Consider the following 72,089-nt stretch of genomic DNA (forward strand, 5'->3'; position numbering starts at 1 on the left):
GTATGGGTCCTACACATACATGAGTGAGTCTCATACATACATTAATAGGTCTTCAAAAAATGAGGGTCTTAAGCATTTAAAAAAAAAAAAAAAACATAACGTGTGGTCACAAATCAATTAAGTGTTGTGAAGGTAAAAAATTGTGAGGGTTTTAAGTATTTTTCAAAAAATTAAGTTTTTTTTTTCATATTTTTTTGTTTCTAAAGAATATTTTTTAAAATTTTAAGTAATTTTTTTACTTTTTTAGATGCAATTTACTTAGATGTATCCAAATAGTAAAATATTTATAAAAATATATTTTTAAAAATTAATAAATACATAAAAATATGAAAAATGTATTAAATTTTCATATTTTTATATATTTTTTGATTTTTAGTGTATTTGTTAAAGATTTCTTTCACAAATATTATATTTTTTTAAATATATTTATGTTAGGTGTGTTTAAAATTTAAACAAAATTACTTAAAATATTAAAAAAATTCATTAAAAACATTAAAATATAAAAATATTTTTTAAAAAAAAATTATTTTCCAAAATCAGAATTGAATTATTTTATTGTTTATCGTCGCTATCCAAACTGGCTGTTACCTGTCCCATCAATGTGGTCTTTAATAATCGAAACAACCAAAAACAAATCACGACCCATCTGTGCCGCGCGGTTCACTAAAAACTATGAGCTATGCCACAGAATCCCAGCACCCCCACCAGCACATTTATGAAAAGAATAATGTTTTAGAGTACTAAATTGGGAGTTCTAGAGTATCACTAATGATGTGGCACAGTAACCCCCACTAAGGTGATGTGATGTGATGTTTTGGCTTGAGTTTTTTTTTTTTTTTTTTTTTTTTTTTTTTTTTTTTTTTTTTTTAAGCTCATTAGAGCTATTAGTGGTCCAAAAATTAGTGGGATGAATCACCACTCTTATGAAAAAAATAAAAAAAAACGATTGAGATGTTTATTTATTTATTTATTATTTTTTTTTTGAGACCCTCACAAATTTTTTTTTGGATCTCCATTATTAATGGTGTGGACTCCACATATATATGAGTGAGTTCCATACATACATCAATGGTGGAGATCCAAATAGAATTGTGGAAATCTTTAAAAAATAAGGATCTTAAGCATTTTTTTTAAATAAAAAAATATAATGTGTAGTCACAGATCAATTAAGTATTGTGAAAGTCAAAAATTGTGAAGGTTTCAAGTATTTTTCAAAAAATTTTGTTACTCCTATGTGGGTGTTTGGGTAGTAGATTTTTATGTTGTTTTTTTAGTTGTAAGATATTACTGGAGAATTTTTTTTTTGTGTTTAGGAAGATAGTTTGATTTTTTTGTGGTTGGATGTAATGTTTGTGAAAGAAAAAGTGAAATGATTATGAGATTAGATGTGATATTTTATTTGGATTTGTTTTTTTTAGTTTTGCAAAAACTTTGTCTTTTAGTGAAAAAAATCAAAGAAAATCGCAAAAAAATTCTTGCCAAACACTGCGTTTTAACTATGATTATGTAATGCTATATAAATAAATAAAAATAAAAATAATATTTATACATAATAATGTGATTTAAAAATAAAATATATTTAAAAATAGATTAATCCTTGGGAGCACTAAAAATGGAGTACTAGGAGAGCACTAATGAGGTGGCTCCTCCTTAATGTGATTATTATCTCTTGTGTTTTTTTTTTTTTACATTTTCGAACTCATTAGAGATATTAGTAATGGATTTTTTTATTAGTCTCTATCATTACTGTTAAAAATATATTGATTTATATATAATAATAATATTGTCACATAATTTTTATTAAATTTTTTATATAAAAACTTTGTGCATAAATACAATTTTTCTTGTGGTTTTGTTTGATTAATTAATTGATTTTTATCACCCATTTGTCGTAAGATTAGGGCATCCTATTTTTTTTTTAAACTTCTTATTTTAACAATTTTTTTAATATTTATAATTTTATCGTAAACAAAAATTATTGAAAAGGATAACACTATTTGTTGAAACATCACCAGCCACTTTCACTTTCACTTTCACTTCCGTCTCCGTCTCCGACTTTGGCCCTGTTTGGTACAACTTAATTTCAGCTTATTTCAGCTTTCAGCTTAATTTAAGCTATTTTGATGTATTTGGTTTAACTTATAACTTATAACTTATAGCTTTGTGGAAGTCAGAAAACAGCTTATTCTTTGAGTGGGGCAGGAGATGCTTTAAGAATAAGCTGGAAATCAGTTTAAGCTGAAAGTTATAAGCTATAAGCTGTTTAGGCATAAGCTATAAGCACTTTCCCACAGTTCTACCAAACAGGGCCTTTCTCTAAGTTGATGTCTGCCATTCACATCCTATCCTCTCTTTCCTATTACCCTCTTTTCACTCCTCCTGTCATTCTGAACGCCAATAAGACCAATGCTACATTCCAGCATGATTTCAAAATTATGACAGGACTAAGGTGTTATTTGGCAAGTTAGTTTGTGGTTAAAATAGTCACAAAAGATAAAATAAATTATTTTAGTCACAATAAACAAAACATCACATTTAACCCATAATCATTACACTCTTCTCTCACAAAAAAAGTTAAAAAAATCAAAAAGTCAAAACATCCTTTCCAAAACTTTTTAACTCAAGTTAAAATAATTAAAAAAATCAAAAAAAATTAAAAAGTCAATCCACTTTTCAAACGGAGGCTAACTAAACTGATTGCTTTAAAACATAAATTAATATTATTTTAAAAACATTACTTTGAGTTACAAGCAAGATATGCTTCACTAGGGGTGACCATGGTCCGGATTGGACCGGATTGGAATAAAATCAGAACCAATTCATTATTTACGGTTCCTGAAAAATTAGAACCAATCCAATCTGTTTAAATCTTGGAACCAATCCGAACCAATCCATTTAAATACGGATTGGATCGGTTTAGGACCACGGATTCACATAATTAAATAACAATATATATTTATATATATATATAATACTTTAATTTCATAAAAACATAAACATAGCGCTATATTAGTTTCACAATAGTAACATGTCTTTATATAATAACGACATACTGTTCTAGAATTTAAACAACCATAAGAAAATTGGTTTCACCATAAGTATTTAGACCATTACAAATTAAAATTAAAAACTAACAAACAAAAATAATAAAAGAAGATATTATGCGGGTTTAGGTTTGAGTTTATATTTTATATGGAATAAGAGAAGATACTATGAGGGAGGATGTATAATAAAAATATAGACTATTTGTATACGGTCTGGATCGGTTCCAATCCGGAACCGTGAAGTTCAATCCGGAACCAATCCGTGGACTACGGATTTTTAATTCTTCAATCCGAAACCGAACCACGGATTCAAAAAATCAATCCAAACCTATCGAATTGGACTGGACTGGATCGGATTACGAATTTTACAAATTCGTTGCTCAGCCCCACTTTGATGTGATCGTAGGTGGATGTTCCCAAAAAAAAATTAACTTATATATTTATTTAGGTTATATTATTCTTTTATTTTTTTTTTACATGTATATATATTTTTTTCGAAAGAAGTTTCCTTGCTATTTTCCAAAAGAAAAATACTTGGGAGCATTAAAAAGAGAGCACTAGGGGGAGCACTAATGATGTGGCAATGAGCTCCGCCCACTTTCTATGCCTTGTTTTTGTTTTTTTTTTTGTTTTTGTTTTTGTCATTTCCAATGCATTAGTGCTATTAGTGCTATTAGTGGTGCATTTTTTAGTGGTCTAAATCATTGTTGTTTCCAAAATAACCCTAAATCAATCCATGCACTACTTTCTAACATTATTTAACAATGGGCTCTTTTGGAAGATATTTAAGCCAAATTTTAACTTTTAATCTATTTTGGATTACATTATCTTTCTAATTTTTTATATGTTTTTAAAAAAAAAAGTTTAAATATTAATTTTTAACTAACTTTCCAAAACAACCAACATAACTTGCATATTATGCATCACTTTTTTAATGAGTTTGTACTATACAATGAATTTCCATCTTCATACATATTAGATATGCTTAAGATGGGCATTCGTTGGCCGAGCCAACACGATATAATAAAAGATTTTGTGTTTGTTTAAGCTTGGTAAGACTCCAAGACCTGGCCTCTACATCTGTCCAAGTTTGACCCAAAAAATAATTATAAATCTCAAGCTCACTCATTGGGCTATTTTTTTTTTTGTGTAAAACATTCTATACTTAAATTCAATTATATTATATTTTTTAAATAAATATACCAACATCATTATAAATTGAAAATTTTTATGTATAAATTAAAAGATTTTTTTAAATAAATTCAATCACACGTTACCACAATGATGTGAGTTTCAATAAGATTGGACTAATACAAATAAAATCTAAATCCTAACCAAAAAAATATATATATATATATATATTATAATCAATTAATTAATTTAATAGTAGGCTAGATTGATTAGTCCGGATCACCAAGGATTCTCTAGAGTATTTTTTTCTTAAAGTTTCCTAAAGTGGTGTATTGTGTGATTGAGATTTAATGCCGAAAAATTAATGTGACTTGTCATTAAATCTCAACTACACAATGCACCACTCTAAGAAACTTTAAGAAAAAAAAACTCTAAAAGATCCTTACTCAGTCTGGATAGCCTGATGCCCACCCCTAGCTCCTCCTCCATTGTCAGTCTATCCACTTTGACATTGCCATTACTCACTTGCAATCCTATTTTATAACCATTAGGTATGTAATAAAAATCTTCCATTATATACATAAAATGAAGAATCAAAGTCCCTGCAATAGTGCCAATTTAGGTCAGCCCTATTTAAAGCGACTTCACTACTTTTATTGTGTGAATTAAAAAAATTTGTCCACACACGTGTCAGGTGAGTAAAGCAAAATAAAATTCGAAAAGGGGTGGGGAGAGAAGCACCACCCTGTGTTTGCCGAGTGATTCAGGTTGTTCCCACTATTTTCATTTGATTTTATTTTTTAACAATTCCAGTATACTAAAAGAATCATTTAAAAACCATCAGAAACAATTCTCATCCCCAATTCAAACTTTGATTCTCTCCCCTATAACATTTTTGCTATTGTCGTTGCATGATCACAAACTGAAATCCAACTATGCCAGTAGATTTTTTAACATAAGGATCATTACAAGCCTTCTAATCTTAAGTTCCAAAACGCCATCGGCACAAACTCCTTAATTCATAAAAAAACTACACTTACAATACCCAAAAAAGTACAGTTACAGTTGATGGTAGTGTAATGATTTTACAGATAATTATCATGTTAAACTGTGTTCACAACCTAGCCCAATACTATATATCATACGAACTTACATGAACAGACTTGAAACAACTTTTTTAAGTACAACGAACACCAACATTTTAGGGAAGAAAAACACCAAACTAATGCCGAGAGAACAATTGCAAGTTCCTGCGTCTGATCACCCGTTTTTCATGAGCAGTTTGTATCGTAACTTGCAAGTCCCTGTAACTCTGGACCTTCCAGTCGAGGATTGTTCTCGAAGCTACAAAATTCCAGTAACAAAAACAAAACAAAAAAAAAAAACCAAGGTCGGATTACAGCAGGCAAATAGGCTCTAAGAAAGAAAAGCCAAAAGAGTATGAAATTAAGCACCATCTCCAAGCAAGCTTCAGTCCATGCAAAATCATTGAATCTCAAAAAAAAAAAATGGAGAGAGAAAAAAAGAAAAGAATCTTCTGTTTCTACCAAAAGCATGCGGCAATCTTCTCTATGTTCTCATCTTGCTTGGACATAGATCTCTCTGATTTATAAACATCATTTGCTTGTATGAGTCATGAATCCGTTTGACATCAAAAGTAATCCCAAATCAAATGCCCCATTTTCATATATGAAAATAGTTACCAAAATCTCATTTCTTTAGCACACCTCACTGAGACTAATCATAGTTAGAAGCCTATGCAGATATTGTTTATGACTATAAAAAAAGAAGAAGCTCCACACAGTCCTTTTGTTTTTTGTCCTTTTGTTTTCTTCTTTCTTCTTCTTCCATTTTTTTTTTTGGATAGGTAATGAGGCTTGAATAACATAGAAAATGTTCCCATGAGGTTTATCTCCTTGATTTTCTGGACAGAGCCAATATAGTAGGCTTACATGGTAAACATTGCAATCACCTATTTTTGTTTGAGTTTGAGTTAAAGTTCTTCCTTCTTTTTTTCCCTCCCTGTAGGAGCGAGTTCAACGAACTTCAAGAAAAAATAAATTGCAGAACTATATGAATCAAGGAAACCTTACTTGTTTAATGGGATGTGCTCAAATGGACCTGTAGTAGGAATTGTTCCACACAAGTTGTTGTTTGAGACATCTCTGCAAAATCATTCAGATGTCTTGACACTAAGTCACAATGAATATAGTACTAATAATTCAAACACTAGGGTTTTTCACTTACACAACTTTCAAGCTGGAAATACCAGTGAGCTCCCTTGGGATTTTCCCAGTTAACTGATTATCATTAAGACGTCTGCCAAGTAAAAATGAGGAATTAGGATGTGGATTCACGGGTGCATATGGCAGTTGTATGCAAGCATGATGACAGCCTCACTGTTTGTGTACTAGAGCGAGAGAGTCTTTAATTTTCAATGACAATATATCAAACAAAAGGGAAACACAAGTGATTAACAAATTGCTCCATACTTTTCTACATAACTGAACACACATGTTCTTCGATCACAAAATAAATCATCTAGACAACAAAGGATTCAAGGAGGATCATGAGGAAATGAGATAAAATCATCCCAACGCTACGTGGTTCGGCCCAATGCCTACATCCACGGACAGAAATGAGAATTTTCACTAAAATGGAGCAAAATACAAATACAGAGGAGGAGATGAAACTCACAGCTCTCACTCTCCAATTTCTGATATAAAACATCCTCTCCCTCCCGTCTCTATTTATACACAAAAGGAGTAGGTGGGAGAGCCTTCATTCTTGACTTGGGTAACCTCCATTCTTGACCCTTACTATGCTTGGTGGCTGCCAAGCTTGACTTGGTTGGTTGCCTTCCCACGTTTTTCATGCATGTGGGTTGGTGGCTGCCAAGCTTGACTTGGTTGGTTGCCTTCCCACGTTTTTCATGCATGTGGGTTGGAACAACAATTCTCCCCCTCCATACCCATATGCATGACTGACTTCTCACTTGAAGTCCATCCCGGCAATGTTTCTGCAAATTTCGAGTTTGTCTCTCGAGACCACCTTTGTAAGCATGTCAGCTGGATTCTTATCTGTGTGGATCTTGATCAGTTCCAATAACTGCTTGTCCATCACTTCGCGTATCCAATGATACCGAACATCAATGTGCTTTGTGCAAGAATGGTACATCGAATTCTTGCTCAGGTCTATGGCACTCTGACTATCACAATGTACCGTGAACTTTTCTTGCTTTAATCCCAACTCTTGGAGAAACCGTTTCAACCACAACATTTCTTTCCCGGCTTCCGCTGCGGCAATATACTCTGCCTCAGTTGTGGATAAAGCAACACACTTCTGCAGCTTGGACTGCCAAGACACAGCTCCCCCTGCGAAGGTGAACAGAAATCCTGATGTAGATTTCCTACCATCAAGATCGCCTGCCATATCTGAATCAGTATTGCCTTCCAAAACTGGTTTAGCATCTCTAAAGCACAAACACATTTTTGCTGTACCCTTGAGGTACCTCAGAATCCACTTGACTGCTTCCCAATGCTCTTTTCCTGGATTGGAAAGGAATCTGCTTACAACTCCAACCGCATGAGCAATATCTGGTCGGGTGGACACCATTGCATACATCAAACTCCCTACAGCGGATGAGTAGGGAATCGCCTCCATCTCTTGTCTTTCCTTCATAGAGGAGGGACAAGAATTCTTGCTCAGCTTGAAATGATTAGCCAGCGGAGTACTGACTGGCTTGGCATCTTTCATGTTGAACTTCTCAATCACTCGTTCAACGTACTTCTCCTGTGACAGCCACAACTTCTTGGCTTTCCTGTCACGCACAATATTCATGCCCAAAATTTGCTGTGCAGGGCCTAGGTCCTTCATGTCAAAGGATTGTAATAACTCCTTCTTCAGTGATCTGATTGTTGTGGCATTTTGTCCAACGATCAACATGTCATCAACATAGAGCAGAAGTATGATAAAGTTTCCACCGGGAAATGTTCTGACATAAACACACTGGTCTGCAGCAGTTCTCTTGTACTCATAACCTACCATGAATGAGTCAAACTTCTTGTACCACTGTCTCGGCGCTTGTTTGAGGCCGTAGAGACTCTTCTTCAATCTGCAGACTAAGTTTTCTTTCCCTTTTACTTCAAAACCTTCTGGCTGCTCCATGTAAATTTCTTCCTTCAGAGCACCATGGAGAAATGCTGTCTTCACATCCATTTGTTCAAGCTCCAAATTCAAACTAGCTGCTAGTCCCAAAACTACTCGAATGGATGTCATTTTCACAACTGGCGAGAAGATTTCATCAAAATCAATACCTTTCTTCTGCCCAAAACCTTTGACAACCAATCGAGCCTTATACTTGACTAGCTTTCCGCTGCCATCTTTCTTCAACTTGAACACCCATTTGTTCTGCAATGCTTTTCGACCCTGGGGAAGTTTCACCAAATCATAAGTCTGATTCTTCTGCAAGGATTGCATCTCTTCTTGCATAGCTTGCTGCCAGCTACCCTTCTCCTTATGATTTTGAGCTTCTTGAAAACTTTCTGGCTCCCCCTCATCGGTAAGCAAAATATACTCAGAAGTAGGGTATTTGGTTGACGGCTTAAATTCTCTTGTTGATCTTCGTAACTGTGGACCAACAGTCTCTAGTAGAGGGGGTTGTGGCTCCCCCTGCTCAACACCCTCTGCTTCTGGATCTTCTTCTTCTAGAAATCCATCCTGCAACTCTACATCATTGACTGCATGCTGCGGTAACTCTTCTTCATCAATGGCATGCTGTGATGGTGCAGGGTTTGGAATAATTTCTGAAACATCATCAACTTTGGGTTTGGTTGGTTGCCCAAAGTCTTCAAAGGTCTGGCCTTCTTGAAACACCACATCTCGGCTTCGAATGACCTATTTGTGTTTCGGATCCCACAATCTGTATCCAAATTCTTCATCTCCATAGCCAATAAAGATGCATGGAGTGGCTTTGTCATCCAGCTTCTGTCTGTGCTTCTTGGATACATGTGCAAATGCTTTGCACCCAAACACTCTCAAGTGAGAGTAAGAGATCTCCCTTCCAGACCATACTTCTTCTGGAATTTGAAAATTCAGTGGAACTGATGGCGATTTGTTGATCAAATAGCAAGCAACACGAACAGCTTCTCCCCAAAATGGCTTTGGTAGCTTTGTCATTTTGAGCATACATCTGACCTTCTCCACAATGGTTCGGTTCATTCTCTCGGCTACACCATTGTGTTGTGGGGTTCCAGGAACAGTCTTCTCATGCCGGATGCCGTGAGTAACACAGTAGGCTTTAAATTCCTTTGACGTGTACTCGCCTCCATTGTCTGTTCGGAGACATTTCAGCTTCTTTCCAGTCTCCCTTTCCACCATAGCATGGAATGTCTGAAAATGCTGGAACACCTCAGCTTTGGTCTTTAAGACATAAACCCATACCTTCCGTGATGCATCATCAATGAACGTCAGAAAGTATTTTCTACCACCCAAAGATTCCACTTCAATGGGACCGCAAACATCAGAGTATACTCTGCTCAACAACTCTGATTGTCTTCTGGATGATGAATGGAAAGCGACTCTATGATGCTTCCCAAACAAGCAGTTGTCACAAGGATTTAATTTTGCATCTTTGGCAAAGGGAATAAGTGACTTCTTTGCCAAAATCTGTAACCCTTTCTCACTCATGCGACCCAGCCTTTTGTGCCACAAATTTGGTGACGTCTCATCTTCTGCTGCGTTGAGGCTATTTGAATTCACCTCCACATGAGTCTTATATAGTGTGCCTGTCCTTTGGCTACCACGAGAGATCCCTTTTTCAACTTCCGTATGCCTTTGCCAAAGTAGTTCTCATAGCCTTGTCGATCTAAGGCTATCCCTGAAATAAGATTCAGGCGTAAATCGGGAACATGCCTGACATCTTTCAACACCATCGTGCACCCAACTTTGGTTTGGATATGAACATCACCAATTCCCACAATTTTTGAAAAACTGGAGTTACCCATTTTCACTGTACCAAAATCTCCAGCTTGGTACGTACTGAAGAACTCCTTCTGGGATGTAGCGTGGTAGGAAGCTGCTGTATCTACCACCCACTCGGTGTCGTTGTCTGACATATGGAGGCATTCTTCTTCTTCAACAGAGAATAATGCAATATCCTCTGAGACAGTAACTGCAGTGGTCCCATCTTCGGTCTTTGGCTGTCTATTGCCTTGTTGTTGTCCTCCCTTCAAGGCATAGCAATACTTCTTTATGTGACCCTCCTGGCCACAATGGTAACATTTGAACTTTGGCCGGCTCGTACCTTCTCTGGATTTCCCTCTGTCTTGAGATCTTCCTCTGCTGTGTCCTCTACTTTTGCTTCTTCTCCTGCCCCTGCCTCTACCTCTGCTTTTATTTTCTGTGACGAGGGCATGAGATTGATCTCCACCCATTTCTTTCTTTCTTGCCTCTTCACTAAATAAAGCATCTGTAACCATGCTCATGGTCAGTTTCCCTTCTGGGGCAGAGTTGCTGAGGGACACCACCAATGTCTCCTAACTGTCTGGCAAAGAACTAAGCAGCAATAGGGCCTGCATCTCATCATCTAACTCCATTTTGACAGTTGTTAGTTGGTTCACCAAATTTTGAAACTCACTGGTGTGTTCAGCAACAGAGATACCGCCTTTCAACTTCAAATTCACAAGTCTTCTCATCAGGAGGGCTTTGTTCCGAGCAGTCTTCGACTGGTACATGCCTTCTAACTTTGTCCAGAGAGCATAGGCATCAGTCTCCTGGGCGACATGGTGGAAGACACTGTGATCAATCCATTGTCTGATCTGGCCAATGGTCTTTCGGTTCTTCCGTTTCCAGTCTTCGTTTTTTTCCGTTGGTGGTTTAACTCCATTAAGCTCAATGGGGTTAAACAAATCTCAGCAATACAAAACATCTTCCATTCTGGGCTTTCAAATGGCATAATTGGAAGCATTTAACTTTATCATGGAACCTGAAGTCGACGTTGATTCCTCCATCATACAAAAATGATCTTTGGCTGAAAAACAAGTTTTGCTGTGGAGTCCGGACTGGTCAAATTAGCCGGAAAAACACTTCGGATTGTCAAAAGAAAGACGGCAAATTTTTGAAAGCTTATTTGCAAAATCTGACCATACGGATGTGTCCGAAATATTCCAAATAGTTTGAAAACACTATTGGCTCACCCAAATCGAACCTCAGATGGGTTAGATAAAGCCAAAACAATTTTAACGGTTCAGATCGGCAGAGTCTGGTGCGCCTGAGAAGCACCAGATTATTCCTCCGATTCTGCTGACGTCAGCCTGACGTCAGCGGCTCGGTCAACGCTCTGACTCGGCTTGGTCAACTCGGCTCCGGCTCGGGTGGCTTGGTGCGCGCGCGTGTCTGCGCGTGAACTCACGCGTCTTCTTCCTCTGAAAGCGCGTGCGGCGCGTGGGAACGGCGTCACAGGCGCGTGTGGCGCGTGAGAGGCCTTCCGATCTCTGTTTTTAACGCGGTTTTCACCTTTGTGCTCGTCTCGTCGAGTACTTCAATGTGGTGTGATCAAAAGTAGATTTCTACCACTTTGATTTCTGGGTAAGTTTTTGGAACACTCTGTTTTTTCGAAAAACATACAACACTGGCTCTGATACCACTTGTTAGGATCAAACACACCCAAAAAAAAATTATCTCACACACACAGAGAACACAATATTTACGTGGTTCGGCCCAATGCCTACATCCACGGACAGAAATGAGAATTTTCACTAAAATGGAGCAAAATACAAATACAGAGGAGGAGATGAAACTCACTCAACTCACAGCTCTCACTCTCCAATTTCTGATATAAAACATCCTCTCCCTCCCGTCTCTATTTATACACAAAAGGAGTAGGTGGGAGAGCCTTCATTCTTGACTTGGGTAGCCTCCATTCTTGACCCTTGCTATGGTTGGTGGCTGTCAAGGTTGACTTGGTTGGTTGCCTTCCCACGTTTTTCATGCATGTGGGTTGGTGGCTGCCAAGCTTGACTTGGTTAGTTGCCTTCCCACGTTTTTTATGCATGTGGGTTGGTGGCTGCCAAGCTTGACTTGGTTGGTTGCCTACCCACGTTTTTCATGCATGTGGGTTGGAACAACACGTCCTTCAGATCACCATGGAGAAATGCTGTCTTCACATCCATTTGTTCAAGTTCCAAATTCAAACTAGCTGCTAGTCCTAAAACTACTCGAATGGATGTCATTTTCACAACTGGCGAGAAGATTTCATCAAAATCAATACCTTTCTTTTGCCCAAAACCTTTGACAACCAATCGAGCCTTATACTTGACTAGCTTTCTGCTGCCATCTTTCTTCAACTTGAACACCCATTTGTTCTGCAATGCTTTTCGACCCTGGGGAAGTTTCACCAAATCATAAGTCAGATTCTTCTGCAAGGATTGCATCTCTTCTTGCATAGCTTGCTGCCAGCTACTCTTCTCCTTATCTCCATTTTAGTGAAAATTCTCATTTCTGTCCGTGGATGTAGGCATTGGGCCGAACTGTTAGGATCAAAATACAAATACAGAGGAGGAGATGAAACTCACTCAACTCACAGCTCTCGCTCTCCAATTTCTGATATAAAACATCCTCTCCCTCCCGTCTCTATTTATACACAAAAGGAGTAGGTGGGAGAGCCTTCAATCTTGACTTGGGTAGCCTCCATTCTTGACCCTTGCTATGGTTGGTGGCTGCCAAGCTTGACTCGGTTGGTTGCCTTCCCACGTTTTTCATGCATGTGGGTTGGTGGCTGCCAAGCTTGACATGGTTGGTTGCCTTCCCACGTTTTTCATGCATGTGGGAAGGCAACCAACCAAGTCAAGCTTGACAGCCACCAACCATAGCAAGGGTCAAGAATGGAGGCTACCCAAGTCAAGAATGAAGGCTCTCCCACCTACTCCTTTTGTGTATAAATAGAGACGGGAGGGAGAGGATGTTTTATATCAGAAATTGGAGAGTGAGAGCTGTGAGTTGAGTGAGTTTCATCTCCTCCTCTGTATTTGTATTTTGCTCCATTTTAGTGAAAATTCTCATTTCTGTCCGTGGATGTAGGCATTGGGCCGAACCACGTAAATATTGTGTTCTCTGTGTGTGTGAGATAATTTTTTCTGGGTGTGTTTGATCCTTACAAGTGGTATCAGAGCCGGTGTTGTACGTTTTTTGGAAAAACAGAGTGTTGTTCCAAAAACTTACCCAGAAATCAAAGTGGTAGAAATCTACTTTTGATTACACCACATTGAAGTACTCGACGAGACGAGCACAAAGGTGAAAACCGCGTTAAAAACAGAGATCGGAAGGCCTCTCACGCGCCACATGCGCCTGTGACGCCGTTCCCATGCGCGACCACGCGCGGCACGCGCCGCACGCGCTTTCAGAGGAAGAAGACGCGTGAGTTCACGCGCAGACACGCGCCGCACGCGCGCGCACCAAGCCGCCCGAGCCGGAGCCGAGTTGACCAAGCCGAGTCAGAGCGTTGATCGAGCCGCTGACGTCAGGCTGACGTCAGCAGAACCGGAGGAATAATCTGGTGCTTCTCAGGCGCACCAGACTCTGCCGATCTAAACCGTTAAAATTGTTTTGGCTTTATCTAACCCATTTGAGGTCCGATTTGGGTGAGCCAATAGTGTTTTCAAACTATTTGGAATATTTCGGACACATCCGTACGGTCAGATTTTGCAAATAAGCTTTCAAAAATTTGCCGTCTTTCTTTTGACAATCCGAAGTGTTTTTCCGGCTAATTTGACCAGTCCGGACTCCACAGCAAAACTTGTTTTTCAGCCAAAGATCATTTTTGTATGATGGAGGAATCAACGTCGACTTCAGGTTCTATGATAAAGTTAAATGCTTCCAATTATGCCATTTGGAAGCCCAGAATGGAAGATGTCTTGTATTGCTGAGATTTGTTTGACCCCATTGAGCTTAATGGAGTTAAACCACCAACGAAAAAAAACGAAGACTGGAAACGGAAGAACCGAAAGACCATTGGCCAGATCAGACAATGGATTGATCACAGTGTCTTCCACCATGTCGCCCAGGAGACTGATGCCTATGCTCTTTGGACAAAGTTAGAAGGCATGTACCAGTCGAAGACTGCTCGGAACAAAGCCCTCCTGATGAGAAGACTTGTGAATTTGAAGTTGAAAGGCGGTATCTCTGTTGCTGAACACACCAGTGAGTTTCAAAATTTGGTGAACCAACTAACAACTGTCAAAATGGAGTTAGATGATGAGATGCAGGCCCTATTGCTGCTTAGTTCTTTGCCAGACAGTTGGGAGACATTAGTGGTGTCCCTCAGCAACTCTGCCCCAAAAGGGAAACTGACCATGAGCATGGTTACAGATGCTTTATTTAGTGAAGAGGCAAGAAAGAAAGAAATGGGTGGAGATCAATCCCATGCCCTCGTCACAGAAAATAAAAGCAGAGGTAGAGGCAGGGGCAGGAGAAGAAGCAAAAGTAGAGGACACAGCAGAGGAAGATCTCAAGACAGAGGGAAATCCAGAGAAGGTACGAGCCGGCCAAAGTTCAAATGTTACCATTGTGGCCAGGAGGGTCACATAAAGAAGTATTGCTATGCCTTGAAGGGAGGACAACAACAAGGCAATAGACAGCCAAAGACCGAAGATGGGACCACTGCAGTTACTGTCTCAGAGGATATTGCATTATTCTCTGTTGAAGAAGAAGAATGCCTCCATATGTCAGACAACGACACCGAGTGGGTGGTAGATACATCAGCTTCCTACCACGCTACATCCCAGAAGGAGTTCTTCAGTACGTACCAAGCTGGAGATTTTGGTACAGTGAAAATGGATAACTCCAGTTTTTCAAAAATTGTGGGAATTGGTGATGTTCATATCCAAACCAAAGTTGGGTGCACGATGGTGTTGAAAGATGTCAGGCATGTTCCCGATTTACGCCTGAATCTTATTTCAGGGATAGCCTTAGATCGACAAGGCTATGAGAACTACTTTGGCAAAGGCATATGGAAGTTGAAAAAGGGATCTCTCGTGGTAGCCAAAGGACAGGCAATTGGCACACTATACAAGACTCATGTGGAGGTGAATTCAAATAGCCTCAACGCAGCAGAAGATGAGACGTCACCAAATTTGTGGCACAAAAGGCTGGGTCACATGAGTGAGAAAGGGTTACAGATTTTGGCAAAGAAGTCACTTATTCCCTTTGCCAAAGATGCAAAATTAAATCCTTGTGACAACTGTTTATTTGGGAAGCATCATAGAGTCGCTTTCCATTCATCATCCAAAAGACAATCAGAGTTGTTGAGCAGAGTATACTCTGATGTTTGCGGTCCCATTGAAGTGGAATCTTTGGGTGGTAGAAAATACTTTCTGACGTTCATTGATGATGCATCACGGAAGGTATGGGTTTATGTCTTAAAGACCAAAGCTGAGGTGTTCCAGCATTTTCAGACATTTCATGCTATGGTGGAAAGGGAGACTGGAAAGAAGCTGAAATGTCTCCGAACAGACAATGGAGGCGAGTACACGTCAAAAGAATTTAAAGCCTACTGTGTTACTCACGGCATCCGGCATGAGAAGCCTGTTCCTGGAACCCCACAACACAATGGTGTAGCCGAGAGAATGAACCGAACCATTGTGGAGAAGGTCAGATGTATGCTCAAAATGGCAAAGCTACCAAAGCCATTTTGGGGAGAAGCTGTTCGTGTTGCTTGCTATTTGATCAACAGATCGCCATCAGTCCCACTGAATTTTCAGATTCCAGAAGAAGTATGGTCTGGAAGGGAGATCTCTTACTCTCACTTGAGAGTGTTTGGGTGCAAAGCATTTGCACATGTATCCAAGGAGCACAGACAGAAGCTGGATGACAAAGCCACTCCATGCATCTTTATTGGCTATGGAGATGAAGAATTTGGATACAGATTGTGGGATCCGAAACACAAAAAGGTCATTCGAAGCCGAGATGTAGTGTTTCAAGAAGGCCAGACCTTTGAAGACTTTGGGCAACCAGCCAAACCCAAAGTTGATGATGTTTCAGAAATTATTCCAAACCCTGCACCATCACAGCTTGCCACTGATGAAGAAGAGTTACCGCAGCATGCAGTCAATGATGTAGAGTTGCAGGATGGATTTCTAGAAGAAGAAGATCCAGAAGCAGAGGGTGTTGAGCAGGGGGAGCCACAACCCCCTCTACCAGAGACTGTTGGTCCACAGTTACGAAGATCAACAAGAGAATTTAAGCCGTCAACCAAATACCCTACTTCTGAGTATATTTTGCTTACCGATGAGGGGGAGCCAGAAAGTTTTCAAGAAGCTCAAAATCATAAGGAGAAGAGTAGCTGGCAGCAAGTTATGCAAGAAGAGATGCAATCCTTGCAGAAGAATCAGACTTATGATTTGGTGAAACTTCCCCAGGGTCGAAAAGCATTGCAGAACAAATGGGTGTTCAAGTTGAAGAAAGATGGCAGCGGAAAGCTAGTCAAGTATAAGGCTCGATTGGTTGTCAAAGGTTTTGGGCAGAAGAAAGGTATTGATTTTGATGAAATCTTCTCGCCAGTTGTGAAAATGACATCCATTCGAGTAATTTTGGGACTAGCAGCTAGTTTGAATTTGGAACTTGAACAAATGGATGTGAAGACAGCATTTCTCCATGGTGATCTGAAGGAAGAAATTTACATGGAGCAGCCAGAAGGTTTTGAAGTCAAAGGGAAAGAAAACTTAGTCTGCAGATTGAAGAAGAGTCTCTACGGCCTCAAACAAGCGCCGAGACAGTGGTACAAGAAGTTTGACTCATTCATGGTAGGTCATGAGTACAAGAGAACTGCTGCAGACCAGTGTGTTTATGTCAGAACATTTCCTGGTGGAAACTTTATCATACTTCTGCTCTATGTTGATGACATGTTGATCGTTGGACAAGATGCCACAACAATCAGATCACTGAAGAAGGAGTTATTACAGTCCTTTGACATGAAGGACCTAGGAACTGCACAGCAAATTTTGGGCATGAATATTATGCGTGACAGGAAAGCCAAGAAGTTGTGGCTGTCACAGGAGAAGTACGTTGAACGAGTGATTGAGAAGTTCAACATGAAAGACGCCAAGCCAGTCAGTACTCCGCTGGCTAATCATTTCAAGCTGAGCAAGAATTCTTGTCCCTCCTCTACGAAGGAAAGACAAGAGATGGAGGCGATTCCCTACTCATCCGCTGTAGGGAGTTTGATGTATGCAATGGTGTCCACCCGACCAGATATTGCTCATGCGGTTGGAGTTGTAAGCAGATTCCTTTCCAATCCAGGAAAAGAGCATTAAGCAGTCAAGTGGATTCTGAGGTACCTCAAGGGTACAGCAAAAATATGTTTGTGCTTTAGAGATGCTAAACCAGTCTTGGAAGGCTATACTGATTCAGATATGGCAGGCGATCTTGATGGTAGGAAATCTACATCAGGATTTCTGTTCACCTTCACAGGGGGAGCTGTGTCTTGGCAGTCCAAGCTGCAGAAGTGTGTTGCTTTATCCACAACTGAGGCAGAGTATATTGCCGCAGCGGAAGCCGGGAAAGAAATGTTGTGGTTGAAACGGTTTCTCCAAGAGTTGGGATTAAAGCAAGAAAAGTTCACGGTACATTGTGATAGTCAGAGTGCCATAGACCTGAGCAAGAATTCGATGTACCATTCTCGCACAAAGCACATTAATGTTCAGTATCATTGGATACGCAAAGTGATGGACAAGCAGTTATTGGAACTGATCAAGATCCACACAGATAAGAATCCAGCTGACATGCTTACAAAGGTGGTCTTGAGAGACAAACTCGAAATTTGCAGAGACATTGCCGGGATGGACTTCAAGTGAGAAGTCAGTCATGCATATGGGTATGGAGGGGGAGAATTGTTGTTCCAACCCACATGCATGAAAAACGTGGGAAGGCAACCAACCAAGTCAAGCTTGGCAGCCACCAACCCACATGCATGAAAAACGTGGGAAGGCAACCAACCAAGTCAAGCTTGACAGCCACCAACCATAGCAAGGGTCAAGAATGGAGGCTACCCAAGTCAAGAATGAAGGCTTTCCCACCTACTCCTTTTGTGTATAAATAGAGACGGGAGGGAGAGGATGTTTTATATCAGAAATTGGAGAGTGAGAGCTGTGAGTTGAGTGAGTTTCATCTCCTCCTCTGTATTTGTATTTTGCTCCATTTTAGTGAAAATTCTCATTTCTGTCCGTGGATGTAGGCATTGGGCCGAACCACGTAAATATTGTATTCTCTATATGTGTGAGATAATTTTTTTTTGGGTGTGTTTGATCCTAACAAGGAGATGGCCTGAAGAACACACCGCTTGGGCCAGTCTAGTCAGGCATACAGAGTAAACAAAATGATAAGGTCATACTCACAAGAACACTAGAGATTCCAACTTCCCAAGTGCAGGAGGAATGATCCCTGAGATGTTGTTGTTGTACAAATCCAAGCTAATTAGGCTCTTCAAGTTACCTAGCTCAACAGGGATTGTACCTTGAATGTTATTTTTGTAAAGCTCCCTGCATCCACAGAAAGTTTTCCAGTAACTCACAAAGACCTCTCAAGTGCATCCATTGTTGGCAAGTAAACAAATCAAGAAACAGAATATACTTACAGATATTGCAGATGCTCAAGCTTTCCAATTTCAGGAACGAGATGACCGGACAAGTTTGAATTGCCCAAATCCCTGCAAAGAAGTTAGCATAACATGATGGGTAAGAGATGCATCAGCAATAACTATTTCAGGCTTGTGCATTCTACATCAGAGTGATTAGAAAACAAGAATTAGCCATTTGACATGTAGAGAAAGATAAAAAGAAGAAATGAGAAGTATCAAAATTTGAAATACCAAAATTCCAAAGGTGGTCCCTTGTTCCCAAAAGATCAAACAAAAAGGGCCAAAATTCAGAACATATTATTAATGAATTAGCAATCCAAGCACCCACTATATTCAAAATATTGTCATTTTTTTTTTTTTTATCAATTCAAAATATTGAACCAGAAAGTATAGCATGTCATCCATTCATCCCCTTATTATTCATGAATAACACAATGCCTACACATAAACACAAACCATAAGCAAAATCACTGAATTATTTTAAATATCCTAAAATGGAAACATGTCCTCCTTATCTTTTCATGCAATGAAATCTTATTCTATTTCATTAATGGATATCTTTCAAGATATAATGACGAACAATTACTCTTGAGTTCCAAATTCTTCCAAACATCAAATTTTGAAGAACCATAGCATTTTCGAAGACATGAACCACCACACTCCCTACAAATCTGTAAAATATGAATCTCTTAACCTCACTTTTCACTTCAGATTTTCCTCCCGAAATTCAATGCAATGAAAATGAAGTTGACAAAAGGTGCTACCTAGTGTTACTAGTAAATTCTCTAGGTAGTTGTATGAGAACCTTGAGATTGGATTTCACCTTCATCCGGCGCGGGAGGTGTTTTAAGGGTAGGGACTCCATTGTGTAGGTGCATTGGTGGATTATGTAACCCTTAAAAGGTAGAAATCCCAACAAATAGTAAAGTAGAATTTGCAAATAAAAGACATACTAAGGGGGGTGAAATATGTGAAACATCTAGGTTTATCAAAATATTTTATCATCCTACCATGTTTTACAATTCTCATAGTGTTCTTACTAAAAACAGTTTGCATGCGACTAACATGCTTGCTACTAAATTTCTGGAAGGACCATATTTTGAAAGATACATGACATAAAATGATACCACAAATCTAAGGAAAATCACAATAAACTCATCTATGATGCTTTGGAAAAGAGAATAAGCTAAATAAATGTCCTTGGAAACTTAAAATACCCAAACCTAAGAAACACAGACATTTCTATGGAGGAGGCATGTTGTGTGGGACACCCACGTCGGACACAACACTTGGTGTATGCTCCTAAAAGGCGTGTATGATACTTCTTCAACATGCCTTAATTAAAATTTTAAATTCATAACATCGAACACTTCTCTGACACTTTAAAGAGATTATTGAACCAATACGACTTTCGTGATGAATCTCTTCATAGTAACGATGTTTTGCATTCTTATGAATTGAAATTATGCACTCTAAATATGTTTTGAAAATAAGCACATGTGCACATAATCCCATTGCCATTTGGAAATAAGCACATAAACCCCTTGTGGTATGTGAACTAGCATGCACTGTCAGGTCCGTTAATAGCTCAAGCAAAAAAGACTAAAATACTAAGTAAACTCATTGTGCAAACCACGAATACTTTGTCATTTTTTAAGAAGGTAAAATTCACTTTAACTCCAATGTTTTCTTCATGTGCAATATACCACTCGATATTTGGAAATGGGCACATAGGGCCCTCATGTTCTGATTTGACACATGTTTCACACTTGCCGTTACAGAATGCTTGACAGTGCACAAAGGGGGTTATATGGTTATTTCATACTAAATGATAAAGGGACAATCTGCACATGGGCCAAACCAGAAGAGGCTAAAGTGAAATTTCCCCAAAACTAATTGTACCCACTATATGCTGTTATCTAGATTTCAGGTAAGTGGAATAACAGTTTCAGTTCAACCTTTGACCATAGTGATTAGCTTCCAAAACCCTCCTAACCTATCAAATTCCAGAAATATACCTTACCTACCTACCAGAAACAACAATTATAGAAAGCCAAAAAACTCAAAATATTCACAGAAATCATAAACGGAGAGAGAGAGAGAGAGAGAGAGAGAGAGAGAGAGAGAGCGGGTACACGCGAGTGACGCGGTTAGCTTGATTGCAGGTGATGTGGAACCAGGTGCAAGGATTGACGAGGTTGGGATCCCAACTCTGGAGCACGTTGTCTGGATCCAACAAGCTCCGCCGGAGCGAGTAGAGTGCGCCCCCTTCCGAATTCCCAATCACTTTCAAAGGAACTGTAAAAACTGATATCACAATCACACACAATCTCAAGCTCAAGCTCAATCGAGCCATGGCTTTTTCAGCTCCTTTTTTTTGGGAGAGAAAAGAGAAACTTTCTTCTTCTTCTTCTACTTCTTCTCTTGGTCTGAGTATGGCTAGGGTTTCGATTGATTCTCTGCGATCACAAAGAAAATGTAGAGAGAGAAAAGTTGAGGAGAGTGGACTTCATCAAATCGGTTTTGGGAATAACAGACGGAAAAACAGAGGAAATGATGGATATTGTGGGAAGCGAATCTTTTTGTATTTTTAAATTTTTTATAAAAAGCAAAAAAAAAAAAAAAAAAAAAAAAGCAAAGTAAAGTGCTTTTAAGAATAATTTTTAAAATATTAACACTAAATTCGTTGTCTACAGTGTAATCCTAGACGTCTTAAAAATTTTATTAAAATTTTTATCGAATATTTTATATAGGTGTGGGACTCACACAAATGTAAATTCTATGTAAGTCTCATACCCATGTAAGATATTTGGTAAAATATTTAGTAGAATTTTTAAAATTTCTAATATTTTTATTGCGTAAATTCATTGTGATGTATTTTATATTATGATGTAACATTTCTAAAGTTATGATTTAATTATATTATTTATAATTTAATACTTATAGTTAGGGAGAATGTTACTATATCATAAAAATGGTGGGATTAATTGTGATTTATTATGGTGTATTTATCAACAAGCATCATATGAGAAAACTTTTAGTTACGAATTATTTTGATTATGTTACGAGATTTTATTAGTGAATAAAGTTATGTACCCTCATGATTTAGATTTTGCTATGAATTATTATAGTGTAATTAATAAAAGAGACACGCAATGCAAATGTTGTTTGAGGGTGTTAACCGTCCATAAGCACAAGAAAAACAAATAAATTAAAAAACACGAGACACTTCTTAACTGAATACAGCCTCCGTTTGGGAAGTGAGTTGGTTTTTTGACTATTTTAACTTAGGGCTAAAAAGTCTGGTTTGGGAAGGACTTTTTGACTTTTTTAACTTTTTAACTTTTTGGTGAGATGTCCATATATAATATTACTAAACTGTCCCTGCAACTAATTTTGTCCAACTGTGATGTCACCACTCGCTTTCCCTTCTTTTTTTTTTTTTAAATTTTATTTTTATTTCGGCGGCTGTGCTATGGAATTGTTGACCTAAATGGTTTTTTTTGGTCATTTTAATATTTGTTTTTTTTATTACATTAATTTTGTTTTTTTTTTTTTTTTTTTTTGTCTTGGTTTTTTCATGTGTTTTTTTATGTTGATTTTAAATTTTTTTTTTAAAATTTTCTGTAAAATGATAAAAAGTGAAGTTTTAAATAATTGTCCTGTATATTTTAAGGTCTTTTTTTATTTTTTTTGCAAATGGTTTTTTCATGTGTTTTTTATTTTTATTAATATTTTTTTAACCTTAACCCAAATGATTTTTTTAATTTTTTTTTGAATTTATGTTTTTGTAATTTTTTAAATATTTTAAAATATTTTTGAATGAGGCGTATTTTTTTTAAATAATTTATGTATTTTAATTTTTTTTTTACAAATGATTTTTTCATGTGTTTTTTAATTTATTTTTTTTCATTTTCTGTGAAATGATAAAAAGTGAAGTTTTATGTTATTGTCCTGTGTATTTTAAATAATTTAATTTTAAATATTTAATTTTAATTTTAATTTTATTTTAAATATTTAAATAATGTAAATAATCTAAAAAATTTAATAAGCAAAAAATGAAAATAAATATTCAAAAAACTTAAATGGTTAAAATTTAAATAATTTAAATATTTAAAAATTTATTTTAACAAAAAATTTGAATACTTTAAATATTCAAAAAATTTAAATAATTTAAAATGTTAATATTTTAAATTTAAAAACAACTCTACACTCAAATCATAATCAAACACATAAAATAAAATTCAATTAGTAAATTATTTTTAAAACTCATAACCAAACACATAACTCGAAACTCCATATTACTTTCACATCTCTACACTCAAATCATAACCAAATACATAATAAAAAAATTTTAAAATATTTTAAAATATTTTTATAAATAGAGTTTAAATTTATTTTTATAAAATATTTTAACAAAAACCAAAAAAACGTTTTTAATTTTTTTTTTTCAACGTCCTGTGTATTTTTTTGGAAATAGGTGTTTTTTGAGAAGTGACTGTGAAGCTTTTGTGGTGATGCCCCTCTCTTATGTGGGGGTAGATTTGTAAATTTACCTTGACAATGGTTGGTGGGGCTATGCTACAGACCCCCAGCTGGGGGCACCCCCAGTGACCCCCAGTGGCAGGTGGCACACTGCCATTGGGTGGACTTCAAAAAAAAAAAAAAAAAAAAAATTTCAGCCTATCAGGGGCGACCCCCAGTGACCCCCACTGGGGGTGTTAGGCATTTTTCATGGTTGGTGGCAAGCGATTATGAAGTTTTTGTCTCCATGTGGCTAAAATCAACTTTTTTGTCCTTACATGGCTAACTTAGCCCAAGAAATCCTTCCCAAACACCACCACAATGTATCTTTTTAACACTTTCATCTATTTTTAATGTACTTTTATTTCAATCTCAATATTAAACAATTCTCCAAACTCTTTTATCATTTGATACTACTACACGATACATTAAATGGTTTGAGGAGGGGTGGGTGGGTGTGCTGGTGTGGTGTTAATGACATAAATTGATTTGTTGGTTTGATTTGGCCAATTTTCTTTGTTTGTGTGTAGTTTAAAACATCCAAATGGTTGGTCTTCTCATTCATAGATAGGATGATATCCTTTTATAAACATTAATTTGTTGTTTTTCTTTTTTCTTGTTTCTTTGTTTTTGTTTTTAGTTTTCATTTGAAAGCTTTTGTGTTTCATTTCATTTGAATTGCATAGATAGGGTGGAAAAATTCCTGTTTCGTTTGAATGTAGCTGTTTACACACAATGATGTCTCTCCTCCACCCATAACTTTAAATGTTCAAAAAAATTGACTAGGTCATAGATGGTGACTGCCCAAGTCAATAAAGTATTCTATTCTCCAATAATTCTCATTGTGGAATTTTATCCCTTAGTGGTGGAGTAAGTAATAGATGGTTGGTTGTATTTTTGTTTTTCAAATAAAAAAATGAAAACTTTCTTGAATTTTTTTTCAAAATTTCACCCCTCCACACCTTTCCTGTTGTTGCAGACTCAACCACACCTCCGGTGCCCTACAGTGGTTTCAACCTTCTAGGCTCTGTTTGGGTACAGCTAAGAAAATCACATATTCAAATCCTATCTGAATTTCACTCCGATTTCACATTGGTGGTGCAAGATTTGATCTCACACAAATCTTCATCCAATTCTAACAAGCAAAATTTGAGAAGAAAGGGAAACCATTGATATACCCCACTTTGACCCACCTCATCATGCAGAGAGATGTCTCGAGTCCTCAATCATTTTCAATAACATATCTCATGTTATCCATCATCGTATTTCAGTACATATACCTACACTTACATTACCCAAAAGTACAGTTACAGTTGATGACAGTGTAACAATTTTACAGATAATTATATCTTGATAAACTGTGTTCACAACCCTAGAGCCCAATAATACATTTCATCAAGGACTAGAATCTCCAGACTCAGAACAACTTTTTAGAACAACAAAACACCAACATTTTTAGGGAATAAAAACACCAAATTAACACTGAGGGAACAGTTGCAAGTTGCTGCACCTGATCACCCGTTTTTTCATGAGCAATTTGTATCGTAACTCGCAAGACCCTGCAACTCTGGACCTTCCAGTCGAGGATTGTTCTCGAAGCTACATTAAAAAATAAAAGTGCCAGGTCAAATTATGGCAGGCAGGAAAAAGTGGGACCAGTAGGGAATTTATGTCCAATAAACTCTCGGGAAAAAACAAAACGAAAACATTATGAAAGTAAAGCATCATCTCCATGCAAAACCACTGAATCTCAAACAAATAAATAAAAAAAACAGAAGAAGAAGAAGAAGAAGATAGAATACTCTGTTTCTCCCCAAAGCTTCTGGATGCTATGATTTTCTCTATGTTCTCATCTAAGTTAGATATAAATCTCTCTGATCTATAGATATACCATTTTATCATACGAGTCATGAATCCATTTGGCAATAGAAGTAATGGCAGGTGCCCCATTCTCATATGAGAGGATCTATAATGGTTGGTGCCAAAATGGCAATGCTCTATTTGGTTTGATTTTTCAAATTTTGTTTTTAAACAGGTTTATTTTTGACTTTAGTGAACTTTTTTCATATTTTAGTCAATTTTAGATTACTCAGTATGTAGACTTCAATTGACAAAGAAACATCTACAAACAGAAAATATGCAAAAAGATGATTTTCATTTTTCTTTTCTTTTCTTTTTTTTTGGGTACAAAATGAACGTATTCTTTTTTTCATATTCCTAGTGAGGTACACAGGCTATGGCTACTAATCTATAACCCTAGTGGTTAATTTTTAAATTTGTATTCTTCAAATTTACTGACATACTCTCACAAAGCACAGAATCATAATTGGTCTAATATGATGAGCCAAAGCACAAATAAAGACATCAGGTTTCAAAAAAATATATAATCTCCAACAAATTCCAAGAGACATCCCTTAAAACCTTTTATTAAAGCACACATCACCACATGGTTCTAAATATCAGCGGGTTCATTGAAAACTGGCCAGTTTGTATCAGGCTTTTAACACTCCAATACAGATAATTACCAGTTTACCAATGTAAATAAATATTGCATGCAAACAGGTGCGACGTACCAGTTTGAATTGAATAAAATTGCCAATATTCCCACTGAACTTATCCAATTATCTAAAAAACTGGCTTATGTATAAAATTCATAACTAAATGCTTAGGCTTGTTCCATGTCCAATGTCACTTTTTGGGTATGAAGTGAGTTGTAACAATCCTTGTCATTAAACTTGGCTATTTTAGTTAGCGTTTTGGCTCTTTTAGCTTGGCCAAAAAAATTGTGTTCGGGATGATAGTTGTCTTTTTTTGTAGTTGATTTAATGGTTGTGAGAGAACAAATTAAATGATTATGCTTTGAATGTGACAGTTTGTCTTATTAGCTATTTTAACATTTTTTGTCTTTATTGGCTATTTTAGCCCCAAACTTGCATCCCAAACCTAGCAATGTCATGCAAGGTTGAATGTTTAACATATGAAGAACTGAATAATTTAGGTTAAAAAGAAGGTGACTGTATCTAGTTTGCTGAGTTTATGAATGGCGAAAGATAGGAGGTACGTATTCCAACAACCTATCAATTTGAATTGGATACAAAAGAATCTAAGAAACTAACTGAAAAAATAAATTACAACAGTATACAAATCAAAGAAACCTTACTTGTTTAATGGGATGTGCTCAAATGAACCCGTAGTAGGAATTGTTCCACACAAGTTGTTGCTTGAGACATCTCTGCAAAATCATTCAGATGTTCTTGTCACCAATGACTCACAATGAATATAGTACTCATAATTTGAACACTAGGTTCTTTACTTACACAACTTTCAAGCTGGAAATACCAGTGAGCTCCCTTGGGATTTTCCCGGTTAACTGATTATCATTAAGACGCCTGCCAAGTAAAAATGAGGAATTAGGACATGGGTTCACAGGTACATATGGCAGTGTATGCAAGCACGATGGCATCAAACTGTTTGTGTTTGTGTGTGTGTGTGTGTGAGAGAGAGAGAGAGAGAGAGAGAGAGGGAGAGTCTTTAATTTTAAAAGACAATATATCAAGTGCCAAACAAAATGGAAACTCCAGAAACACCATAGATTAAACAAAAGATTACCAAATTACACCATGCTTTTTCTACATAATTGAGAATACTTGTTCTTGGATCGCAAAATGAATCAACTAACCATCCCAGGATTCAAGAAGGATAATGAGGGATTGAGATCAAATTATCCCAACAAAAACCCAAGGAGATGGCCTGGAGAACATGCTGATTGGGCCAGTCTAATCAGGCATAAATAGTTAACAAGATGATAAGGTCATACTCACAAGAACACTAGAGATTCCAACTTCCCCAATGAAGGAGGAATGATCCCTGAGATGTTGTTGTTGTACAAATCCAAGCTGATTAGGCTCCTCAAGTTACCTAGCTCAACAGGGATTGTACCTTGAATGTTATTTTTGTAAAGCTCCCTGCATCCACAGCAAGTTTCCAATAGGTTTTAGTACATGCATTAACTCACAAAGAACTATCAAGGGCACTGTAACCAATTACTGATTAGATAGGAAACTGCTCACCTAAAGCTAGGACTTAAACAACAGACAATTCATCCATTATTGGCAAGTAAACAAAGCAAGAAACTAAATATACTTACAGATATTGCAGATGCTCAAGCTTTCCAAGTTCAGGAACAAGATGACCTGACAAGTTTGAATTGCCCAGATCCCTGCAGAAAAAAACATGATGGGTAAGAGACACATTGGCAATAACTACTTCAGGCTTGTGGATTCTACATTGTAATGTTTAGAAGAGCAAATAAGTAGCAATTTCACCTGTAGATATAGAGGAGGAGGAAGTATCTAAAGTTGAAATACCAAAATTCAAAACTTGGTAAATCCACACATGTTCCCCAAGAGATCAAACAGAAACGGACAGATTTCAAAATGTCATATTAATGAATTAGCAACCCAAACACCCACTATATTCAAAATATTGACAATTTTTTGGACAATTCAAAATATTGAAGCCAGAGAATATTGCATGTCATCCAATAGTTCACTTATTAGTCATGAATTACACAATACTTATGGATAAACACAACATAAGCACAATCACTAAAGTATTATAAATATCCTCCAGACTACAATGGAAGCATATTGTTCTTATCTTTTAATGCTATGAAATCTTATTTTGAACTTACTTAGATATCTTTCAATATATAATGATGAAAAATAACCCTTTAACTTAGTTGCACAAAGCAGAAGCGGAAGTGGGCGTAAGGGAAAAGGGCACAGAGAAGAGTCCAAGGTTGGGAGTGTTTATATATTTTATATAAATATATTAATATACAGTAAGAAATATATTTTTGTTGTTGAACTGTAATCTATATGTTAAACTATGAATAAGTAATGGATATTGGCGTCAACCGCAAATTGTTTTTGCGTAAATATAAATAAATATTATATAATTACGTAGTACTAGAATAAATATGATCTATTTTTTCCTATAATTTGATTGTTGTTACAAAATATCTTTTGTTTCTTGGCAATTCTTTCTTGATAGGAATATGTTTCTAACTCGATCCTTGCTCTAAATAGCAAAATTGAGGTTCTAGAACTAATTTGTCACCACTGATAGGAGGTTCCTCCAATTAAGCTCGAGTTCCAAATTCTTCCAAACACCAAATTCTCAACAACCATAACTATTTTGAAGACATGGACAGTGCTCTCTTGATGATTCTATAAAATATGAATCTCTAAACATCTATTTTCTTCCATTTCAAATTTTCTCTAAAAAATCAATGAAATGAAAACAAAATGGGCAGAGTTGTCAACTAGTGTCGCTATTCTATTACATAAAGCGCACAACTCAGAACAGCAATGTCTATATAGCAAATAACCAGTAACAGTTTTCAAATTGAACACATCTTCATTAATCAAATCACCATAATTTCGATGCACTGCTATAGTATATACATATATTTATACACACACACATATATGCAAGTTACATATACTCAAAAGATGTGTAACATATGCAAGTTACCACAAATGTCATGCCTAAATCATTTTCTGTCACAACTAAAAAAAAATGTCATAACAAAACATAATAGTCATTATGAACATCACAATGAGTCATAATTAACATTGCCACAATAGGATATAACCAAAGACCACAAACGTCCTAATTGGGCATATTATAGAATTTCCCATATATATATATATGTGTGTGTGTGTGTGAGATGTGAAAACATCAATTACGCCACTATATGCTGATATCTAGATTGCAGAAAACTTAAATAACAGTTTTTAGTTCAACCAAACACTAGATTAGCTTCCAAGATCCTCCTAATCCATGAAATTTCAGACATATTTACCTCCCAGAAACTGCAATTATAGAAAGCCAAACAACTTCAAAAAATTTCCACAAATCATATACGATAAACAAGACAGAGAAAGAGAAAAAGTGAATACACGCGGGTGACGCGGTTGTCTTGATTGCAGGTGATGTGAAACCAGGTGCAAGGATTGACGAGGTTGGAATCCCAGCTCTGCAGCACGTTGTCTGGATCCGACAATTTCCGACGCAGAGCGTAGAGTGCGTCTCCTTCTGAATTCCCAAACACTTCCAATGGAACTGTAAAAACTGATATCACAATCACACACAAGCTCAACCTCAACTTCAAGCTCGTCCTGAATGGAGCCATGGCTTTTTCAGCCCCTTTTTTTTCAGGGAGATAGAGGAGAAGATAGAGATTTTTGCTTCTTCTTCTTCTTCAATTGATCAGAGAGCTATGGCTAGGGTTTTGATTGACTCTGAAAGCACAGATAACGGAGAGAGAGAGAGAGAGAGAAAGAGAGAGAGAGAGAGAGAATTTGAGGAGAGTGGAGGATCGGCTTTGGGAATGTATACGCGTGAGCCGAATCTTTTTTCTTTTCTTTTTTTTTCTTTTTAAACTTACAAACATATTTTAGATATATAAATATAAATATATTAAAAATATAGATATCCCTCAATGAAAAAATTAAGATTAATTAGCCTATTTTAGAAAGATGGTAAAAAATATTTTTTTGACTTTTAATTAAATTTTTGGTTTTTTTAGACAAATTATTTAAGAAGTTGGTAAAAATTTACTTTTGACTTTTTTGATTAATATTTGTTTATGATGTTAAATCACAATAAAATGACCAATTTATCCCCATTCAATTTAAAGTATTTACAACTTCATCCATGTAGCATATTTTGACACATAGGAGATAGAATTGTAATTTCACCAATGGCTGAAAACTAACTTTCCAAATGTCTTTAAATACAAAAAAGTCAACTTTTAGCTGGCTAAAAGTCAAGTTTCCAAAACACCCCTTAATTGATTTAACTTTTTTAGAGATGATGATATGTCTAAAATATCTTATAAAATGAATGATTCAAATTGTTAAAATGTGGCTTTGTGATTGGTTTTACTGATCTCTTAAATTCTTTTAATTATATAAACTTTACATTTTTATGGTTAAATGACTCAAAATATATAAATTCATAATCTAAAACGGTAATATAATATTTAAGGGTGTTTAATATAATTAACTCAAAGTGTAGTAAGGTTTTTATTGTTTTGATATTATTATTATTTTATTTTATTTAAAAGATAATAATTTATTAAATTGTAATGAGCATGATCCAACTACTTTATATGGAGGGACTGGTTTGGTTGGGTGTTGTATGCTGTGATTAGATGGTGTTGGTGACCTATTGGGTTTTGATTTAGTTGGATTTGGTTTTGAGATTTAAAAAGACCAAAAGGATTATGCTACAATAATTAAGATTAGATATAAAATATATAATTTGAACTTTTAGTGAGATATATGAATTTTGAACAGTTAAAAATTAGGAAAAATTAGATATATAGCTTTTTAAATCTATATGGTTGAAGTTCACTGAATAGAATAATTAATTTTTATTTTATTTTATTTTGTTTCATTTGGAAACATTTGTGTTTCATTTCATTTGCACATGATGTGGAAAATTCTTTTCCTACCAGTGGAGCTGTTATTTATCCACAAAGTCTCTCCCATGTCGGATGCCGTGACATCTCAGAGCATTTTTGTTTTTATTATAAAAAAATAAAAATAAAATAAAATAATTCTCTTCCCTATCTTCAAAGAAACTTGACTAGAGTGCACTGATTCCAAGTTATAAGTCAATAAAGGATGCTCCACATTTTGATTGTGCAATCATCTTTAATGGTGGGTTCCATTCCATAGACTTCTGTTTTATTTTATTTTTTTTGAGAAAAAAAAATAATTGTTTTATTTTTCATATTTTTGTATTTTTAGTAAATTTTTTTATTTTTTTATACTTTTTAAATACATTTAAAAATAAAATATTTATAAAATTTAAAAGATACTAAAAAAAATACATTTTTGTATTTATTGAGTTTTTGAAAATTATTCACAAATATTTTGGCCTTGTTTGGTTTGGCTTTGGAAAAAAGATTTTAGAGAAAAATTTTAGAAATTTTGTTTGGTTTATAATTTTTTTCAAAAAAATTTCAAAATCACTATCTCTTATACACATCAATCAATCACTTTTTCTCTCTCCTCTCTCATTTTTAATCATTTTTTCTCTCACATACATCTACTCAATTACAACAAAATATCAAATCATCCAAAACTCTAAAATTATTTTCAAAATATACAACCAAACAAACTACAAAAAATTTTAAACTCTCTTCTCAAAATATTTTTTAAAAATTTATCTCCCAAAATCAAACCAAACAAGGCCTTTACTTTTTAAACTTAAGAGATACATCTAAAACATATATAAAAAATAATTAAAATATAAAATTTTTTGTTAAAAATAACAAAAAAACAAAATATTCAAAAATTTAAAAACTGTGTTTAAAAAATCAAAACCAAACATAGACTTCTCCCTCTATTTGGATTTGAGTTTTTTAAAATATTTTTTTTTAATTTTTAATTTGTATTCTTTTATTTGTATTAAATATTTTTAATATTTGCTTACAGTACTTAAGATGTACTTAAAATATAGAATTTGCAATTTTTAAAAATAAATTCACTAATTGCAAGAAATAGAAAATTTTAGGATATTTTTATATTTTTTCGTATTTATTTATTTTTTAAAAAATCACAAATATAATGATTTTTAAATATATTTAAAAGATTAAAAAATTTATTAAAATATTACAAAATTCACTAAATTTTTTTTAAAATTTAAAAAATATGTTTTTTAAAATTCAAAACTACAAGTGATTAATTTGAATATTTATGTTAGGGAAGTATCTATTTTAGTTAAAAAGTCAAAAATTTACTGCTAAAATATCAATGATTGTCTTTATTTTTTTGAATGTCTTTTTATAAAAAAAATCAAAAAAATTATTTTTTGGATAGGGTCAAAAGATTTATTAAAAAGCCAATTATTTTCTTTATTTTTTTTACATGTCTATAAAAAAAATCTATTAAAATAGCTAGTGCATTTTACTCTCAGGGTAGTTTTTAGTGACGCAACAAATGTGCTGAGGGTTTCCCTTGGGCTTCAGATGGATTAGGATGCAAATGGTAAAAAGTAAAAAAAAAAAACTTTTAAGTTTGTTTATTATAAAAATAGTAGAAATTATAAAGAAAATTAATTTTCTTATACAACTCATAATAACGTAGTAACCAAGTTTCAAATTCTTACAAAAAAAATTAAAAAAAATTAAATTTATTATAAAATAATTACTCATAATTGGATTTCTCATTTTCATACAAACTTTTCATCCTAATTACTCTCAAATTAAAAAATATTTTCTTTTTCTTTCCTTTCACACTTTTTTTACTATTTTTGATTTTCATAATTTATTTATTTTTCTAATCAAACCGCACCTACAGAATTGATCACCAAGTGTTGTGTGGGAGGAAGGGAGGTCGATGATGATTACGAAGACAGCAGTGATTTAGACCCCCTCAAATTTCAACCCCCACCACCTCCGCACACACATGGCGGGTGGTGATTGGAGGAGGAGAAAAAAAAGAAAAAAAAAATAACCAATCAAAAAAAAAAGGGGATCAAAAGAGGGTGGAGAAAGGGGATCCAATCTTTATTCTTACGAGGATGACGAGAAAGTGGAGAAATCCAACTGAAATCTTGAAATTGATGCTATCGTCGTCGTCGTCGTCGTCGTCGTCGTCGTCGTCGTCGTCGTCGTCGTCGTCGTCGTCGTCGTCGTCGTCGTCGTCGTCGTCGTCGTCGTCGTCGTCGTCGTCGTCGTCGTCGTCGTCGTCGTCGTCGTCGTCGTCGTCGTCGTCGTCGTCGTCGTCGTCGTCGTCGTCGTCGTCGTCGTCGTCGTCGTCGTCGTCGTCGTCGTCGTCGTCGTCGTCGTCGTCGTCGTCGTCGTCAAGAAGTAGATAAGTGCTATTTGGGAACAATTTTAGCAGCAGCAAGGGTGAAGAAGAAGCAGTGCCGAGAGAGAGGAAAAATGAATTTTTAACATTTAAAAATGAGGAAAAATTAGATATATAACTTTTTAAATATATACGGTAAAAGTTCCCTGAATAATTTTTTTTTTCTATTATATTTTATTTCATTTGGAAGCATTTGTGTTTCATTTCATTTGAATTGCATATGACGTGGAAAATTGGTTTCCTACAAGTTGAGCAGTTATTTATCCACAAAGTCTTCAAAGAAATTTGACTAGAGTGCACTGATTCCGTCAATAAAGCATGCTCCACTTTTTCATTGTGCAATCATCTTTAATGGTGGGTTCCATTCCATACACTTTTGATTATTGTTTTTTGTTCTTGAGAAAAAAATAGTTTGTTTTATTCTTCATATTTTTGTATTTTTAGTAAATTTTTTTTAAAAAATTAATTATTTTTTTATACTTTTAAATAATGTTTATAAAATTTATAAGATACTAAAAAAATACATTTTCATATTTATTGAGTTTTTGAAAATTATTCACAAATATTTTATATTTTAAGCTTATAGAGGTACATCTAAAAAATTAAATATAAAAATTAATTAAAATATAAAAAGTTTGTTACAAAAAATAAAATACTCAAAAATTTAAAATCTGTGTTAAAAAAATGAAGACCAAACATAGACTTCTCACTCTGTTTATGAGTTTTTAAAAACAATTGTTTCAGTTTTTAATCTGTATTCTTTTATTTTTAGTAAATATTTTTAATATTTACTTAATTTAGATATACTTAAAATATAGAATTTGTAATTTTTTAAAAATAAATTCACTAATTACAAAAAATACAAAAATTTATTATATTTTTATATTTTTTTGGTATTTATTTATTTATTTTAAAAAAAAATACAAATATGTTGATTTTTACATATATTTAAAAGATTAAAAAAATATTAAAATATTACAAAATTCACTAAAAAATGATTTAAAATTTTAAAAATATGTTTCTTAAAATTCAAAACTACAAGTGATTAATGTGAATATTTAAGTTAGTGAAGTATCTATTTTAGTCAAGAAGTCAAAAAATTACTACTAAAATATCAATTATTATTTTTATTTTTTTGCATGTCTTTTTATAAAAAGTTAAAAATTTTATTTATTTTTAGATAGGGTCAAAAAATTTATTAAAAGGCCAACTCTTTTCTTTGGTTTTTTTTTTACATGTCTATAAAAAATAAAAAAATGTATTAAAATAGCTAGTTCATTTCACTCTCACGGTAGTTTTAGTGACACAAAAAATGTGTTGGGGTTTCCCTAGACTCAGTTTAGTTAGGATGTAAATGGTAGAAAGAATAAAATATAAAAAATATTTTTTTTTAAAGTTTATTTAACACGAAAGTAATAGGGTGATAACTATGTTTTAGATTCTTTCAAAAAACACACAAACAATACCAAAAAAAAAATAAATTAAAATTAAACTAAATTAAATTTATTATAAAAAAAAGATTTTTAAGTTTATTATGGGTATTGATTTTTGACCATACAACCAAACGGAGAATTCAGCTGGAAAGTACTGACAGAATAGATTAAGCCCAATAACTTGCACAAGAAGATGAGAATCCACCGGTGGTTCATCCACTCAGGGGCACTCCGACGATCAAGTTAGTCAACTTATCTATCAAAGATAGCAAATTGTGCTTAAACTCACAAGAAAACTTACATCAAACTCACGAGGGTGGCTTGCTTTTATAACCAATAGCGACCTGATCCCATCAGAAGCCTCACTTCAGTGGATTCAGGCTTAATACTCATCCTAGACCCTCATCTAGATAAAGATAAATTCTTCTTGAGCCTTATCTTTATCCAGATTAAAATCCTCCCCTGTTATAAGACTCTTACCCCTTATCCGCTTATCTCGGATTCTAGCATTTCTACAGATAATCTCGGCCTAGCCGAGATCATCTTGGCAGCATGACCAAGTCACGTGGCACCTCGGCTGACACTTCGGTGTCACCCTGGCTACGTGCTGTCATTCACAAAATACGTCCCTACAACTGTCCCTATGTTCTATTACCTCGGCAACTTGAGGTGATGGAACCTACATCATTTGTCCATACTTCATGTCAGCCAAAATTCATTTTTCTCTTCGACCGAGATCATGACTCGTCGGCTTCATATAACCAGGACTTAGTCGTCCATTTTCCCAAGAATCAAGAATCAAGAACCAAGAATCCAGTTTTGTAAGCATCTCAACCGAGATAACTCCTCTGGCCGAGGTCATGGCCTCATTACTTCAAGAATTTCAAGAGTTCTGACTGTGTATAAGCTATCATGCACAGTCTTTTCAACCGTTTCCTCCACGTGTCCCTTCTTTATTACTTCGTACCTAACATGCACTATCAGGTCGCGTCATTTCTGCTCACGCTGCCTGACAAGCACGTCGTTCAAGGCCTTCATTATGTTTTGCCGCCTTTTCATATTTTGACAAAACACTTATCTACCTTTCCGTCTCTTCACTTTTCATTCTCTCGCTCTCTCTTTGCTCAAGCTTTTCTCTCTAACATTTCGCCATTGTCAATATTTCGAAGCTCTGTAACCGTGCTCCGTTCATTACCTCTGGAGAAGCAGTCACTATTCGTCTTCGTTTATTGTGGTCGTTAGATTCCGGCAACGCCTACTCCGGTGTTTATTTCATCAGCCCCTGTCAGTAAGTCTTTAAGTTCTTCTTTTTTAATTCCAGTCTTCAATGTGTTTCTTTCTTCGAGTTTGCCACCAGCCCATGTCGTATTTATCTATGTGCTGTTATTGAATCTATCTATGTGTCTGGATCTTGAATCACTTTTGCTTCAATTGTGCTCTTGATTGCACACCACTATTTCACACACTGTCACCTAGATGTTTTACGAATGTATTTTTGCTTGTCTCTGTGCTTTTGGAGTATTCAATAGTGTTGTTACTCTGCACTGATCATATTTATGTTCTTGATTGTCTGGCACTGTTCTTGTCATATCTGTGTTTCTCTCTATATGTTTAATTCTTGAGTTTTGTCTGCCTTTGATTCTTTTTTATTCTGAATCATGTTCCTTTTTTTGTTTTTCTTGCTTGTTTCCAGATCTTTGGCTTTTTATTCTTGTTTTTGTAGTTCTAGGTTTGAGATTTGTTTTAGAACGCATATACGTAGGAAAAAAATTAACAAATTTCCCTTTGGATCCTAAAAAATCCTCTTCCTAGTGCTTTTTCAAGGTCGAGCCGAGGTTTGCAAACATTCACCAGTGTCTTTTCTTTGAAATTCCTCACAAAACACTTTAGGCCGAGATCATGGGTATGTTTAGGTGGAGGGTAGACACCCTAGCCAAATTGGAGTATTTTCGACAAGAGTTCTTCATCCCGGCCGACGTTCACATAAGGTTAGCTAGGGAGGAGGACTCTATTATGCCTGATAAAGACTCCATGCCCTTTCCTGCAGTTGCATTTATAAAGTGTGGACTCCGACACCCTGTTTAGGAAAAACCCTTTACTACTACAAACTTAACCCCCCCATGCAGCTAGCCATCAACTCATATAGGGTTAAAAATGGCATAATCGAACTGGCACGTTGAGAAAAAGCCAGGATAACCCTAGCCGACATCCAATTTTGTTATACCATGTGTGGCCTTAAGTCTGAAAAAGGCTACATATATTACCTCAAGCTCAGATTCACTGCCTACAAACTCATAGCTGACCTCCCAGACTCCAACAAGGGCGCTGGAGATGATTACTTGATCATCTCGGGCAACTGGAAATTTGCACCTGATGATAATTTTCATCTCTTCCCCTTGCCCCGAAGAGTTTTTAGAGAGGATGAGGGTAAGAACTAAGTGCAACTTTTGTGTTTCTATTAAGACTTTGTCACTTCATTTCTCTTATATGTACTGATGCTTGCTTTTTGCTCTTGCAGCAAAGATCTGAAAAGGTTGTTGGGCTTGCCGATTGAGAAGCGCAAAGCCCCTTTGCTGCTCAATCACGTACCAACATACAAGTTTGCTTTGCCCGACGTTTCTAGGCGAAGCAAGACTCCTTCATCTGCCTCGCTTCCACCAGTCACTTTATCACCAAGGCCAGACCAAGCCTCTATATCTGATCTTGTAGACCAACCATCAACTTTTACCCCCCAATTAATTCCTCCAGGCCAGCACCAGTGCCGAGCTCCTGCTGAAAAAACTCGAAGTAGAAGACGGCGAGGTCTTAATTTCTCAGAGACTGACCCTTCAAACCCGCTTATTGCCCTTCCAATAATTCGTTTCGGCACTAAATTTACTGTCGCTGCAACAGCCGACGAGATAGGCCACAAACCAATTGCTATTAAAGACTTTCTCTCCAATATTCCCGGAGCTGTGACTATGCAGTCCTCTTCTTCTCCATCCCAATCCAAACCAAAACCAAAGAGAGTGAAGAAGGCTAAGGCCAAAGCAATAGTGACTCAGGTTGACTCTAAGGACACTATGCCGATTTCCAAGCTCGCCGAGATCGAGAAGAGCTTAATAGCTACTGAGAAGAGACCAGCCGAAGCTGCAACATCTGATGTCGCACCACCAAAGAAGTCGAGGTTTGATCGCCTAGAAGGTAGCAACAGCTTCCTTTATAATATGACATGGGCACCCAAGGTCATGGTGGGGAATAGACCTTTGATAGCCAGCAACAGCGCGATTGAGAGCATCAAGGTCAACGCCGCCTTGTCAACAGCCGTGCTCCTACTAGAAGATATGAATCATATGGCCGATCTTCACGAGTATGCGAACTTCTGCTTAATGATGCAGCACTCAGTCTTGGTAAATCTCCTATTGTCTCCTTTTAAGCTTTCTAATACTTAATCAAATTTTTTTTTTACTAATCTGTTCCACTCTTTATAGGCTATCCAGCATGCGCACTCATATGCGGTCAAGGTCGAGATGATGAGGAAGGGGTTTGTCACGACCCAAACCCGGCCCTATGGGTTTAGTACCGTAACCGGCCAGTAATCCGAGATTACCGAAGGCCTACAGATACAGTAGTACAGTAGAACAGAGTACAGGGCCTGGCGGAAGCCAATACAGTAAATAAATAATGTCCATTGAGCTGTGACAGTCTGTATGCCAAAAAGATTTTCCATGCATTCACATGTACAAACAGTACAGTCTATCCAAAATTTACAGTCACGCAGTACAGGGACCTAATCCCTTGGTAACAGTACGGTTAGCAGTTAACAGTCTATACAGCAATTCAAACAGTATGGAGACAGACGGGGGAAAAACAAGACACCCCAAAGCCATAGCATGGCAACTCGGAACCTCTCGGTGAGGCACAAAGGCTGGCTTGACAAAACTGGAGTCTAACCCACGCTCCTAGCTCCGATCTGGTGGCTGAGCACCTACATATATATATATAAACAGTGAGCTAAAGCCCAGTGAATAACATAATGCGTAAAGGGGTTATGAATGAAATGTCCTTACAGTAATGAAATCAGTTCATTAAACAATCCTTCAGTCTTTCAGTTAGAACAGTTATTCAGTCATATGTGGTACATCCATTAGCATAGCAGTAAACAGTAGGTCTGAAAGACCGAGCAGTAATGATGGCCATTAATCAGTAAACAGTAGTGGTTCCACGAGGGAACCGACAAAGATCTCTGTAACAGTAACAGTAACAGTAGATGCCAAGGATGCCACAGTACAGTTTAGAATATAGGACATACATTCATTCAGTAAACAATATCAGTTCAGTAAACAGTTCAGTTCAATATTCAGAAGATAATCATTTGAACATGTCTTTACACAATTGTTACTCACAAAGTTTGGGCTACAGTATGCTAGAGCGTGACTCCCCAGTCGCCAACCCTACACAGTTAACAGATTGAACACACACTAAGCTACACAGTTGGGAAAGATTAACAACTTAATCCCTAATGCCTCGGCGTGTTCCACATCTATATTCTCAACAAGATGTCTTAAACTAGGCCTAAGAACGCCTAGAATGGGATGAGGATGCAAAGATGCACATTTAAAACATTTTCAGAAAAACAGAGTCCCGCTCGAGCGCAGGTTTCCCCGCTCGAGCGGTCATGCAACAAAGGTACACACTCGAGCGTAAACTTTCCCGCTCGAGCGTACTGTAAAAGTCCTGGATGGGTGAAATCTCCGCTCGACGCCCGCTCGAGCTTGAGACAAGACTCCGCTCGAGCGCCCAATCCTCCGCTCGAGCGGACTGTAAAACAGTGCAGAGAGATGCTGGATGCCCGGATTCCACGCTCAAGCGCCACTTTCCCCGCTCGAGCGTAAGTGCAGAATCTGGGAAACCCAGATTGCACCTCCAAGCTCAAACTCATGATCAAATGCATCAAAACCAATCCTCTTGGGCCCATTTTCTGGAAAACATTTATAAACACATAGAATAACATGGTTCAAAGCTCAATTTTGAGAAATCAAAGCCCAAGGGTGGTTCATTCAAACCCAATTTCAAACCATTTTCCAAGAACAATCCTCAAATATGACATGCATGATCTTAAATCATTTTTCAAAGCTTTAATGCTGTTTCAAAAGAGCTCAAACCTTCAAAAACAAGATGAACTCATGGAGTATGACCAAAAGATGGACATGCATGTGAGGTATTATGAACTACAACCTCAAAACTTAAGAATGGCAACATGCATGCAACAATCAAGCTACAAGTCAACATCTAAACCATGTTTTGGCTCTAAACTCCAACAATATGACATGAACCATGCAAGAATCAACTTTAAGACACAATTAAGGGGTTGAAACCCTTACCTAAGTCTTGAATGCAAGATTGGAGTTCAAATTAACAATCAACCTTCGATTATCAAGCAAAACCCAAGATAGAATCCAATTTCTCTGACTCTCTCTCCCTCTCTTTGTCAGCTATGGCAAGGAGAAAGCTGATGAAATGTTTTGATTGAAGTGTATACAAGACTCAACAACATGTGTGAAGTAGTGGCCACTAAATGGTCTAATGGTAATTAAGCCTAACTCTTTAATTAGCTTATTTTAATCTAATTTAATCATACCTAATCAGTTTTCAGGTAAATATACCATAAAATTACATTAATTATGAGGATCATAAAACATCAATTAATTTCGAATTCGGCCGCCGATAAGGCCTTCAATTAGCAGTTTAAACATAAAACATGAACAGATCAAACAAACAGTCAACAGATAAAATGCAATTCAAACAGATGTATTCATTCCATTCAGTTTCAATTCGGTCAGTCAGTCAGTTCAGTACTTTTAATCAGTTCAATTATCAGTCATGATCAATTCAGTTTAACAGAAATCAATGTTTAACGGTAATCAGTGGTGAGGGTTATTACAGGGTTGGTAAAGAAAACTCAAGAAGCTGCCACATTCATGCCAGCAACTGAAGTCTGCTGGATCAAGCTAAGGCTGCCAAGGCTACTCAAGCCGATACTGAGACTAAAGTTGAAGTTTTTGACCCAGCTACCGAGGCTACCAAGGCCGAGGTTGAGGTTGTCAAGGCCAGGGCAGCGGAGTTGGATGTGACACCCTGAACGTTAATTAAATATCACATAAATACTTATAGTTATATAAAACTGTGAATGTATGTGATAATATATCATTAAATAAATAATAATAAATACAGAATTTAATTTGGCATTGGATTACCAAATATGAGATTAATTAGGGACTATTATTTGGGGCCAAATTAACAGAAATATGGAATTGTAATACTAGTTGGGCCAAATTAAAGTTAAAGATAGTAAATAAATAAATAAATAATAATAACAATAATGATAAAATAAATATATGGAATAATAATAATAATAATAATAATAATAATAATAATAATAATAATAATAATAATAATAATAATAATAATAATAATAATAATAATAATAATGGCAGTAATAAAATAAATAAGTTATATGTGCTATATAAATTAATTTGTCATTATGGTTATCAAATATATGATGAGAAAATTTAGTAGGTTAAATTAAGTACCAGATTTATTTGGTATATTAGCTGCCCAGATTTATCAAAAAAAAGCAAATCAAGTACCGTTAATTATCAAGATTACAAATCTGTTGAAATAAAGAAACGGAGGGGCCATCTGGACACCTAGGCTTAGGGAGGGGGAGTGAGTCATCACCTTGGGGCCTTAAGATAAAGTTGAGTCATCACTTGAAGTATGTATATAAATAGGAGTAGGAGGTGCTGTAAGTGAACAGAGAAATAAAGAAGGGAAAAAAAAAAAAAAAAAAAGAGAGAAAAGAGATCAGTAGAAAGGGAGGAGCCAAAAACTAACAAAAATATAAAGGAATTAGTAAGACTCAATTTTAAGGTGAGTTATATTATACCTTGAGTTACCATAATATATTTTACGTATATTTTGACTTATCATAATATATTTTATACGAGTTGTATTTTATTCGTTATACTAATAAAAGTTATGTTTTATTAATATTTCAATTACGTGAATTATTTTCTGAACTCTATTTGTTTAAAATGAAATCCATGGATATGTTTGTTTAAATTTTAGTATATATTTGTCTATGACTTTATAAATAATTATGTTTTGTAAGTACCACCACAGGAGTCCCACGCCTTGAGGGACTTAAATAACCATTGGGCTCTGTTTGACCACTCGTAGTCCTCTATTTGACATGGATCCATTGACTTCTGTTCTGATTGTCACTTCTGTGACCTCTGTTCTGTTCTGTACTGTGGTTATGGTTATTCACTTTTATAATTTTTGTATTTCAGTTTCTGTCACTAAATGATTTATTTACCAAATTGAGTTATGTAAATGTTTTGGCTTAACTAACTATCCATAGTTATTTTGTATTCCCTATACTCTTGGCATAATATTTCTCACTCTGTTGTGTGCTTATAGCTATTACCATTTCAGGTGACGAGATATAGGGGAAAACCCATAATCTCATGAAATGGAACCCGCACGTGAATTGATATTGAACCACTTTTTTTTTCTTTTTTTTTTTCCTTCTTCTCTTTTTTTATTTATTTATATATTTTTGCTCCCTTTTGTTCTACTCGGAGCCGGTCACTGAATAATAAAATAATAAAAGCCCTATAAATGTATTTCTCTTATTAAAATAGTAAAATGGAGTAAATTCCCGTTTAATTATTTTTATTTCCTCTTGCGCAGTTTAATTTGCTACAAATAGAAAAAGTTAGTAAGTTGCGATTCCAACCCTAAGCCCCTGGGATTGGGTTGTGACATTGGAGGCCAAGCTAAAGGAGGCCATTGACTCAAAAGAGGCTGAGGTGAAGGTGGCCGATGAAAAGGCTTTTAAAGAAGGCCAAGCCGCCGTCTGCGATCAGTATAAAGAGCAAGTCAACCTGGCTTGCAACCAAGGTTATTACCTCAGCTAGACAGCGACTCTTAATAAGTTGTCTGTCCCAATGGACTCCCCCCTTCGAGATATCAACCAACTTCAAGTGCCTTTCCTTCCAGCTCCCAAAGGATCGGATGACGAGTATGAGGAGGAGGATGCCGAGGCTGTTGTTGGGGCCAAGTCCCCCACTCTAAATAAGCAAGTCCTAGACTTGACTCAAGATGAGGAGGAAGATGAGGTTCCCAAAGTGCCACTCCTGAGAAGACCATCGCTAAAGCGGAGATTCAGGCCGCCAAGAAGAGCCTTGACTAGACTCTTCTCAAGATCGATGCCAAGATCGAAGCTGAAAAGACTGCCGAGAAGATTGCCCAGCTGTCTACTGAGGCCGAAGCACCGTCAATCGCCGACGCAAAACAGTCTACTTAGAATTTTTTTCCTTACTTTGAACTTTTCTTTCAGTTGCCGAGAAAACTGCCCAGTTGTCTTCTTTCAGTTGTATTTTCGTTTTGTTTGAACAATTTTAATTTTCAATTTGGCCGATGTGCCTTCTTTTGTATTCGAACAAGTTGTCTTTATGCTAGGCCGAAGTGCCTTTTTACCTTTGAACAAGTTCCATATTCTGAATGCAAGTCTTATGTTTCCTTTTAAGTGTTGAATGCTTCTCTTCATGTATGCTTACTATTTTTCTTCTATGCCTTGTATGTTTTCATACTTAGAATACCATTGTACTTCTACAACTTTCTTGCATGATCACTTCGGGTATAGAACACCTCGGACATATGTCATCTCGGATACACTTTACCTTGGGCGCACCCTTAGTTGGTCACCTCAGACTAACTCACCTCGGGGTTTCACCTTTTACTGTGGTCTTGGCCAATGGGTACTTGTTTTAAATTTTCTCTGGATAACTTTCAACAAGTGTTACCAAGACTTCACCCTTTCAATCTCTCAGCTTGGACAACTGTTTTGGTTACCTTGGCTGACTCCCACTTGTGAATTTCTCAAAAGTTTCCACAAGTGTCAAGCCTATTCCTCATTCCTGCTTCCTGCCCCTAATGTGAACCTAAGTACCACTTATGTTCACATTAAGCATGCAAACCATAATTCTTGCCGAGGTCTGATTCAAACAAAAATTAGACGAGATTTTCTACCTCGATTTTGTTAATCATATTGTTTAATTTTGATGATGTCTAAAATATTATTTGAAAAATTTAGATTTTTTAATATACATATTATTTGACCCAAAATATTATATGTTTAAAATATATATTGTATGATACATTTGTTAAATATTATTTAAATAAATTTTTTTTTTATTATTCACTTTTTGAAAAATTAGGCTGATCACTATTTATCTGTTGACAAATTTGATATTGATTGATTGTATTATTTTGATAAATTTGATATTGATGAGTTGTCTTCTTTTGACAAAAGTGATATATTCACATGAAGTGGTAGGTTATGTTTAGTTTAAAATCTCTACAAAAATTTAAAAATGATTTATATGTTTAGATCTATTATAAATATTACTTAAAAATATTTTACTATATATGCAAATATTTGATTAGAATATTATATATAATACATATAATATAAATAGAATACATCACGTGAGTAATTAGACTTTTTATACTACATTGATTATATCATGTCACACACACACACACACACACACACATATATTATAATAAAACAAAAAGAAAAAGATGGAGCAAATCATTTGCTTATTTGAAAGTTGTGAATTTTGTATTATATTATTTTGGTCAAATTGCCTACAAAAGAACAACGGTGGCTCCATGTTTGAAAAACAAAAAAAGAAAAGACAAAGTTAGTCTTACTTTTATCATCTTTTTAATTATTAACCTTTGCTGTCTGTTTGAAATCAAGGAGCGTGCCCATGTAGTCCATGACGTCTGTAAGGAGCGTCTTACTTTCAACATGCATATTTTTGGATATAAATAGAAGTGTTGTGTATGGAGAAGAATCAAGAACTTGAAGAGAAAAAATTTATGTGTGCTTCAAAATTTTGAATATATTGTATTCTGCTCTTTTACTTTCAAATCTAAGTGTAGCCTTTATTCTTATACTTTCATATCTACTCTTTGTGAGAGAATTATTATAAAAGAGGGTTTAAGTATCACTTATTTTTATTCATTATTTTTGTGAGAGATTTTTATAAGGGTAAGACATTTTATTGTTGAGTAAGGCTTAATAAAAAATGGTAAGTCCTGTGCAAAATCCATAAGTTTGGTGAAGGCTTGGCGGTATATTAATTCATTTTGATAATAAAGAAATTTTCAAGGAGGTTCCTTATGGAGTGGACATAGGCCTGGCGTGCCGAACAGCTATAAATCTCAGTGTTTGATTTTCTTAACCTATCTCTCTTACTTTTATATTAATAATTATTATTCTGTTTTTTATTTGTTAAAATTCTTAATATTGTGTTTATAAATTTTAATATTGTAAATTTTTTTAATAACCCAATTCACCCCCCTCTTGTGTTGCCTACCTGGGATAACAATTGGTATCAGAGTCTAGACTTTAGTTTGTGTGACTTAACTGTCTTAGAGTAGATCATGGCAACTCCTAGTTATTCCTTACCTGAGGGACAAGCATTCAATAGGCCATCACTGTTTAGCAGCACAAATTTTAGCTATTCAAAAACTAGAACGACCATACACCTTCAATCTAATGATTATGAATGTTGGAAAATTATTTGCAATGGTCCAAAAATTCCTACCAAAACCGTAGATGGCTTTAAGGTATCAAAACCTGAAGATGAGTAGAATAAATCAAATACTAGAATGACCCAAATTAATGTTAGAACCACAAACATGTTGTATTGTGCCCTAGATGCCAACAAATTCAATAGAATTTCCACATGTAAAACAGCAAAAGAAATTTGGGGTAAGCTTATAGTAACTTATAAGGGAACCAAACAAGTTAAAGAATCTAGAATCAGTTTGCTAATTCATAATTATGAACTCTTTAAAATGAAACCTGATGAAACTATTCCTCAAATATTTACTCGCTTTACTGATATTATTAATGGTTTATCTTCTCTTGAAAAAATATATACTAATGCTGAAATTATAAGAAAAGTGCTTAGGTCATTGCCAAAAAGTTGGGAGACAAAAGTCATTGCCATTACCGAAGCCAAGGATTTATCAAAGCTAAGTTTAGATAAATTAATAGGATCTCTCTTAACTTATGAACTTATAACGCAAGAAGGAAAAGAAGAGGAGGACGACAACAAGAAGAAATGAATAGCTTTCAAATCCACCTCAAAGCATAAAGAGGATGAGGAAGATGATTCGGATGATGATGAGGAAATGACATTCATCACTAGGAAGTTCAAAAGGTTTGTGAGAAAGAAATAAGGTGTGTGAAAATTTTTTAGAAAAGATTTCAACAATAAGGATTTTCAAATAGGAGAAAATCACAAAAAATCTAAAGTTACCTGCTACGAATGCAACAAACCTAGACACTACAAATCAGAATGTTTGGAACTTAAGAAACATTTCAAGAAAGACAAGAAGAAAGCCATAATTGCAGCATGAGGAGAAGATAGCGATGAAAGCGACTCAAAAATCGAAGTTTGAAAAAATGAGGTTGCTAACCTATGCTTAATGGCACTTGAAAACGAAGATGAGATAAATGACGAATCTTTTACGTTTGATGAATTACATGCTGAATTTATGAAACTTAGTTTGAAAAGTAACTGTCAAAAGAAAGTGATTTCAAGTTTATCAAAAGAAAATGAATCCTTAAATTCCAAGATAAATACTTTAGAAAATGAAGCCATAAAAATAAAAAAGAAAAATGAGATTTTAACTCGAAAAGAGTTTTTAATTTTTAAGAAAAAATTAATTGCATTTTAAGAAGAAAATGAGTCTTTAAAAAAGGAACAAATTGTTTTGAAAGAAAATATTGAAGACTTGAAAAATACTCTTTCAAAATTCACTCAAGGTAGACACTTTAGATAAAATTCTTAAAAATCAAAATCATACTTTTGATAAAGCCAGAATTGGATATAAACATTTTTCAAAAGTAAAAACTACCAAAAATGATTTTGTGCATGCATCTTCTAGTCACTCTCATCTCACATATCATTTTTTTGGTACAAAATGTTATATTTCACCTTCATGTCTTGTTAAAAGAAATCCTTTTGCTAAAATAAAAAAAGATGTGGGTCCTTAAAGATATTTCAAAAGTGTCAAATTATAACTTTTATGTACCCAAGAAAATATGGATACCAATAGAAAAATCAAATTTGTGCAGGTATGTTTCAAGACAAAATCCAGTAACGATAGATGGTATCTCGACAGTGCATGTTCGTGGCACGTGATTGGAAATAAAGCTATGTTTGCCACACTCCAACCAAAGGATAGTGGATATGTGACTTTCGGTGACAATAGCAAAGGTAAAATCATAGGTGTATATAGCGATCCCGGTTTCTAACTTGACCTTTATGGTGTGGGTTAATGTTGTTATTTATGTCTTTCCCTCTTATTGCCCCTTGAATTTAAGTTTTGGAATGCCTTGGGCGATTTTAGAACAGGTTGGTTGGTAGATGGTTTAGAATGTTGTTGTCCAGAATTTTGGTTTTCCGCTCGAGCGGGTCTTCTTGCGCTCGAGCAGGGTTTGCAATCTTTCAATACTTTGTGCGTCTGCAAGAAATACTGCAGAAGTGTTTTTCACGCTCGAGCAGGTGTGCGCTCTTGCGGTCCTTCTGGCGCTCAAGCGTCTGTCTGAAGTCTGTGAAAATACTAAAAGTGTGTATCCTACGCTTGAGCGAGATTAATTACGCTTGAGCGGGTATTGCTTTGTTGTTGTGCCTTGGCGCTTGAGCGGACCTTCTTGCGCTCGAGCGTGTAGAAACTTTGTGTCTGACGCTCGAGTGTCACACTCTCCGCTCGAGCGGACTATACATATATCAAATCGTGTAAGTGACATTTTAAATCATTTTTTCTGTCCTTTCTCTCTCAAAAACTTTCCAAAACCCTAAGTTGAGAGCTTCTCACTCTAAAATACCCTCTCTCTCTATATTTTGACCTAGATTTAGTGGTCTCTTCACCCTCCTTCCTTCATTAAAAAGTTGGAGCTTCTCAAGATCTCCATTTTCATCCTCGTGGAAGGTGATTTCAGCGTCTTTGGAGTTCATCTCTTGCTTGGCTCGTCTTTTCTTCTTAAGGTAGGGATATTCTACTCTCCTTTATTAGTTTTAACGTAAGTATTGGTCATTTTGTATAAATGGTGGGATTTGGGGTTTTTGGGTGAAGTTAGGGTTTGAAATTGAAATTATAAAAGAGGAGTTTTCTATTTTTGGGGTTCCAAGTGTATGTGTGGTCCCTAAAATGAGGTTATCGTGTATGATTGCTAAAATTTGTCCTTAGGAGCAATATTTGAGAAAAATTGGGAAAATGCTCTAATTGGGATTTACTGAACCTATTGTATAAATGACGAAATTATTATGGAAATATGGAATTCAATTGAGAATCATGAAATTGGAGGAGATTGTGATGAAATGATGTAGTTTGGTTGATAAATTGCTTACCTATGGAAAATGTAATACTTTATCTATTTGATAGATTTGTTTATCTGTCTAGATATAACTGTTTTGGGGTATCGGTGGAGGATAGTCATGATTGTTGTAGAACTGCATGATGATCAGGTAAATTGAAACTAATCAATTGGGTTATGTCATTGAATATGACGGTTGGATAAACACATTGAATATGTGATATGAATGATCATTGTATATGATAACGTGTTTAAATACATTGCATATGTATCTTTCTTTGGGAGAAGAAAGGGGATGTACTTCATTGTGTGGGAGGAGATAAGGAATGTACTCCACTGTTTGGGAGGAGAAAGGGGATGGACTCCATTGATAATTAAGTTGGCCGGAGTATCCAGGGTGAAAATTTCGAAACCTTTTATACATCTGAATGATGTTGATGATTGAGGTGTTGATAATATGAGTTGTAGCCTTATTTTGAATTGTTGATGAATTGAAGTGTTATCCATACGAGTTGTAGTTTTATTTTGAATTATTTGAGTGAATGATGACCTACGTTTATAAATTAGCTTGGGTAAATGAATAGAGATGAATTTGAAATATGGATGTATTTTTGGTGGTTTTGGTAAAGGGTGTGAATTGGCTTATAAGTGTTAACCATTTATTGAATGCTAATGTTTTAGTTATTTCTCATTTTTTGTTTAGCATATCTCTACGGGTGATATGCCGCCTCCAAGGTCTTAGCTTGGGAGGTGTTGGAGTTGAAGACTCAGTTTTGTTGTTTATGTTTTGTGTTTAATGTAAATCCAAGCCAAGGGCTTTTCATGTATAGAGTTAGAACTCTTCTTTTGTTGTAACTAAGTGATAACTTAGAAAGACGTAAACTAGTAGAGCACTCATTCTGTTGTAAACATTTGGAATTACATGAAATACCTTTTGAAATATTAACTCTGATTAATGGAAATGTAACTTATCTATCATGTTTATAGATCTATCGAATGATTGATTTATGTATTATTTGAGGGCGTTACAATGTAGGTAGTATTGGTAAAAATCATTCTCCTATTATTGAAAATATGTTACTTGTTAAAGGTTTAAAACATAACTCGCTTAGCATTAGTCAATTATGTGATAAAGGTTATAGAGTTATTTTTGAGAAAACTCATTGCACTATTGAGAACACCCTAGAAAACAAAACCTTATTTGTAGGTTATAGACATGAGAATGTATATGCGTTTGATTTACATGATTTGTCTTTTGATTTTAACATTAAATATTTATTTGTTATAAATGATAATGGTTGGCTTTGACATAGAAGATTAGAACATGCTCATTTTGATTTAATTTCCAAACTTTCAAAAAATGAGTAAGTCATTGGTTTACCAAAAATTATTTTTGAAAAAGACAAACTATGTGATGCATGTCAATTTAGAATTTCTTTTAAATCCAAAAATATCGTTTCAACTACTAGACCGCTTCAAATTTTGCATATTGATTTATTCGGACCATCTAGAACATTAAGTTTAGGAGGAAAATCTTATGCCATTGTTTGTGTTGATGATTATACTAGATATACATGGGTATTATTTTTAGCACACAAAAATGAAGCTTTTTATAATTTCTCAAAACTTTGTAAAAGAATTTAAAATGAGAAAAATCTTAATATTTGTAGTATTAGAAGTAATCATGGTAGATAATTTGAAAATGATGATTTTATTATATTTTGTGATGACTTAAGAATAGATCATAATTTCTCAATCCCAAGAACTCCTCAACAAAATGGTGTGGTTGAAAGAAAAAATAGAACTCTTGAAGAAATGGCCCGCACTATGTTTTGTAAGAATAATTTACCTAGATATTTCTGGGCTGAAGCCGTTTTCACTACATGTTATGTTGTAAACTGTGTCATGATTAGACCTATTCGTAAGAAAATCCCTTATGAACTTTGGAAAGGTAGAAAGTCTAATATTAGCCACTTGCGTGCTTTTGGTTTTAAATGCTTTATATTAAATAACAATAAAGATAACTTAGGAAAATTTGATGCAAAATCGGATGAAGCTGTATTTCTTGGTTATTCGAATTCTAGAAAAGCATATAGAGTATTCAATAAAAGAACTTTACTTGTTGAAGAATTTGTGTGACACCCTGAATGTTTAATTAAATACCACATAAATATTTATAGTTATATAATTATGGGTGTATGTGATATATATTATTAAATAATTAATAATAAATACAGAATCTAATTTAGCACTGGGTTATATGGGATTAATTAGAGATTTTTATTTAGGGCCAAATTAACAGAAATATGTAATTCTAATACTAGCTGGGTCAAATTAAAGTTAAAGATAGTAAATAAATAAATAAATAATAATAACAATAATGATAAAATAATATATGGAATAAGAATAATACTAATGGCAATAATAAAATAAATAAGTTATATGTGCTATGTAATTAATTTGCCATTATTAAGGTAAATTAAATACCAATTTTATTTGAGGTAAATTAGTTGCTCAGATTTATCAAATAAAACAAATCAAGGATTACAAATCTTGCCCAGATTTATCAAATGAAAACGAATCAAGGATCATTAATTATTTAGATTACAAATCTGTCGAAATGAGAAACGGAGGGGCCACCCGGACACCTAGGCTTGGGTAGAGGGAGTGAGTCATCACCTTGGGGTTGAGTCATCACTTGAAGCGTGTATAAATAGGGGAGGAAGTGTTGTATGTGAAGGGAAGAAATAAAGAAAGAAAAACCGAGAGAGAGAGAGATACGTCAGTTCAGGGTAAGGAACTTATAGTAGGAGAGTTTTGATAATAAAGTATGGCTAAGGGTTATAATTAAAGTGAGTTATATTATACCTTAATTTACCATTATATGTTTTATAAATGTTTTGAGTTATCATAGCTTATTTTATACAAGTTATATTTATTAAGTTATTAAATAAAAGTTATGTTTATAAATATTTCAGTTACATGAGTTACTTTCTAAACTCTATTTACTTAAAAAGAAACTCATGGATATGTTTGTTTAAATTTTAGTATATATTTGACTATAACATTATAAACAATTATGTTTTGTAAGTATCACCACGGGAATCCCACGCCTTGGGGGACTTAAATAACTACTGGCCTCTGTTTGACCACTTTGTGGTCTTCTGTTTGTCATGAATCCATTGACCTCTGTTCTGACTGTCACTTCTGTGACCTCCGTTCTGTTCTGTTTTATATCGTGGTTATGATTATTTATTTACATGATTTCTGTATTCTGCCACTTTAAATAAATTGTCATTTTAAATTAATTTATGCAAATATTTTAGCCTAACTAATTATCCATGGTTGTTTTGTATTCCCTACACTCTTGGCATAATATTTCTTACTCTGCTGTGTGCTTATAGCTGTTACCTTTTCAGGTGACGAGATGTAAGGGATAGCCTATAACCCCACAAAATGGAACCTGCAAATGGACTGATATTGAATCACTATTTTATCTTTCTCTTTTTTATATTTCTGCTCCCTTTTGTTTCTATTTGAGGCTGGTTACTGAATAATAAAATAATGAAAGCCCTAGAAATGTATTTTCTCTTTCTTAAATAGTAAAATGAAATCAAATTTCTGTTTAATTATTTTTATTTTCGCTTGCGCAGCTTAATTTGCTTCGAATAAGAATAAGGTAGTAAGTTGCGATTCCAACCCTAAGCCCCTGGAGTTGGGTCGTGACAATTTGTACACGTTGTCTTTGATGAATCTAACAACATTGTTTCCAAGAATCTTATAAGTGATGACACTGCAGAAACACATCCAAGAATAGAGAGCATTTACATAACAAATGAAGAAAATCCATCTCTTGAACAAAAAGAAGAAATCACAATGAAAAATCTTCAAGAAGAATATGCTTGTCCAGAAAAAAGAATCAAATCTACCAAAGGAATGGAAGTTTGCTCATGGCAACCTTAAAGACCTTATCATAGGCAATGCAGCGGAAAGTATAAAAACCCGTTCGTCTACTAGAAATGTTTGTGATAACTTAGCATTTGTTTCACAAATTGAACCAAAATCATTTTTATTGCTGAAAAAGATGAAAATTGGATTTTAACAATGCAAGAAGAATTAAATCAATTTGAAAGACATGAAATTTGGTTTTTGACTCCTCGACCTAAGGATCATCCAGTTATTGGAACAAAATGGGGTTTTTGAAACAAAATGGATGAATTCGGAGTTGTTACTAGAAATAAAGTTAGATTGGTAGCCCATGGTTATAATCAAGAAGAAGGCATTAAATTTGATGAAACTTTTGCACCGGTTACTAGACTTGAAGCTATTAGAATGTTACTTATTTTTGCATGTTTTAAAGATTTCAAATTGTATCAAATGGATGTTAAAAGTGCTTTCTTAAATGGGTACATATCGAAAGAAGTTTATGTTAAACAACCTCCCGGTTTTGAGAGTCATAAATACCCGGATCATATTTTCAAACTCTTAAAAGCTTTATATGGATTGAAACAAGCTCCTAGAGCATGGTATGAAAGATTGAGTAATTTTCTCCTTAACAAAGGTTTTTTTAGAAAAAAAATTGATACAATACTTTTTATAAAAATAAAAAAGGAAGACATGCCAATTGTTCAAATTTATGTTGATGATATCATTTTTGATACTACTAATGAAAATTTGTGCAAAGAGTTTGCTAAAGATATGCAAGGTGAATTTGAAATGAGTATGATAGGGGAATTAAATTACTTCCTTATTCTACAAATTAAACAAACTAATGATGAAATCCATTTAAATCAAACGAAACATATCAAGGATCTACTCAAAAGGTTTAAAATGGAATCATCAAAGCCTGCAACAACTCCAATGAGCACATCAATAAAAATCGACAAAGATGAGCAAGGTAAACCTGTAGATGAAAAGAAATATCGAGGTATGATTCGTTCCTTACTCTATCTTACAGCAAGTAGACCCGATATAATGTTTCGTATTTGTATGTGTACGCGTTTTCAATCTGCATCGAAAGAGTTACGCATCACCGCAGTCAAACGTATTTTCAGATATCTTGTCGGCACTCTAAATTTGGGATTATGGTATCCTAAGGGAACCACTTTTGAACTTTTTGGTTACTTAGATGCCGACTTTGCTGGATGTAAACTTGACCGAAAAAGCACTAGTGGTATTAGTCATTTTCTTAGGCAATCTCTCACTTCTTGGTTTTGTAAAAAACAAAATCAGTGGCTTTGTCAATTGCTGAAGCAGAATACATTGCCGCCGCTGGGTGTTGTGCACAATTGCTTTGGATGAAACAACAACTTCAAGATTTTTTACTTCACTACGATCATATTCCTATAAAATGTGACAACACAAGTACCATTAACATTTCAAAAAATCCTATTCATCACTCACGCACTAAACACATTGAAATAAGACATCATTTTCTAAGAGATCATGTACTCAAAGGTGACATTGAACTCGAATTTGTGCCTACAAATCGTTAATTAGCTGACATATTTACCAAACCACTTAATAAAGAACAATTTTGTTATATTAGAACTGAACTTGATATGATGAATAATCCTATATAATATTTATTTTTTATTGTTTAATAAATAAATAATTAAAATTAAAATTAAAATAAAAAAATCTATATATATTTGTATATTCTCTTTCGCACTGGTTCTCTCTCTCATCCACTCTGTCTCTATCTCTCACTCGCTCTCTCTCTCACTCTCTGTTTTCTCTTTCTCTCTCTCTCTCTCTTATTCTCATCCTCAGACAATGTTTTCATCCTCACCATCGTCCACCACCAACTCCACCATCCACAACATCATCCATCACCTTCATCACTACCATCGTTCACCCAATTCCTCACCGACTTACCAAGATACATCAATGCTCTACTTCCATCACCGATCTTCAACATCATTTCCGATTCATCAAGATAAATTACCGATCCGTCAAGATCAGTTACTGATCCACCAAGAACCATCACCGATCTATCAAAATTCATCACCGATCTACACGATCTTCTCTATTCTCTCCGATGATCAGGGTCATCGCCGATCAACAAGTTAAAATTAATTTTGCACCGCGTTATATTTTTTATCTTATTGTATGTGCTCCAAACTCTCTTAGATTTAATAATAATTACTTCTACTTTGCCTGAAGAAATTGTTTTTATTTGTATTTTCTCTTTTTATGCTAGGACACTTGGTATAGTTGTTTATGGCCGGATCTTAATGGCCCTTGATATTATAGATTGGTAATCTGTTTTTTCTAGTTTATGTTATTTTTAGTGCATTAATTTAGGGGGAGACTCATATTATGTAATATTTTGAGATTAATAAAAAAAATTCAAGGCATTTGTATATCCTGTGCATCATTTTAGGGGGAGTATATGTAATTTTTTTTACTCCTTATTTGCACCAACTATTTTTTTTGCAAAGACAGGAATTTTTTTTATAAAAAAAATAAAATAAAATAATTAAAAAAATGGGAGAAATGCTTACAATTTTATTTTAGAAGGAGAAAATATTACTCGATTACATGTAAGTTTTCAGAAGGCTTTACAGATTTTTTTCGTTTCATTTCTCTCAACAACTTTTCATGAGCCTCCTTTACATGTCTCTCTCTATTTTCAACTTTTGTGAGACTTGGGATTATAACCGTTGCATAATATTGCAACGCATTCTCTAATTGCGCATTTTTCCTTTCTAACTCTCTCCTCTTTACAAATATTAGCCAGTTGTTATTTTAACAAGCACATCTCATCTCTCCATTGCTGATTTTTTTGTATTATTGTTTGTAATCGTCGAGCCATGTTGGAAACTGCATTAATTACCTATATACTAAGAGCCACCAATAACATTAGAATCCTCATTTATAGGAACAACATGTGCCTGCATCACTGGTAACCTCTCATTTGCCTACATTGCAGGTGCCTCATGCATATCCGAACCATTGATGGCTAAGGTAAGAAATGACATGATCACACAAGAAGGTAAAACAAATTTTTTTTTCCAACACTTGATAATTTCGTCTCTTTGCCTATCATCCTTGTCACTTTTTATACACTCCATCAATCCAATACTCGATGCATATTTGCTCAAATATTTTATTTGTCAACATTTTGTGCACCCGAGATGCTCCAAAATCCCCATAAGGATTCCGACAAGACAAAAGGACCGTTATTATATTTTTGGCCTCTTAGATTATTTTATCAAATGTTTTATGTTTCCTCTCTTCATATTTTATTTTGATGATGTCAAAAGGAGGGAAGAAAAAATAATGATTTTGAAAATTATATGTTGCAGAATTATTTTCTTAATTTTAAATATAATTTTGAAAATTATATATTGCAGAATTATATGTTGTTAATTTTAAATATGATTTTGAGAATTTTATGTTGCAGAATTATTTTGTTAATTTTAAATATGATTTTGAAAATTATATGTTGCAAAGTTATTTTGTTAATTTTATTTTGTGTCAAATCTATACAAACATTGCCATCATCAAAAAGGGGGAGATTGTTAATCATATTGTTTAATTTTGATGATGTCTAAAATATTATTTGAAAGATTTGGATTTTTTTAACATACATATTATTTGACACAAAATATTATCTGTTTAAAATATATATTGTATGATACATTTGTCAAATATTATTTAAATAAAAAAAATTTACTATTCACTTTTTGAAAAACTAGGTTGATCATTATTCATCTTTTGACAAATTTGATATTGATTGATTGTATTATTTTGATAAATTTGATATTGATGAGTTGTCTTCTTTTGACAAAAGTGATATATCCACATGGAGTAGTAGGTTATGTTTAGTTTAAAATCTCCATAAAAATTTAAAAATAGTATATATGTTCAGATTTATTATAAATTACTTAAAGAGATTTTACTATATATGAAAATATTTGATTAGAATATTATATATAATACATATAATATAAATAGAATACATCACGTGAGTAATTAGACTTTTTACACTACATTGATTATATCATGTCACGCGTGCGCACACACACACATATATATTATAATAAAATAAGAAGAAAAAGATGGAGCAAATCATTTGTTTATTTGAAAGTTGTGAATTTTGTATTATATTATTTTGGTCAAATTGCCTACAAAAGAATAACGGTGGCTCCATGTTTGAAAAAGAAAAAAAGAAAAGAAAAAATTAGTCTTACTTTTATCATCTTTTTAATTATTAACCTTTGCTGTTTATTTGAAATCAAAAAGCATGCCCATGTAGTCCATGATATGAGCAAGGAGCATCCTACTTCCAATAGGTATATTTTTTGATATAAATAGAAGTGTTGTATGTGGAGAAAAATTAAGAACTTGAAGATAAAAAATTTCTGTGTGCTCCAAAATTTTGAGTATATTGTATTATGCTCTTTCACTTTCAGATTTAAGTGTAGCCTTTGTTCTTACACTTCTTATCTACTTTTTGTAAGAGAATTATTATAAAACAGGGTTTAAGTACTACTTATTTTTATTTATTATTTTTGTGAGAGATTTTTGTAAGGGTAAGACATTTATTGTTGAGTGAGGCTCAATAGATAAGAATAAGTCCTGTGCAAAATCCACAAGTTTGGTGAAGACTTGGTGGTGTATTAATTCATTTTGATAGTAAAGAAATTCTCAAGGAGGTTTCATTGGGGAGTAGACGTAGGCCTGGCGTGACGAACCATTATAAATCTCAGTATTTGATTTTCTCTCCCTATGTCTCTTACTTTTATATTGATAATTATTATTCTATTTTTTATTTGTTAAAATTCTGAATATTGTGTTTACAAATTTTAATATTGTAAAATTTTTTAATAACCCAATTTACCTCCCCTCTTGGGTTGCCTACTTGGGATAACAGGTTTCTCTGTTAATTGAACTAGATCAAACTTAGTTCAACTCTATCATATGGCAAGTATAATTCAACTCCACCATATGATAAGTGTTAAGTTATTCATCATGTTTCAATAAAAAATATCGCCAACTTAGTTCAACTCTATCGTATGACAAGTATAACTCAACTCTACCATACTATAAGTCTAAGTTAGTCGTCATGTTTCAATCGGAAACATCGTCAACTTAGTTCAACTCTATCATATAGCAAGTGTAATTCAACTCTACCATACGATAAATCTAAGTTATTTGCCATGTTTCAATCGGAAATATCGCCAACTTAGTTCAACTCTATCGTATGACAAGTGTAATTCAACTCTACCATACGATAAATCTAAGTTATTCGCCATGTTTCAATCGGAAATATCGCCAACTTAGTTCAACTCTATCGTATAACAAGTGTAATTCAACTATACCATACGATAAGTCTAAGTTATTCGTTATGTTTCAATCGGAAACATCGTCATAAGACTGTTCAATCCCATCGCACAAATTTCAACAATTTATTTATAAAAACAAAATCGAACTAGCACTTTATTAAAAACTTCGGCTAATAACATCATGATATAATCTCAAAAAACAAAAACTAATGATAGAAAAACTTCAGATTGTAAATGTTCTAGGGTCTTGGCAACTTTTTGCCATCAGTGTCTTCAAGCCGATATGCCCCATTACCGTCAACCGAGATGATTCTATAAAGCCCCTCCCAGTTTGGGCCAAGTTGGCCTTCCCTAGGATCCTTCTTGTTACCGACAACTTTCTTTAGGACGAGGTCTCCAACCTTGAACTCTCTTGGGTTGACCTTCTTGTTGTATGTAAGCTCTAGCAAGCTGTTGCTGGTATGCCCCTAGCCGAATTACTGCTATTTCTCTTCTTTCCTCTAATAGATCCAGATCTCAGGCTAGGAATGCCTCGTTGGTCCCATCCTCCACTCCCTGGGTTCTAATTCCAGGGATGCCGACCTCCAGTGGGATGACTGCTTTAGTGCCATAAGTCATGGCAAAAGGAGATTCCCCTGTTGATCTTCTCGGTGTAGTCTGATATGCCTATAGCACATTGGGCAATTCTTGCACTCATTTTCCCTTGGCTGCTTCCAACCTTTTCTTGATCCCATCCAAGATTGTCTTGTTGGATGCTTCTGCTTGTCCATTACTCTGGGGAAAACTTGGAGTAGAGTAATAGTTTTTAATCTTATACTTTGCTCAGAAGCTCTTGATTAGCTTACTGTCAAACTGGGTGCCATTGTCCGCCACAATGGCTCTTGGAATCCCAAATCTGGTAATGATGTTTTTCAAGATGAAATTCTATACATCAATATCTTGAATTTTAGTAAGGGGTTCAGCCTCTACCCACTTTGTGAAGTAGCCTGGGGCTACTAACAAAAACTTTCTCTGTACAGTTGCCTAGGGTAGTGGTCCTACTAGGTCTATGCCCCATTGGGCAAACAACCAAGGACTAGATACTGGATTCAGATCTGCTGCTGGCTGATGTATCAAAGGTGCAAACCTTTGACACTTTTCGCACTTCCTGACATAGGTTTCAACATCCTTTTACATGTATGGCCACTAATATCCCTGAGGGATGGCTCCATATGCAAGTGACCTGTGCCCTGCATGGCTTCCACAAACTCCTTCATGGATTTCATATAAAAAGTCCTCTACTTAAGAAGGATGCACACATCGGAGTAGAGGTCCAGTGAAGGATCTTTTGTACAGATGGCCTTCTGTTGACAAGCAGAACCTGGTCGACTTCAACCTGATTTTGTGTGCCTCATTTTTGTCTTCTGGTAGTCTACCATCTTTAAGGAACATAACTATGGCGTCCATCCAACTGGGACCCATTTCTACGCACATTACTTCGTACTCCGTTATCAGAGGCTCTACATTTGGGCATGACAAATGATCAATCATTATTGTCCTAGCCTCACCTGATTTCATAACGCTGGCCAGGTTAGCTAAGGCGTCGGCATGGCTATTGTCATCTCAGTTAACCTATTGTAGACGGCAATTTTCAAATAATGTTAGCAGCTTGACAGCCTCTTTGACATAGGCTATCACAATAAGCTGGGAGTCACAGAAGACTACCATCTAATCGGCTTCCATGGCTGCTGCTAGTTTTAGTCTTGCAATCAACGTCTCATATTCTGCTTCATTGTTTAAGGCCTTGAACCCTAAATGAATAGATTGCTCAATCATTCGCCCATCTGGTAATACCAAAACCACCCCTGCTCCTTGTAGCTCGACTTTTCGTGTTTCTTTCGGATATAACTAGCCTTACAATTTGGACTCTCGTGGTTCTGAATCTGATTCCATAAGTGCAATGTGAAATAGAAAAACACAAAAGAGTCCAAATTCGGCAAATCTTTTGAAAAATCGATTTTGAATCAAAAATGCCAAAAATGAACTGCTTTGCTAGATTCTAGAGTCGCCACACAAATGTCTTATTTTGAAAAATTTAGAAAACCCGGGACTTGTGCCAGAGACCACTTATCCATCATCACCAAAGTTGTCTTGGCTCGGAAACTTAGGTACGAGATGGGAAGGTCATGAATTGAGCACCCCCGCTCACCCAATCAAAAATCGACCTCTACTAATCATGATGTGATTCTGTAGACATCCCATTTTTGACCGCCCTTAAGACTTGGGCACTACTGATGGTTTGCTCGGTGTTGAGAGATGTGCAGGGCAAAGAATCAATTTCTTCGGCAAGAAGAGAGGCAAATCTTTCAAAACACTTTGTTTAGGGTTTTGGAGTTGAAGAAAAGAGGAAAGGAGAGGAGAAAACTAGCTTGGGAGAAGTTCGGCATGAATCCGGATAGAAGCGAGTCGAGCAGCCCTCGCTGAATCGGGCTTATCTGTCTGTACACTTGGAGTTTAGCTATGGGGCCACCACCGTCGGAAAGCTTACTTCCGGGGCTTCATTTTGCACTCAAGAATCTCCTAGAGCCAAGTCCGGGTGGGGGAGGTATGATTGGTTGAAGTTGGGTATCATCCCGGTTGGATCGAATCTGCGCGGCTTCACGGAAAAGGGCATAACTTTTTGCACAGGAGGAATTTTAATGCAAGGTTTGCGCCATTGGAAAGCTAACTTCCGGGGCTTCAATTTGCACATCCACTGGCACTTTTTTGACCTCACCGGCCACCCATCGGCACTCTGTTTGTGCCGGCCGGCAATTTATTGTGCCAACCGGCACTTTATTGTGCTGACCGGCAATTTTTGCTAGCCGACGACCTTCCGGAGCATTCTGCAGATTGAGTGGATTCCAGCTGTGCCAGCTGGAATGCACAGAATCGATCCCCCACATGCATGTGTGCTTGTTTTGCACCTTGTGAGCCTTTGAACCCCCTAACCTTCTAGAAGCTTGAACCTTTTGGCCAAGCTTCTTGGAGAAGCTTGGCCAGCTGTTTTAGCTTCCTCTAGAAGCCTTGCACCCCCCCCTTGAACCCCTTGGCCCCTTTGAAGCTTGTCTTAGAAGCTTAGCGTGGCTTATATAAGCACCTCTCCTCCTCCTTTGTTTAGGTTAGAGACTTAAGGCAAAAAAAACCAGAGATATACCATATATATCTGATATACATACACACAACCCTTGATCTCTCTCTATATCTCTCTCATTCAACCACCAAATACCCTTGTTCTTGGGTCATTTCTTCATCAACTCATAGCACAAGGCATCCAACGCCTATTCCAGCAGCTTGAGGCTGTCCTCCAGAGGTTAAAAGCTCCCAAACTCAGTCCAAAGGTTGCTAAAGATTGGTTCTACAAGGGTGAGTCCTACTTTCCCTCTTTTGCGCATTTTTTTAGCCTATATCTTAGCTCCTTGTGGTTACATCTTTGGGCTCCGACCCAAACTTCAAATCATCATATTTTGAGGTCCTCTTCATGTTTGATTGAGGACCTATTGCTGTTTGAGGACAGTAGCTTGCACTTGCTTCATTACCCCTCTTAAATGCCATAATCTCGCATGTATTTTTTGACCTGTGTATGATCTGTTTTAGAGCCTGATGTAAACTGAAAATAGGCTTATTTTGAGCCCTTCTTCAACATTGAAGAAGGGCTCAACACTGTTTGAGACTTCCATGTTGTACTTCCCTTTATATCCTCCTTTTGGTCCCATTTTTGTATGTCTTGGCAGCCCCTGATGTTGCTGTTTTTGGACCTTGCTCTGAACTAAAAGTGGCTTTATTTTGACCTCCTGAACATGTTTTATTTAGGGTCTTTGGCTGTTTGATGAATATTTTGTGTACTTCATGTTATAGCCCTTTTGTGGCCTTAATCTTGCATAAATTGTTTTCCATGCTTGTATCTGTTTTTGAGCCTTGCCATGAACTGTAAATGTGCATATTTTGGGCCCCTCTTCAATGTTGTTGAAGGGCCCTAACCCATTTGGGGTTAGTAGCTGTGAGTTGCTTCATAATCGCATGTTTAGGGCCGTTTTTGTATGCCATTTTAGCCCCATCTTTGCTTGCTGATTGGCCATGTCATAAACTGTAAAAATGCTTGTCTCAGAGCTGTCTTGCTTCTGTCTTCATGCTCCATGTCCATATTATGCATGCTTTGTATAGCTGTAAGCCATTTCGGGTGCCTAATTTCGCATTTCGGGAGGAATTCCATGCATCGGGTGTACTTTCGCCTCATTTCGGGGCTGTTTTGCCCCCTCATTTTGCTGCTGAAATCCCATTGGCATGTTTGCATATCATTTCCATGCCATTGCATTGCGTATGCCATTGCCTCGGTTTGCGTGCCCGTGTGCACGCATTTCGAGGCACTCCATTTTCATTCATCGGCCTCTTATGTGAGTGTGGCTGAGGTTCTCTCATGTTAGTATAAGTCCATGTTGCATTCTATATGCCGTTTTAGCCATTGCATTGCGTATGCCATTGCCTCGGTTTGCGTGCCCGTGTGCACGCGTTTCGAGGCACTTCATTTTCATATTATGGCCACTGTTTTAGGCCTATTTGGGGCTGCCTAATTCATGTTTAAGTCCATCTTCTATTTGGTTTGCATGCTTACCTTGCATGTTTGCTTGTAAGCTTTGCATGATTACATTGCATTGTTCATGTTGCATCCTTAGCTTGTATGCCTAGGTTGCATTGCATCTTGCATGCATTCCTTGTCCCTTGACTTGGGTGATAGGGATTGGGAGTTTTGTTTGATTGGTTTGCATACATTTGAAATCAAAGTTGCATACTTGGTTCTTTGGGCCATCATGCATGGAAATGCGTGATTGGTGGTCCGAGAATCGAGGCACATGTCCCTTTGAGTCATTACAATGATAAGAGACATGGTTGGTGCATATATGCCTTGAAATGTGCTGCCATGCTTTGCCTTGTCCTCTGTTGCTGTGGGTTGCAGGTTCTGCAGGAATACTCTGCCGACCGGCAGTGTAAGGTGCCGACCGGCAATCTTTTCTCTGCCGACAGCTTCAATTTTGTGCCGGTGGCAACATCTCAGTGCCGGTGGCAATTTCACCCAGCCGGTGGTGTCTCCCAGCATCCAAGGAAGCAGTCCTGAAATTTTGGCAGCCTCCAGAGGAGCACAGGAAAGAAAACAGAGGCAGCCTACGCATGGCGGCGCGCTTCCCGAGGCGGTTTACTGTTTTCTTAGAATAATTAATTTGTTAATTAATTTGTAATATTTAATTAGCTTGCGTAGTTAATTAATTTGTAATATTTATTTGGTCCCTCCGAGCGAGGGCATATTTGTAATAAGTGTGCATGCGTGTGATGTATGTCTTCCAACCCCACTTCTTTCTTCCCTTTTATTTACCTGCTTATGATGGTAGATTAGGGCACATTTATTTTAGCATACCTTATGCTATGCATGCGTGCATTCATGCATTTGTTGACATGCATCAGGCTCGGAACATCATGCTAACTGTATTTGTATTTCAAATTCTAAACCGAATATGTGATAATTGTGCATTTTCACATGCCATGTTTAGGGTTAGCCGAGCCTGCCTAGATTGCATTTTTGCATGTGATGCATTAGCCATTTTTAACATGAACTAGGGCATGCATGTTTGCTAACTAGTTTTCTGTTTTGGCTCGGAGTACAATGTAAGTGTTTTCGCTTTAGCATCTCGCATGTGTGTGAATGTTAACATGACAGTATGCTTGCCATGCGGCTAAATGTTTATGTGATATAACTGCTTGAATGCCTGTGGATGGAGGTTGAATTACCTAAATTGGAAGAATGCATTAAAACTGCGATTTTTAAGCCCACTAGATAGTGGCAAAACCATCTTTTCCAAAAGCCCACTTGAAGGTGGCAAAACCTGCATTTTAGCCTATTTACGAGTAGCAAACCATTTTCAAAACAAACATGAAATGTTTTGTTCCAATTTGGGCGATTTGGTCTATACTTGTTTGCTGCGCGCATAACATAGTAATTCTAGGCTAATAACCGGTTTAAGAACACATAAAGTTTTCAAAAACGGATATCACGGTTAGTAGAGGCCGGTCTTCGGACCGGGCGAAAGGGGGTGCTCATAGCTGACCTTCCCCGATCGTACCCAAGCTCCCGAGCCGAGACAACTCCGGTGATGACGGACATGTGGCCTTCGGCACCGAGTCAGGGTTTCCTAAATTCTCCCATAAAAAAATATTTAGGTGGCGACTCTGTATCTGGCAAAGCAGTCCATGTTTGGCACTACTTTTTCAAAAATCTGTTTCTCAAAACGATTTGCCAGATTTGGACTCTTTGGTTCAGATTAAGAACCGTGACACAAATCGAGTCCGAACTGTAGTAGCATGAGGCCCCTCCCCGGGCGCTGTTACAGTTTCTGGCGACTCTGCTGGGGATTTTAGAGAGCTTGACTCGAACTCATGATATCCTGTTTTGATTTCATTTATGTGTTTCTTTGCATTGCATGTGCATTGGTGCGCCTAGGAACACAGTGTTTGCCATCTGCCATTCCTGAACGGTTTGCCGGAGGCTTGTCTTGTCAAGGCATGTCCATAAGGCTGACCGGCTATGGGCTCTGACAGCATGGGAACACAAACCCCGATTTTTTCCGGGGCACCCTTTTTAACCATTCGACCTAGTGCATATTCAGAATCCATAGTGACCATTCCAAGCTAGGACAGGTTGCTTACCCGATTATAGGTTGTTTGAAACTGCTGTGTGCATAGTGAAACCCTAGTTCCTGACAAAATAGGACAGGGAAACCCTACCCCAACATAGGGGTGTTTTGGCTCTCTCTTACTTGCTATGTGCTTTCAGAGTGTATCTCTACAGGAATGCATATACCAGTTTACAAGTCTGGGTATCAGGCCTGTGGGCATCAGCATCAGTATTTGGGGAATCAGTTTTACCTGAGGGTATCAGTTTACAGGCAAATATTTAGGAAACAGTGATCAGTATTGGGTACATTCATCCTAGTATGCTCAAATCTGTTCCAGTGAAATTAGGCTGAGATGCTCTCTGTTTTCCCTTTTGCAAGGTAGTCCTGGAACCATAGCTTCAGAAGGCTCCGATATCTCCCGAGGTTCATCGGACTTGTGCTGATAGACTTTGTCAGGTCAGAGACTCAGTTCAAGGGTAATCAGGGCCAGAGCAGGCTAGTCAGGCACAGATCATCAGTTCAACAGTCTTCAGATCAACAGTCATTATCCATCTCGCCTGTGTGCAGTTGGGTTGAGATATCTGCTTTTGCCACAGAGACAGATATACCGGTTGCTCAGTTAGATTAGAACAGTATGTCGAGTCTGGAAGAGCTGGTGCGCCAACTCCAGGATAGTATGAAAGCCATGCAGCAAGACACTGTCCGTCAAGCAGAATTCGCCAAGCAACAGGCTGTGGTCATAGCCCAACAGGCTGAGACAATTGCCAGATTGGAGCAGCAAACTGGAGTATCTACTTCGCACCAGGCTCCTCCCCCACCAAGAGTTCCCACACTCGGAGAGGCAACCCATGTCTAGGATGATACGGACATTCCAGTCGGGCCAGCTCCACCCCCGATTCTGCCTCAACTCTCCAAGGCACCCACTCCTATCAACCAATCAGATTCTCCCTTCGAGCCCGAGGTGGAGCCCGTGGCATTAAAAATGCACAAGCTTGAAAAGCTGTTCAAAAAATCTCAAGGTGCGAAGTCCATTCCGGACATTGGAGACGGATACATCGACGCAGCTGTGACGCTGCCAGATCGGTTTAAGATGCCATAAATCGATCGTTTTGACGGATCTGAGGATCCCATGGTACACCTGCGACTATTTTCAGACGTCCTAAGACCAATGGGCCTCACTAGATTGCAGAAGCTGTCTTTGTTTGGCCGGACCCTGTCGGGTGTAGCGGCCGCATGGTATGCCAAATTGGAGGATGACGTCAAGAGAAGTTGGGATGAGATGGCTGAGGCCTTCGTCGCACAATATTCATACAATACCCAAATCGAGATTACGACCCGTGATCTTGAGACGACGAGGCAGGAGCCTAAGGAGAGCTTCTCAGAATTCGTGGCCCGCTGGAGGGCCAAGGCCTCAATGATGACCATTAGGCCAACAGATAAGGATCAAATACGGATGATTGTGCGCAATCTCCAGCCTAAGCTAATGCAGAGAATGATTGTAATCCCCTTTCCCACTTTCTCAGATTTACACGATATGGGGGTACAAATCGAAGATGCAATGAGGCAAGGTCTGTTTGACCAGGATAAGGAGCAGCCCAGGAGGGCATTTTCCCGTAGTTCGAATGTGACCACCAGCGGTGACGCAGCTGCAAGATCATCTGAAGTGGGCATGGTCACCACCACCACACCAAGAGCAGCCACCCCCTTTGTTGGTGCATCCACTTCAAACCCCCGAACTTCAGACTATCTGCCCCGAGGCAAGAGGGTTTTCACCCCACTCTATATGTCTTTGTCTAAAGCCCTGGGGGTCCTACTCAGGAAAGGACATCTGAAACCGTTGGAGCAACGGCCTTTACCCGATCCTCTCCCTCCAAAACATGACCCGACTAAGTACTGTGCTTTCCATCAACAAACCGGTCATGACACCGACAGTTACGTCCGCCTCCACAACGAGATACAAAATTTGATTGACAACGGGGTCATCCCCGCACCAGGTCCTGCGAAGTCTATCGACACTTGATCAGTGAACTTGTGGGGGGATAATGTGATGTGATCAGAGGTTGGACCACCTGTGGGCGGCACTCAGTTTACTCCAGATATGGTGTATGGCACGCACTGTTTTGAGCATTTGTGAATGTTAGTTTTGTACTTTCTGACTTGGGTATTGGGTCAGTCTTGTCGTTTTGTATTGGGTCAGTCTTTTCATGCTGAGTCAGTCGGGTCTGTCTTGTTGTGTCGAGTCAGTCCTGTTTTGTTAAAGTCGGGTGATTCCGGGGGTGTTACTTTGGATATCACTAGTTTGCTTTGTGTTTGTCCTTTTGAGTCTGTTTCTGCCAGGGAGCCAGTTGTGCCAACAGATTTGAATGAACAGCAGTGATTTTCACACTCTTGTGTTTGCTTCTGCCGTGTGCCAGTTGTGCTGGAAGTATTGAATGGAATGACAGTGCTCTTCGCCTGCCTTTTCTGTGCCTTGAAATCATTATATCGACCTAAGTTTTTTTTCAAAACTTTTTTTGAACACTGCGGCGAAAACGAAGAGGAAGGAATTCCTCGGGATTTGCAAAATTTTGATCATTTGAGAGAAAGAGAGGCATGCTAAGCCCTTAATGATTGAGATCATGCTTGTTAATGTGAGTACTGAGAAGGACCCTGGCTTGATCCAGATTGGTTCTACACTGTCTTCGGCGCGAGCGATTTGTCGCTTTCTTAAAAAATTTCAAAAAATACTTTGCGCAGTCCTGCGAAGACTTGTGTGGGATCACTCTTGAGATTGTGCAGCTTAGGATCGCTCTCAGCCTCGAGATTCGACCCCTCACTTTCAAACCTTGAACCTGAGTTCAGAACGTTCAACGGTCAACCACAACGTGAGGCCTGTGTGGCCAGATTCGAAGCAGCCCTCGGACAAGAGGCAAGAAAGTCAGATCAAGAAGATTAGACCAGATCAAAGGAAGCTTGTAAAGCTAGAACAGAAGTACCCTTCCAACTAGGGGCAAAAATATCAGATATGCTCGAAGAGCCGAAGATGGATCCTTCAGTAAATCAATACAACAGCCACTTTCCTGGATACGGATGGCTTCAAAATCCTACAACCATTTGGCATGGACCAAATTACGCTTTTACCCTTTGAGAGGCTCGCTGGGCCGAAAACCCGGAAGGGCGACCCAGGCAAAAGTTAGAGCAAGAGAAAAATACAAAAAAGAAAAAAAATGCAAAGAAAAGAACAAAAAAAAATAAAAAAGAAATGAAATGAAAAGAAATGAAAAGAAAAGAAAAGAAAAGAATTGAAAAGAAAAGAAAAACAAAGCTCGCAAGGTCGAAAACCCGCATCGGGCGCCTTGGCAAAAGTTAGAGCCTAAAAAGGAGAGGTTAAATACCCGAGTGTACCTTAACCCCGAACTACGTAAGGCTTGATTCCCATCTTTGGGATACGTAGGCAACTTCATTCTGAAGTCCAGCCACAAACACTTCGAATTCGATAATGTCCATGTAATGGTTCTGATAATCTTTGCCTTCTCTGTATCCGAGAGTTCGGTTGCAATCATCGCTTCGATGACTGATTATAAATGCGCCGCGGTGCCATTCACACAAGGGGCAACTTTTCGTTGCCATTCAATGCACTGCGGTGCCGTTCAAACAAGGGGCAACTTTCCGTTGCCATGCAGCTTCCCTCCAACAAGGGGCAATTTTCCTCCAAATCTGAGGTTGTGCGTCTCAAGAGCGGGTTCCGTGCTTGTTAAGCATTGGCCGTTTGCAAAAATAGTTTTTGAGAATTTTTACTGAGGTTGACTATTCTCTCGAAAATTATTCCATTTTTCCAAAAAACTGGACCATTTCTTGGACCCAAAATAGGAAAATTTTCAGTGCTCATAGCCTGACTTGCATGATTTCAAATCAAAAATCGAACAAGTGTGTCAATCTAACTCTCATATTGGTCAAAATTGTTTTAGTAGAAAACCAAAACAAAAAATGGTCAAAATGATGAACTAGGGGCACAGCTGAGTCATGCTTCCTGTCTTTTCCCCATTTTCAACATACTTGCCAAGAAGGGCACTCTACCTGCCAGAAAAGGGCACCACTGAAGCTATCAACAAAGGGCTGAAAGCTCTCTCATCCTCCAAGCAACGAGGAATCAAGTCAAGTGCGAAGCACAAACAGGAAAGGATCAAGATATTCCACTCCCTCATCTGGACAGATCTGATCACGTCCAAACTCCCCAGCGGAGCATCGTCAACCGATGTCAATTGCAGATCTGCTGCGCGTCTGGTCGCATTGCAACCCCTCTGTGGGACAAATTCACTGTTGTGAACAAGAGTCTGGTAAAATACCAGGGGCAAGAGCCCACAATTTCCAGCTTATCCATCAACCACCCAGGGGAGAGATGAAAAACGAGAGATTAAAGAATAGAGAGATGTGCGCTGAGAGAAAAAGCGAGAAAAGGGTTTTGAGAGAAAAACCGAGCTTGAGAGCCGAGTGATGTGAGAATCACAAATAAGAAAGGGTGGGAATAATACCCGGTGAAACAGGCTCCCTGTGCACGTCTGTGTGTCGTGTCTTTTGTTTTGTTTGTCTCGATTCTTGCTTTGAGTCGTTCCGAGCGTGTCTCGACGTGTTTAGGTTGTTTACCTTTTGTTTTCCGTTGTTGAGTCTTTCTCGCTGTGTTCAGTCGTGGGCTCAATACCTGGTCGAGAACTCATTTTCTCAATTTCAAAAAATGATTTGTTGTGTGCTCAGAGTGCTGTGCCATTCTCCACATTTGTGCAAAAAAGGAAATTTGTTCTTTCGAAAACTGCAGGGTCCACCCCCGATAAGTGTGAACGGTGAAACCAGGACCTATCTGAAGCTATGATAGTTCCAGACTGCAAAGCAAAAGCAAAAGAGCGAAAATCGAAGTATCTGAGTTTGTGTCAACTTCAGAAAATTCCGTGATTGTACTCCGGACGTACCTCTTCAGGGCCTTGTCAATGCTCCGAAATATGAGTGTACCTCTACCTCAGGCGCAAGATCAATCTTGCATTGTGATGCACGTTCCAATTGCATTGTTATGCACCCACTTCACTAGCATTGTTATGCTCATTCATTGCATTGATTTTGCACATCTATCCAGCATTGTCATGCTCATTACATTTGCATTGTCATGCACCTTTTCACTTGCGTTGTCACGCACTTTCCACTTGCATTGTTATGCACGCTCTCTTATTCGGAAACACTGGGATACGTCCTTATGCTTTCCCTTCTCATTCAGAAACTCCGGGATACGTCCCTATGTTTCTTTCTCTTTTTCCGAAACTCCGGGATACGTCCCTATGTTTCTCTTACCTTTCCGAAGCACCGGGATACGTCCCTATGTTTCTTCTCTCTCTTTCCGAAACACCGGGATACGTCCCTACGTTTCTCTCTCTTTCCGAAACACCGGGATGCGTCCCTATGTTTCTTCTCATTTTTCGAAACACCGGGATACGTCCCTATGTTTCTCCTTCTTTCCGAAACACCGGGATACGTCCCTACGTTTCTCTCTCTTTCCGAAACACCGGGATACGTCCCTACGTTTCTCTCTTTTTCCGAGACACTGGGATACGTCCTTATGTTTCTCTCCCTTTTTCCGAGACACTGGGATACGTCCTTATGTTTCTCTCCCTTTTCCGAGACACTGGGATACGTCCTTATGTTTCTCTTCCTTTTCCGAAACACCGGGATACGTCCCTACGTTTCTTTCTCCTTTTCTGAAACACCAGGATACGTCCCTATGTTTCTTCTCCTTTGTCTAACCTTTGGGATACGTCCCTAATCCTTGGGATACGTCCCTAATCTTTGGGATACGTCCCTAACCTTTGGGATACGTCCCTAACCTTTGGGATACGTCCCTCATCTTTGGGATACGTCCCTAAACCTTTGGGATACGTCCCTAACCTTTGGGATACGTCCCTAATCCTTGGGATACGTCCCTAATCTTTGGGATACGTCCCTAACCTTTGGGATACGTCCCTCATCTTTGGGATACGTCCCTAAACCTTTGGGATACGTCCCTCATCTTTGGGATACGTCCCTAACCTTTGGGATACGTCCCTAATCCTTGGGATACGTCCCTATGTTTCTCCCTCTTCAGTTAAAAGCGTTCGGAATACGTTCCAATGCTCACATCATTCCGAAACACCGGGATATGTCCCTATGTTTCTCCCTGTCCCATTTCCCCACACAATTTCAGTGTGTTTGGAATTCATCTTAGGTCGCATTGTCATGCACACCTCTTCACTTGCGTTGTCACGCACATTCCACTTGCATTGTTTTATCAAACCGGCTTCGCGAAAGCGTATAAGTCCAATTACAAATCGGCTTTGCGTAGCATATAAGTCCAATGTTCAAACCGGCTTCGCGTGGCGTATAAGTCCAATTATCAGAGTCTTCCTGCATATCATTTGCATCATGCCCCTGAACTACGCTGGTTTGATTCCTTGCAAAGGGATACGTAGGCAGCCTGCGGGCACAACCATTCATTCATTTGTATTTTGTTTGTTTGTCCAAGTCTTCGGCCTTGTCAAAAATGGGTCGTCTCGGGGCTTTGACATTCACTCCCGTCATTGTTATGACTTTCGAGTTCTGTCAAAGAGGGGCAACTGTAGACACCCCATTTTTGACCGCCCTTAAGACTTGGGCACTACTGATGGTTTGCTCGGTGTTGAGAGATGTGCAGGGCAAAGAATCAATTTCTTCGGCAAGAAGAAAGGCAAATATTTCAAAACACTTTGTTTAGGGTTTTGGAGTTGAAGAAAAGAGGAAAGGAGAGGAGAAAACTAGCTTGGGAGAAGTTCGGCATGAATCCGGATAGAAGCGAGTCGAGCAGCCCTCGCTGAATCGGGCTTATCTGTCTGTACACTTGGAGTTTAGCTATGGGGCCACCACCGTCGGAAAGCTTACTTCCGGGGCTTCATTTTGCACTCAAGAATCTCCTAGAGCCAAGTCCGGGTGGGGGAGGTATGATTGGTTGAAGTTGGGTATCATCCCGGTTGGATCGAATCTGGCGGCTTCACGGAAAAGGGCATAACTTTTTGCACAGGAGGAATTTTAATGCAAGGTTTGCGCCATTGGAAAGCTAACTTCCGGGGCTTCAATTTGCACATCCACCGGCACTTTTTTGACCTCACCGGCCACCCATCGGCACTCTGTTTGTGCCGGCCGGCAATTTATTGTGCCGACCGGCAATTTATTGTGCCGACCGGCACTTTATTGTGCTGACCGGCAATTTTTGCTAGCCGATGACCTTCCGGAGCATTCTGCAGATTGAGTGGATTCCAGCTGTGCCAGCTGGAATGCACAGAATCGATCCCCCACGTGCATGTGTGCTTGTTTTGCACCTTGTGAGCCTTTGAACCCCCTAACCTTCTAGAAGCTTGAACCTTTTGGCCAAGCTTCTTGGAGAAGCTTGGCCAGCTGTTTTAGCTTCCTCTAGAAGCCTTGCACCCCCCCCCCCCTTGAACCCCTTGGCCCCTTTGAAGCTTGTCTTAGAAGCTTAGCGTGGCTTATATAAGCACCTCTCCTCCTCCTTTGTTTAGGTTAGAGACTTAAGGCAAAAAAAACCAGAGATATACCATATATATCTGATATACATACACACAACCCTTGATCTCTCTCTATATCTCTCTCATTCAACCACCAAATACCCTTGTTCTTGGGTCATTTCTTCATCAACTCATAGCACAAGGCATCCAACGCCTATTCCAGCAGCTTGAGGCTGTCCTCCAGAGGTTAAAAGCTCCCAAACTCAGTCCAAAGGTTGCTAAAGATTGGTTCTACAAGGGTGAGTCCTACTTTCCCTCTTTTGCGCATTTTTTTAGCCTATATCTTAGCTCCTTGTGGTTACATCTTTGGGCTCCGACCCAAACTTCAAATCATCATATTTTGAGGTCCTCTTCATGTTTGATTGAGGACCTATTGCTGTTTGAGGACAGTAGCTTGCACTTGCTTCATTACCCCTCTTAAATGCCATAATCTCGCATGTATTTTTTGACCTGTGTATG

General features: G+C 36.9%; 2 protein-coding genes across 2 annotated transcripts; both read right to left on the reverse strand.

The window, feature by feature from the left end:
* Positions 1-5,098: 5,098 nt before the first annotated feature.
* Positions 5,099-21,408, reverse strand: LOC114276555 (leucine-rich repeat protein 1). Its single transcript, XM_028218340.2, has 6 exons — positions 20,940-21,408; positions 18,802-18,873; positions 18,563-18,706; positions 6,423-6,494; positions 6,269-6,340; positions 5,099-5,519 (listed from the first exon to the last, which is right to left on the reverse strand). The coding sequence occupies exons 1-6, from the start codon at positions 21,158-21,160 to the stop codon at positions 5,447-5,449; spliced, it is 654 nt and encodes a 217-aa protein (XP_028074141.1). The 5' UTR covers positions 21,161-21,408; the 3' UTR covers positions 5,099-5,446.
* Positions 21,409-24,557: 3,149 nt separating this feature from the next.
* Positions 24,558-29,828, reverse strand: LOC114276554 (leucine-rich repeat protein 1). The gene is made up of 6 exons (XM_028218339.2): positions 29,295-29,828; positions 27,476-27,547; positions 27,150-27,293; positions 26,646-26,717; positions 26,489-26,560; positions 24,558-24,927 (listed from the first exon to the last, which is right to left on the reverse strand). Exons 1-6 carry the CDS (start codon positions 29,525-29,527, stop codon positions 24,855-24,857), a joined length of 666 nt encoding a protein of 221 aa, XP_028074140.1. The 5' UTR covers positions 29,528-29,828; the 3' UTR covers positions 24,558-24,854.
* Positions 29,829-72,089: the final 42,261 nt, after the last annotated feature.

Source organism: Camellia sinensis, chromosome 10 (genome assembly GCF_055761805.1).
Source record: "Camellia sinensis isolate YWXY chromosome 10, ASM5576180v1, whole genome shotgun sequence".
Classification (NCBI taxonomy): domain Eukaryota; kingdom Viridiplantae; phylum Streptophyta; class Magnoliopsida; order Ericales; family Theaceae; genus Camellia; species Camellia sinensis.

Coding starts and splice junctions, on each gene's coding strand:
- LOC114276555 (XM_028218340.2), bottom strand. CDS start 21,160: ATGGCTCGATTGAGCTTGAGCTTGAGATTGTGTGTGATTGTGATATCA. Junction 18,874..20,939: donor GCTAACCGCGTCACTCGCGT/GTACCCGCTCTC, acceptor ACTTCTTTGCAG/GGATTTGGGCAATTCAAACT. Junction 6,341..6,422: donor ATTTCCAGCTTGAAAGTTGT/GTAAGTGAAAAA, acceptor ATGATTTTGCAG/AGATGTCTCAAACAACAACT.
- LOC114276554 (XM_028218339.2), bottom strand. CDS start 29,527: ATGGCTCCATTCAGGACGAGCTTGAAGTTGAGGTTGAGCTTGTGTGTG. Junction 27,294..27,475: donor CTTGAGCATCTGCAATATCT/GTAAGTATATTT, acceptor CTGTGGATGCAG/GGAGCTTTACAAAAATAACA. Junction 26,718..27,149: donor TTGGAATCTCTAGTGTTCTT/GTGAGTATGACC, acceptor TTTACTTGGCAG/GCGTCTTAATGATAATCAGT.